A 72,089-nucleotide genomic window follows, 5' to 3' on the forward strand; every position below is an offset into this window, starting at 1 on the left:
TAGCTAGTTCAGATGAGGGATTACACGGGATATTCTGTGAAGTCATTTAAATGAAGGGATTCATACAGATTATTGTGATGCATTCATTTTCATTTCTTCAATATGACAAAAAGGTAATCCCCCAAAATTCCTTTTCTGAACCTGTGACACATTTGAAATCCTTTATCATTTTCCCCAATAAATATCACTTTCAATTTTACTCAATACATCATTGCTGTTCAACTGGCAGGGCTTGGTTGTGATAAATATTTCTCAGCCAACTTTTTTCACTGCAGGTGTTCCCATGTATTTGCTGAACATCTTCTCAAGACCAAGGCTAATGATTTTTTTTTTCTGCAGGCCATGTGCAGAGCTTGAAAGAATGCAAGTGGTCAAATAGAGACAGGATTAAATTTAGCGTTTTTGCAGGTAATGCCTCTTTATATATTGGCTTGTTACATACTCCATTGCTTTCCAGGTCTCTATTCTTCACATGCATGCTACCAGGTGATCAGTCAGCTACAGCCAATTAATTAAATAACAGTCTAATACAGAGTAGAGTTCTTAACAGACTAAGAAATTTTATTCTAACAGTGTGGTAACAGACTACTGTGCTAAAACAAACAGAAGATAGAGGCTATTGAACAGTCATAACTAAAGGAAGAACAGAGGTGCAATCACTCATTATTATTGGCTAAATAAGCAATAATAAATAGCAATCAGAGTGGTTTCCAGGTGATCCACAACGGTAAACTAGTTTTGAAAGCTTAAAGTGTAAAAAGAGAAGGCTACCCAAAGGTTTCAATATTAGTTTCAGAAGAGGCTTCATGCATTTAGTTCAAGAGAAGTGAAATTTATAGCTGTTAACATAGAAGTGTGGATTGTGTTTAATGTGAAAGCCATATTGACCGTAACACATCTCCATTACATCATTTGAACTTTTTCAGTAAGTTGATGTTGGGAAGTAGTGAAATCAGTTCTGCCCATGTTTAAGAGCAGGAGCTTAAATGTATTGCTATTTCACGTCTTAAGCTCTTACCTTTTAAACCAGGCTATTTTTATTCCATCAGGGTTACTGACTTGATTTCTGCATAGTTTCACGCTGCTATAAAAGAGGAGGGGAAAAAAAGCTGAGGGACATTGAATTTTTTTCTATGTAAGTAGAAAAATCTTTATGTTTTATGACAGCCTGTAAAAATTGATTTCCTGTCTTAATATAAACAGATGGTAACGGATCCAGGATGACTGACATTTACTATGTCCGTTCACAGCTCCCAAGGGACTCTACTTTTAACATAATCCACTGTGCCTGCAAATCCAGCAGTTTAGAAAAATAAACACTAATGAGGATTTCCACTTTTAAAGAACTTTTAGTAGTGAATCTACTGAGTACTCAGTGATTTCTGCTGCTCATCAAGATAGAAAGAAGCTGCCTGCACCGTTTGCATGACCACTGATGTTTCAAAAGTCAAAAGCACAAAAAAATTGCATATTTGAAAAGGGACAAACCTACCTATTCTCCATCTCCTTCTAGCTCAAAATGGGAACTAATACTTTTCCTAACTCCTCCATTATCATTTTAGATCCCATTCATAGAATCATAGAATGGTTTGTGTTGGAAGGGACCTTAAAGATCATCATTCAAGTTTGTCCCTGTTCTTTAGTCTCCTGTTTTGTAATGTACTCTCTTATATCACCTTTTTTTCGGCTAATTAGATATTTTATCATCCCTGTCATCCCACTCTCAAGTAATTCTTGCCTCCTTCAATTATTTTGACTTCTGTTCCCTTTGCCAGCTTGTATTAAACACCTTTAGAAGTAACTGAAAGCAGCAGTAAGCTTTAATGCAGCCATCATTAAAAAACTAAGACTTAAGGGGAAAAAGGTACACCAACCAGAATCCCGTTTATGCTCTAGCTACCTTTTTTCCTTTAAATAAACACTTCTTCCACGTCTAGTTATGGAAGTTTCCTGTTAGGAACTGAGAAAAGGCGGCGATGAAAATCTAGCATGTCTAAGTAAAAATTATAACAGGATAAAAGTAAAATACGTGCCCAGAAAATATTAATTCACTTGGTTTGGCTTTCACTTTCTTGGCTTTGTTCCACCTACTTGTGTAATTTTTATGTATTAGTTCCTTAGATTTTTAAAATTAAGCAGAGGATGTGTATTTGTAAGACTGAAGTAAAACTGACTAAAAGTTAGAAAGAGGACAGTGTTCTATATACTTGTTGATGGACAAACTCAAAAATCTTTCAAGTAGCTCCTGAAAGATGAACATGCATCACTTACTTAGCATCACCTTACCTATCAGCAGTAGTTTAAGTTAGTAAATTGAGCTATGAAAGCAAATCAATACCTCATTAATTCAATTACATTTTTAAAAAATCTGAATGTGTCTAGGTGTACGGAGAGTATGCTTCTCTTAATGCTTGGTTTTAGTTGTTTTAAAAATCTTCTAAAACTTTGACAAATGTGTCAACATCAAAAGATCAGCCAGCTTTGAGATTGGGTTCTTCCTGGAATTTGTCCCAAGACTTTCCTTTAAAATATATAAAAGTGACACAAAACTACGTACTGAACTTAAAACAGCTTAAAAATTAAGAATTAACGGAATTTCAGACCAGCAGTACAAACATTTTTTGATAAACACCCCCTACCCTGCAAATTTATACTCCATTTTAAACCCTACCCTGGACTACGCTTCCATAGTATGTGGGGTTGGAGCAGAGACCTCATTCAGCTCAAACACTTTCCAAAAGAGTTTTCCAATGTAAATATGTGAGACAGAGTACTTCTTTTGTCCAGTCTATGTGTTTCTGCAGTGTTTTTAGGAAGAAGCAGGAGATTATTAAGATAAAAAGCTGTAGCAGTTGAGAATGCAGTGAGAGGTCTTAATGGAAACCTAGGCTAGATACAACACAGGACAGATGTGAGACTCAAAGTGAAAAATTCTGGAAATGCTGTATAATGTACTGCTGGGAAAGAAACCTCGGAATGTTTATGGTCTCCCACACACTTCATTTTAGAACAGAAAGGGTTTCTTCCTAGGGGAAACTCTAAAGGTTGACACAATTTTTGTAAGTTTTTTTAAATGAAAAAGTTGTGCTAAAAAACATTATAAGAAATTAACTGGTTCATGGCTAGGCATTTTCCATACATGAATGTATAAATGATAGGCAAAGCTTGGAATCTACATATTATGAATCCTACATTGCACGCTGCTGCTCATATAAGTCAAAGAAATGCCTATGTTCCTTGACCAGGCAACTTAGAAGTAGGTAATTTCTGATCCTTGCTAGAAAAACACCCAGCAAACTAAAACCAGACAGAAAAATACCTCAGCAATGCTAGCGGAATGATTTGAAGAAACATTTCACTTGAACAATTCCCAAATATCAGAGGCTGTTAAAAATCCTTTGCAAGCAATATATCTATCCCAAATGCTTCTGGAGAAGAGACAGACAATACTGTGGCAAAATGAGGGACTTCTTAACATTCCTGTTAATGGTAAATGACTTGCATGATGGAATAGGCACATGGAGCCAAATCCCCCACTCGTGGTGGTTGACTGTCTAAGCTTAGGTGAAGAAAGTGCCTTTAGCGACATTCACATCAACTGATCACACCACCAGTCTGGCTGCTGGTAACAACGTCTAGCCATTTTTAGAGTGAAGCAGTTCTGCTAGAAGAGGTATCTTGCTGACCTCTCCCTGTGAAAGTTATTTTAGCAAGCAAGGATAGCATATGCTAGCTGCCGGTCCCCACAGTATTACGTGTGCATTGACAAGTCCCACGATATCAAGAAATGATGCAAGTAACTTTGGGGAAAGGAAAAGGAACGGGAAGCAGGGACATGGAAAGCATAAGGAAGTGAAGGTGACAGCAAGAAGTTTGATATGAATTAAATATTAATTTTACATATAGAAAACACCACCTTAGTATTTGCTACCTTGCTGGATATAGAATTAAGCTAACAGAATAAATATAAAATGTAATTAAATTAATAGCAATGGTACTGAATCTAAAGTTGTAGAAGAAATGACTCGATTTGGTATTATACTTCATGTTTCACTGAGTAGAATGATATGTTTAAAAGCATAAAATGGAATATGCATATTCATCCTTAACGTCCTTATGCTAAATTTTGTTACATTTTCTGATATTGTACCACAATGGTCCCTGTGTAAGTGAAGGACTACTCTCTTACCAACAACCTAGAAACTGCTTCAAAACTCCATGTATCTTGTAATTCACAATAAAAATGCCAGTGCCACAATACTAAAGAATTGGGCAATAAAGACATACTAGTTGGTCAGATGCAGTTACTTTGAAATTATGACATAGTTTGACTTCGGTTAGTAAGTTTGTCTTACATTAGAATCATTGCATTCAAATAGAGGTTAATGAGACAAAATTAAACAGGTATTTCATCAAACATACAATAAAGATAATTGATTTTAGGTCTCAATTAGGAAAGAGGAAAGATGATTCTGTCTTGCAGTACAAGGCTAGAAGCCACAATTTTAGGTTCCATCTTCTTTTGGAAGATGGAACAAGCAAGTGGTCTTCATATTTATTTCTTCCTTTGTGAAATACTACTACTTGTTCACTGCAAAAGTCCTGTAACGCTTAGCATCAAAATTCTTTTAGTATAAAACCCCCCTAAGTATATCATTATAATTAGCAATTTAGTATACTGTCAAAGTTACTTTAGTATAACACCATGCGGGAGCCCATTTATGTCTCACTAAGAAAAGCTCAGTATATTTGCTATGAGTTGAAGTCAGTACTTTCAGGTTTGCTTTTATTTGTTCTATTCATTCTCTGTCTGCAACACAATCACGACATTTCTATTATCTCTCTCTCAAACAATTTTCTTTCTTTAAAAAATTTTGTTTATTTGTGTGTGTGTTCATACTCCTTACCTTAGAAAAGTTCTTCCTTTGGTTATTCCTTTGGTATGTTCAGGAATAACTGTAACTTCCATTCCCAAGAGCTGAACAAACCCCCCAGAATTCATGCTGAGCTAGAATCTGCTGGTTTAATTCCCTGCTGGGAGTCTGCCAGTTGGGAAATGCTGACCAGCAAGTACAGGTCTTAATTACACAAATCCAGAAGCTGCTGCCAACCTTTCCCCATTGAGAAGCATTTGCTTTCTAGTGTTCTTGATGAACAGATTATCACTCAAACATAATTTATCGCTGCTTTATATTGTAAGTAATTAAATGAAGAAACCTTTTAAACTCAAGGGAATTTTAATAGGTTACTTGCAAAATGTTATTGCAGGCAACAACTTGTACATGATTTTAGTTCCAAACCCACCAAAAAATTATACAAATCAGCATTGTAAAAGTGTCAAATTAATGCCTTACAGGCTTTGCTGGCAGAATTAATTTCTAAATTCTAGATGTGGGGAAATGTAACTCTCATTTTTTTCCTTTTCCATTTTTTTTAAGAAAAATTTACAAGTGAAATATTACTACAAAACTTTTTTATAAGGAATTTTTGCAAAACATTTACATTTTTACCATCAACTATTTTTCTGTTTCAAAATCATTATGTAGATTTAATACCCTATGCTGCACATCAATTCTTGCGGGATGACAATTCAGTGACATGCATAAAAAACACCACAAGGCATTAAAATGAAGACTTAAATACAAATATTGTTGCAATAAAACAGTTATAAAATTGAAAAATAGGACCTAAACATCATGCTTACCTAACTTTGACAAATTAACTTTTTCTCCTAGATTACACACTTTTATTACTGCTCTCGTGAAAGAATGTGATAAATAAGGACTTAACACCAATTTCTAATGTAATCGGCAACACATACACAAACCTAACCAAAGAAAGTATATCATAAGAAAAAACCTATTCTAACACTGGAGTTCTACCATGGTAAATACACTTTGCACTGATAATTACAATAAAGCAAAATTTTTAATGGTGGCAAAGGGAATGAACAGTGAAATGCCATTAAACAAGATACTACTGCACATCTGTGCCCTATTACTTACAACAGCTATATCCCACTGAGTCAAATAAAGGACATAGAAATTTACGATCCTTTTAAGACAGAAAAGTGGATTCAGAATGGTATGCAGAACAGACTGTCAAAATGTTTCTAATTCCAGCGGTAAAATGTGCACCTGCTAACACAAGTTAATGTACTTGAGATGCTATGAAGCCAACCAGATTTAGATTTTGATACATCTATAACAGGGATTCGTTGCAGATTAAAAATTACTCGACTTTCCTATCTGCATACATAAGTATGCATGAAAAAATTATATATGAAATGGTTGTGCAGAATGCTCATAACTTCAGTTTACAAAAATTGTTAGCTTCTAGGAAACATGGTATTAACATTAGGAAAGTTTTTTCTTTGCATAAAGAAATTTATAGCACTGATTGAAGCATAATGATAAAATATATATTTGATGTTTTATTTCCTATATAATAAAATTAACAGTTAATACTACCTAATGTTCATCTGTATTAAATGTAACATCTAATCGATTCTGATGTTTTAATTCCAGATACATCAGTTAAGAGTACTTTAAATAAAATATACAAAATAATGTACAAAACCCAACTAAAATTTAAAGACTCTTACAAGTCTACAAAAGCTTTAAGAAACTTGAAATTTATAACCACAGTGTAAAATTGTTTTTCTTTAATCTCAAAGCTTTTTATGTAAACTGAAAGTATAAAATACCTTCAGCTTAGTATGTTGCTACAAAGGGCTGGCCTAAAGTGTACACAGTGTAAACAATGATTGGTATTTCTCGTGCTTCAAAAATACAGAAAACACCACAAGATTGATAAAGTATTCAGATCAGAAGTATATGTTTTGTGAGGGAATGCACAAGGTATCTGTTAGTCTCTCAAACCAACAGCTACCAAACACATTCTTCCTTTTGTAATTTGCAGGGAAAAAAACACTTATCCTTCTTGCACTGTACTTCCTTTAGTTACATCAAAAATATTTTGGTGTATAAATGTTTTACAAAACTGGTCATGAGAATTATTACCAAATGACTGGATGTGTAAAAGGTTACATTTATGCCTATGGGAAGCAATTAAAAATCCTGAGTATGAAATATTTGGCCATCCTTCCTCCTTGTATGTACTGGAGTTTTCACATACAAAATGAAGTTTGTTTTTGTTGTCGTCATTTTTCATTTCTCTATATTCCTATTAAACTGGCACATCTGAAAATGTAACCAAACCTTTGAAATCAAAAGTTGTGTAGTAAGAACAGAACTATATTCCTCTTTCCCCAGTTTGTTTTGTGGTTGGAGGCTCAATGTAAGACTTGATAGGTAACAGGTATTTATTACCAGCCCCCATACTATCCTTGAAGAGAAAATAAAGACAGTAATATTTAGGGGGAAAGAGAGAAAAGGTTTACTTTCAATACCTTTTTTTTGGTTAAAATGTGATAATTGATTCTTTTCTTTGGCTGTTAAGTCAAAGCATAAAGAACTCGGCACATTAACCACAATATAATAACTAGTATTTACAGAGAGAAGATACTGGAGAATGAGCTACAACACTCAATTGTTTGATTAATTTCCATGAATTCTAACAAAACATTTAAATACTTAAGATTGAGTTTTTATGATTCATGTTGCCTACCAGTTAGAAATGGACCACAGATGCTTTAAAATATAATGAAATGAAATACCAAAAATGGACACAAAAGTTGCCATATTAATTTTTCATCCTACATAAAGATACCGTTACTTTTGTAAAACCTTATGTTAATATCTTTCTATGGTTTTATCCTTCCTACTGTATACACTAATTCTATGTAACCTTAGCTCTCCAAACAAAGAGAGGAATTAGAACTCGCTGATTGTCATTTTACACACTACTACAATGTAGTGGTCAAAATTAATCTGAGGTCTACCTCAGAACCACTTCGCAGCATGCATCATCCAGCTGCTATTTGAGTAATTCCAAAACTTGAGAAAAGACGGCCAAAATCAACTGACATGTTCTATGGACTGAGCAAAAACCTAAAATATTTCCACTATCGTTCAATCTGTATTCGGTTTTGCTGTGGCTTAGGGAAAAGGATGCTCGTGAAAACATTACAAATTTATTTTAAAAACAAAGTACCTTCATCAAATGGTATTAATCCTAGTCAAGGTCCACCCTGTTTTACGTTGACATTATCTGATTTTATAAACACAATAACATACAACGCTAAAATAGGTGGGGAAGTTAATTTAAAATCATTACATAATATACAGACATATAACTAAAAAAGTACAGTATGGAAATAATATTCCCCCATCTGTTTATCCAGTACATCAATTTGCGCTGTTTGTATTTTTGAATTTTTTTTCTTGTTGCACTGGTGTACACTTCCCATGCTGACCCTCCAACCTGGAACAATTACAGAAGTCATGACTGAAAACATGATTTCCTGCTCTGTAATCCACTTTACCAGCCCACTTCCATATCCTGAAAGGTATGTAAACTTAAGTGCAGCACTAGGTGTCCATATAAATGATCCTTTCAGAATTCTTCCATGTTTGTTGAAACGTTAGGGGTTGCTGGGTTTGAATCTTGAGAAATGGCAGCAACAGTGACAATTCTTGGAGAACCAAGAACCTCAGTAACTGAAGAGTCCAGTTCTCCTGAGGTAACAATAGCAAGGGCCGTTCCACCACCCTTCTTGTTCTGATGAGTTTTGACATGTTTTGAGAGATGGTCACTTCGCATAAACCTTTTAGAACATTCTGGGCACTCAAATCTCTTTTCACCTTTTTTTAAAAGAAGAACAAAACCAAAATGTTACTGAAAGAGAGCACTGAACACTTTTTGCTTGATCATTTGAATCTGACCCTTTTCTATTCAATGTTTGAAGTGTCTTTAAAAGGATACAATGGTTTTTTTTCCTCTACCTGTCTGATTTCCAGGTCACAGGCTTTTGGCAATCCACTCTTCACTACTAAAATGTTCTCAACAAGTATTTGCTATGCTGTGATTATCTACTGAGAAGTTTGAATTTCAGGTCACCAGAGAATTTTCACAAACTTCGATAAACCTGGCAGAGTAGGAGAGGTAAAAGCCCTGAAAGAACTATTAGATAGCATTTTTTAAGAACACTTTTGTTATTTAGATTACAGTGATGAGAAGGGAATTTGGAAACATGAATCCCAAAGCTCCATGAAGATATATGAAATCTACGTCAAGAGAGATAAATTCACCGTACTAAAAAGTCCTGTCACTGTTCAAACGTAATTAGCGCTTAAACGTCCAAGCGCTATCTTCTGATGCTATAAGTTGTGGGGGAGGCAAACCTTCTCGGGGCTAGAAATACGAAGGCTGATAAAATTTTCAGTTTCTAAAAGGTCCGTCTTTCCAATTTAAACTGTAAAGAGAACATGCTTTATCAGTTCTCACTTGAAACTTCAAGAAAATTCCCATCTTATGTATGGATTAGGTTAATAAATTTCTTAAGGATTGAGCTAGTCCAAGTGAGGAAATAGGAAACCCTGGTCCATGGCCAATCCTACATGCTCAAGAAAATTTCCCAAATTTAGATGAAGAATTAGCTAATGTACGTCAGCTACCTGTGATGAAACAGTCATCTTTTTCTAGCATAGGTACAGAAGAACAGTTTGAACAGATCTCATTTTATTTATTTGATTTCACAGTCAGCTTGCATTGATGAAAACTGAAATCTACCACTTCCTCTGTTTTAAAGTTACTGTATTTACATTTAAAAGTAGTTTTCAAAGATCCTAGTAAGTGAGATCTTTGATATCACTGTTTAACCATGGCCACTATGATTCAGACTTGCTGTACTATGCATACAGAGAGGGCTAACCAACCTGTGTGGGTTCTTCTATGTCTTTGTAACTCATCACTCCTTGTAAATCGCTTGCCACAAAAAATCCAGTTGCATACAAATGGTCTTTCACCGGTATGCCAGCGCAGATGTGCTCGGAGATGAGATGTCTTGCCATAAACTTTTCCACATCCTTCAATATGGCAGATATGTTGTTTCTTTTTTCCTGGCTCATTGCTGCCTCTAAAAAGATCAAATTTAAACAGGTAAGTAATTATATTCTAAAATATTATTAACTATTAGGAAAAATATTTCATGCTAATAGAGACAATTATAATAGTCTGTCTAAAAAGAAATATATATACATACTTTCCAAAAGAAAGCATTAAAAAATGTAGGCAATATAAGAAAATCTCATGCTCAAATGAGGCAAACTGTGATAAGAAGCCTAAATACATACTGAAAAAATTTACATTTACCTTCCTTCTCCCTCTCTGCAATTAGGACATGAGCAGGCTACTCTTCTCAATCTCTTGCCAGGTTGCACTTCCTGGTCAGAAGCTTGTTGAGCTTGTTGCAGCTGCACTTGTGTTATCTGATCAGGACTAACAGCACTAATTGCTGCATTAGCAATGCCACCTACTGCTACAGTAACAGGAGCTATTGTGGCTTGCTGTACTTTCACTCCATCCTGTCCTTGCTGTTGACCTGTAAAATAAGAAAGTGTACCTTTTATTAATCATTTCAATAAGTGAAATGCACAAATAAACTTTATACATTTTACAGAATAGAAATCTACCTGAAGTTAAGGGAAGCCACAAAAAAATATTACATCCAGCCATTCTCCTGAAGCACTACCAGAGGACTTACCTGCTAGCTTAGATAGCCCTGTTTAATGTACTGTTATTAGAAGAGTACAGGACTGCAAATTACTGACTCATACTAAGAAATGTGAATTAGTTTAACAAGTGTTTTCTTTTTCTCAAAAGCTGAGATAAATCAGAAAACATTAAACAAAATCTTATACAGAAAGATTATTAAATCTATTCCCAATTAATGTCTCTCTAATAACCTTTGAAAACATATCTACATTCAGAAAACTACAATTAGCTAATTTAAAAAATTGCTTTATGGCAATACAGAATTGTCACTTCTCTTACAATCTGTCCTGAATCAACATTGAGCCACAAAGGGACTTCACAGTGAAAAAGAAATGTTCTAGGACTAGACTTGAACAAGCTTAGCACACCAGAGCATTGTTGGTTTTGGGGGTTTTTTTTGGTTTTTTTTTTTTCAGGATTCTCCACAAATTGGGGAAAGAACAAGAAGAGCAGCCCTGCAGAAAGAGATCTGGGGTCTGGGTTGGTGGCAAGTTGAATATGAGTCAACAGTGTGCCCTGGCAGCCAAAAGGGCCAACTGTGTCCTGGGGTACATCAAGGACAGCATAGCTAGCCAGTCGAGAGAGGTGATTATCTCACTCTACACTGCACTGGTGTGGCCCCACCTTGAGTACTGTGTGCAGTTTTGGGTGCCTCAGTATAAGAAGGACATCAAACTATTAGAGTGTGTCCAGAGGAGGGCAGCCAAGGTGGGAAAGGGCAGGACTTACAAGGAGCGGCTGAGGTCACTTGGTTTGTTCAGCTTGGAGAAGGCTAAGGGGTGGCTCATCGCAGTCTACACCTTCCTCAAGGGGGGCAGCAGAAGGGGAGGTCCTGATCTCCTCTCTGGTGACCAGCAATAGGACACATGGAAACGGAATGAAGCTGCATCAGGGGAAGTTCAGATGGGACATGAGGAAAAGGTTCTTCACTGAGAGAGTGATCAGTCACTGGAACAGGCTCCCCAGGGAAGTGATCATGGCACCAAGCCTGTCAGAGTTCAAGGAGTGTCTGGATGACGCTCTTAGTCATATGGTTTAGATTTAGGTAGCCCTGCAAGGATCAGGGAATTGGACTTGATGATCCTTATGGGTCCCTTCCAACTTGAGAAATTCAATGATTCTATGATTTTGTTTTGCAGAAGGGAGAATGTTTTCAAGAAGACTGGAAAAGCAGCTTGACTGAAGCAAATGGAATCCTAAGATTGACTTGATGAATTAAGAACTCAGTTTCACTGCGTAAGTTCATTGATCTCACTGGCTTTCTTGATCAAAGGAAATCAGGATTACTGTCTTGATATTAAAGCAAAATAAAGACTATTCCAATATAGATAAGAAGTGTAGTTTCTTGAGCAGCAGTGTAATACTATGTTTGCTTAAAGTTAGTACTATACGGTCTAAGAAAATAATGTGACAAACTAAATCTGACACAGAGATATGACTTCCAGATGCAATCTGACAACAGTGAATGCCAGTCCTGCCAGCAACAGGAATGGGACAAAATCTCATTAGATGCTGCCATTTTAAAAAATTCATTGCCTTCATACAAATGGGAAATAAGAGGAAATACTACCTACTTATTGAGAGAGTGTAATGACCAACCAGAATTCATTAAATTATATTCTATATATTTATAATATTTTTATTATATTATTTATATATTTATATATTTATATATAGTATTTATAATATTTTAAGACTTGAAAGTCCTCAGTATTGAAGCATTAATGTAAAACTTAGAAATCCCTTGGAGGTAACATGATTCAGAGACATTTGAATGGGTACTCCAACTTACTTCTCAAGCATCCATAACAGACACTATCAATGGGGATAAGACTGAGAAGAACACTCTCTCTGAAGTCTAAACTGCCTAGCTGCCAAGTAAGTTCATATACAACACAGCACAGGATAATGACTACTTCATTCACATGATTGCTGAGGAGCAATATATGCTATCTTGTGTAACACCATGATAATAAATGAAACCTTATACCACCACATACATGCAGATAGGTTAGTACTAAAGAACATGATATACAGAGAGCCTCCCAAAGTGACTTGACTGTCCTCTAACAGGACACTGTTGGCTACAGGAAATAGAACAAATCTTGTCTTGTGTCTAGGTCAGTACCAGGTTATTTTCACCAGAAACACTGACCAAATTTTCCCAATTGTCTCTCTTGGTTTCCATCTGGAACTTGCACCTGATCTGCCTAAAAATGAATAAACATGAATTCCTTGTTTTCTTAAGCAGGCCACAAATATTGACAGATGCTGAATATTTTTGGTTCTCTGAAAAGAACAAGGACAAACCCAGAAGAGATAACATTTGAATCCTACTTGCTGTTGGACAGATAGACGTTAAAATAAAAAAAATTTCTACAAGAAGTCTGGTATTTGCAGCAGAGGAACCACAGAAAAAGAATTACAGGCTTAATCTTGAGTGCAGAGCCTCCATATATCTAGGCTAGAACAAAGTTTTTCTTTTCAGAACAGCTATGTACTGGAAATAAATTTATTTCCCATAATGGGAAAGAAAAACACTCATGAAAATCCTTGAGGGAGAATATTACAGGGTAAGGAGAACACTGTGGTATAAATGCAAACAGTAGTATCTGCTTGGGTCTAACAGTGGGAGAGGAGGACACAAGAGCTTCCACAGAAAGTGCTAATCCAGGGGCAATTCCTTGTCAGGCTGTTGCGCTGCTGAAGTGCTGACCGAGTGCTACGAACAGCCAGAGTCAAAGGCAGCTGATCATTTTTGTTACATCTAATGCTCATCTTAACATGGTAACGTGATTGCTTGTGTTGAAATCCAGCTGCAGTTTTTGGTTAGCCAAAGGCAAATAAATTAACAGGAAGAACTTGCTCAGCCTGTAGTCTTTCACCAAGCACAAACCACTCTCCTGTCTGTTAAACAAACCCAAGATGCAAACTCCTTTAATTCACAGAGCAGCACTGTAAGTGATGAGTCTACGAATGGATATTGCAAAAGTTAAAGATGTAACAGATATTATGGCCACACTCACTGCAGCCTCTTAGTGAAAACAGCATATCAGTCATGTTTTCAAGTACACTAATAAGAATTATCCTTTGTCGTTACAGTCTGTTAGAGGGATGACTCCATCCATATCACAAAGTCCTATTTGAGCAAAAAACTCCTGGGACCTAACCAGTCTGCGGTCAGAATGCAGCTGAAGAGCATAATTTTCTCTCAATTTTGCGTTTCTCTCTGATTTTCTTGAATTGATATTAAAGTTTCAATGCAACTTTCCACCAGGCTACCAGACCAAGGCTTTCCAAGTAAGATGTGAATTGAGGCACTTGAACCCTGAGGAGGACGACTCCATTTTTCACTCCATGACTAGTGATGAATGTCTGGCACATAACTCTTGCTGGATCTGATCAATCCACATTTATGGGGAATCTTGTTCAGCATTTCCAAAAATTTGATATATTGTACTGATTCGATATGAACCAAATTTCACTCTCTAAGTCATGAGATGACCAACCACATGGTCATCTCAGAATATCCAGTACCACTGCTGAGACATACTTTATCTGCTCTGAGCTTGCCCTCCCCTATGTGAGGACCATGCGTTATCTTGGAGTATAGCATACACACTACTGAGCTACAACCTTAGTCTATTTATTAAACATAACAGAGTGATGCATCTGAGTAGAAATTCTTCACAATAACTGTAAAGGTGATAATAAAAATACAAAAGAGAAAATGCCAAAAGTAAGGTTGCTCAGGCAGACAATTACTTTATTCATATGGTTTCAGTTAAACAGTAATTAAATGACTGCTCTGTAGATAGCTTTAACAAAGTTATTACATTACTACTGTGAATGTTGGTTTTATTCTTTAAATTAATCTCACAGAGCTGTTATTTTAAACTCCCTTCCCTTGTATTCCACTTACTAAGTTCAGAACAGAAGGTTCTGAAACTCTCAAAATATCACACAAATAGTCTTACTTAAAGACCCAGGCAACAATATTCAATAAGCAAATCTCTACTTTGTGAGGTAAAAGAGTAACTGAAGGAAGTACACATATCTGATAAATATTCTTTGCCAGACATTTACATCAGAAAACACTAGAAAGTTCAATAATGTAATTCCTGGACTTAATTTTTCTTTTGAACTCCTGAAAGAGCATCCCAACAAGCTAGCACACTAGTAGCACACAGGATAGAAAGAAATGCATCTATTCTCATTTTAAAGTTGTTAAACATAAAATTCTTCATTCTTGTTCTTTGAGAGTAAAATGAATGTACTTTACACCAGCTGAAAAATCATTTCTCTGGAAGAAAAATCAGAAAATTTTCACAAAACAACTGACAGAACATGCCCTGGTCTAAATCCCAAAGTGAGCCTGCTAGAGTCTTGAGTTGTATGGGATTTTGATTTTTTTAAACTATATACTAGAATCCACTGTGGACCACTAAGGGCTTTAACTTTTACATCATTTATACTTATTAAGGGAAGATAAAGGAATTTCATTATTTTTTAATATCAAGTTTACTGAAGAAAAGATACTGAGAAAACTTATAGCAGCCTACAAAATTAAATCAGGGCAACATCTAAAAGTTTTTGAATAGAGAGGATCTAGATACAAATTAGCTTTCTGTTTGAAACAAACCCTGTTAATTTTGACCACAGGTGACTGAGATAATGTTATCCATACAGGAACAGAATGATCTCCTGACACTTTCTAGATGGAGAAAAAAGGTGTATCAAAACCAATCCATATGACTTCTTAGTAGTGGCATTAAAATACTATTTAAAGCCTCCCAAAAATTCTGCTACAATCATGAGATCACTTGACATTACTTCTTCCTGACATACTCCAAACCACAAGACCTGATACCACTATACTTCACCACTCAGAATCACAGAATGTTAGGGATTGGAAGGGACCTCAAAAGATCATCTAGTCCAATCCCCCTGCCGGAGCAGGATTACCTAGACCATATCACACAGGAACGCATCCAGGCGGGTTTTGAATGTCTCCAGAGAAGGAGACTCCACAACCTCTCTGGGCAGCCTGTTCCAGTGTTCAGTTACCCTCACCGTAAAGAAGTTTTTCCTCATATTTATGTGGAACCTCCTGTGTTCCAGCTTGCACCCGTTACCCCTTGTCCTGTCAATGGACGTCACTGAGAAGAGCCTGGCTCCATCCTCATGACACTTGCCCTTTACATATTTATAAACATTAATGAGGTCACCCCTCAGTCTCCTCTCCTCCAAGCTAAAGAGACCCAGCTCCCTCAGCCTCTCCTCATAAGGGAGATGTTCCACTCCCTTAATCATCTTCGTGGCTCTGCGCTGGACTCTCTCTAGCAGTTCCCTGTCCTTCTTGAACTGAGGGGCCCAGAACTGGACACAATATTCCAGATGCGGCCTCACCAGGGCAGAGTAGAGGGGGAGGAGAACCTCTCTTGACGTGCTAACCACACCCCTTCTAATACACCCCAGGATGCCATTGGCCTTCTTGGCCACAAGGGCACATTGCTGGCTCATGCTCATCCTGCTGTCCACTAGGACCCCCAGGTCCCTTTCCCCTACGCTGCTCTCCAACAGGTCTGGCCCCAACTTGTACTGGTACATGGGGTTGTTCTTGCCCAGATGCAGGACTCTACACTTGCCCTTGTTATATTTCATTAAATTACTCCCCGACCAACTCTCCAGCCTGTCCAGGTCTCTCTGAATGGCTGCGCAGCCTTCCGGTGTGTCAGCCACTCCTCCCAGTTTTGTGTCATCAGCGAACTTGCTGACAGTGCACTCTATTCCCTCATCCAGGTCATTAATGAATATATTGAATAGTACTGGTCCCAGTACCGACCCTTGAGGGACTCCACTAGATACAGACCTCCAACTGGACTCTGTCCCATTGACCACCACTCTCTGGCTTCTTTCCTTCAGCCAGTTCACAATCCACCTCACTACCCGATCATCCAGACCACACTTCCTCAGTTTAGCTGCAAGGATGCTGTGGGAGACCGTGTCAAACGCTTTACTGAAATCGAGATAGACCACATCCACAGCTTTACCATCATCTATCCACCGGGTTACGTCCTCATAAAAGGCTATCAGGTTGGTTAAGCATGACTTCCCCTTGGTGAAGCCATGCTGAGTGCCCCTAATGATCCCCCTATCCTTGATGTGCCTAGAGACAGCACCAAGGACAAGTTGTTCCATCACCTTTCCGGGGATGGAGGTGAGGCTGACCGGTCTATAGTTACCCGGGTCCTCCTTCTTGCCCTTTTTGAAGACTGGAGTGACATTCGCTTACCTCCAGTCCTCAGGCACCTCTCCCGTTGCCCACGACTTAGTAAAGATGATGGAGAGTGGCCTAGCAATGACTTCTGCCAGCTCCCTCAGCACCCGCGGGTGCATCCCATCAGGGCCCATGGATTTATGGACGTCCAGGTTGCTTAATTGGTCCCTGACCCAGTCCTCATCTACCAAGACAGATTCCTCCTCTATCCTGACTTCTTCTGGGGCCTCAGGGGTCCGGGGCTCCTCAGGACAGCCTCCAGCAGTATAGACAGAGGCAAAGAAGGCATTCAGTAACTCCGCCTTCTTTTTATCCTCTGTCTCCAGGGCCCACACCTCATTCATCAGTGGGCCTACATTGCCTCTAGTGTTGGTTTTACCTGCAATGTATTTGAAGAAGCCCTTTCTGTTGTCCTTGACCTCTCTTGCAAGGTTTAATTCCAAGGAGGCCTTAGCTTTCCTAGTTGCCTCCCTACATCCTCTGACAACAGACTTATATAAGACTTATATAATCAAACCTTTCAGTAACAAGAGCTCTCATGTTCCAACACAGATTTCAGAAAGAGGTCTAAACAAATCATTACATGAGGGAATAAAGCCACACTTCAGTTCAGCTATGTTACTCTAAATGAGTTGTCAAAGCAGTCACCGCACATTTACAGCTGCTTTTAGAAGACAAAAAGTTTATCTCAAGTTCCCATTATTTTTTTAATAGTGATTTCCTGAAATTGTGAAACATTCTTGATTAACAAAATTATCACTGAATTTGTGTATGACTGAACTTTATTGTACATGCTGTCAAGTTACAACAAAATATTAGTGTACAAAATAACACTGATACCAACTACTCCATTGCATTTTATTCTCTCTCAGGTCTAAGTTCTTTCTTTTGCATAGTAACCATTTATTTGACCACAGAACAACATGCAAACAACAAGGCAACCTGATATGGTATTTATTTTGCAAATCAAGTGCATTAAGACTCTCACTCATTGCAACATAGAAATTTTTTAAGCTTCTCAAACAGAAAAAACTGCATGATTTTAGTTACTAATCTTTCCCATTTAAGCAGTTAAGTAAATGAATTACTTCTTATCACAAGATACAGTATTATCAAGATAAAGGATTGCACATCCTTTGTTCTTCAGCATCACTTAGCTTTCCAATTTTGCAGTAAAACTGCATCTTAGCAGCTACCACTCATACACGTCTTCCTGTATACATGAGTCTGTAACACATTCATGCAAGAAAACGCAACAATTTTAAGTAATTACTATGAAGTCAAATAATGTCTCTCTCTCAATCAATCAATTTTAGGCTTCAAAACTAATTTGTAAAGTAATAACTCCCATAACACCACTTGGATGACTAAAGAAAGCTAATGCATGGTACCTAGCAAGTACTTTCCCATAGAGTGATTGACCACTGAAGATCATGGTTATTAGTCTTGGTCATACATCACAAGTCAAAACAAGTTTCCTTTTACTACGTAGTGCACCTGCATTCCTATTTCTGTTCACCTGAAGTAGCAAGCATGAAAACCTACTCTTTGAGGCAAATGGGACAGAAAGGGAAGAAAAGGACTTAACTTTAATGATCCACAGAAATCGTGGGTGTCAAGTTTTAGAACGATGGCTCTTGGAAGGAAGAGAAATTTAAGACTAAGAAAAGGACACTTCTAATTTCTGGTACTTAGTTTCCCAGAACATTTGTATAGATTTCCTGTTGCTGTTGTACAACCAGCATTCAGCAGTCAAAAAGATGACAGCATTAATGACAGAGTTATCTCGGTAGCATGCACCCCACTGCAAAATCTGAGGAACACTTTGCAAAATACACCTAGAGCCAGATCGGCTAATGTTGCAAAAAGAAAATATGTTCAACTACTTTTCATTCTAAAAATGAAAGAGAACATTGCAACTGACATCCATAGTTCAATGTATATTACTAAAGGACAGCTAAGTAAAGTTAATAATAGTCTGCACAGTTCCAAAGCTCTACAAGCATCGGAGCTGATGCAGCAACTCACCCATTCAACAACTTCCTGATGCAAAGCAATGGGGCAAAAGAGTTTTCTCATCTCCCCTTCCTCTGCATACACCAGCTACAGTCAGCTTGCAAACATCCTTTGCTCTAGCGTTCTTTTTCCACAACGACATACAGATAATTTATAATAAGATAATACTTTTATATATTTACATCTATATATTTTATAATTATTTATAATACAATATATTTATTTATAATATATTTATTTATTCTTATATGTTTTTATATATGTATAATAAAAGATAATACTTTAAGATACAGCCAAGATTTTAAAATTTAAAAAAAGTCTACGGCAATAGTTTATAGTCAGAGATCATGTTTTTCCAAACAAAATCTACTAGGAAGGAGGTTTCATGCTGAAGAATGAAATGTAAATCATGTCTTAAAATTAGATATATGTGAAGACAATACTGAGTTTCAGTATTTACACAAAAGACGATGGGATTCAGTGCTACTCAAATGATACGCAGACAATTCTGCCTTCTCTTCTACCCTGAAGCAGTGGTTTATAAAGATTTATGAAGAAACAATATGCAACAGAGGAAGAATCCCCCAGAACAGAAACTGTACTAAGGCTGATGCAAGGGATCCACACATTCTGTAGGGAAGAACAGTTCGGAGTAGAAAGAGGAATTGAATCCACCCAACTACTACAATAAATTTGGGTTATCACAGCACAGCATTGTGTCCATTGTTCTACAAGCAGAAAGTTTCCATTGCAAACTGCAGCATCAACTAGACACTTGTCTTTTCTACCCCCTACAGGGACATTGCAGGGAGTTTCTATCTTTTGGTCTTTTGCCTGTTGCCAACTTTGACGGGATTTATAAGAACTTGTTATCCTCTCCTCCAAAAGCTTCCTATGTCAAATGGCTCAGTGTGTTCAAAAATTACTGAACAGCGTCATAATCACACTTAACTTCTGTGAAAAATACCACTTAAAAGCATGAGATTTAAGGCAGTAAAAAGTAAGTTTGAGAGTTTTAAACACCTTAAAAACCCTGAATTCTTTTTCATTTTGTGCAAGAATCTTATTGGCAACACAAAGACAAAACAATGCCCAAGAAGTTTCATGAAGGCACTTTAATGACTTTTCAAAAATGCAAAATGCAAGGCTTTACCCAAGTGCTTTAGGACAACCTGAAGTCACTCCAGTACTTCGAGACAGAAAAGAACTTTTGCCAGCTGGTAGTATCTTTCATTAAACTGAAACACAGTTTTCTTTTTATTACTTTATTAAACATAGGAAAACGCTATGACAAATATAACACAAAGACCTATACAGAAACAACATAAAGATTAACCACGGAGCTACAGTTTCACAAAATTTAGTCTTGCACAACCAAGTAGAGGTTTCAGTCTAAGAAAGGCCATGCCTCTGGTTCTGCATGATGTGGCTTCAAATGGAAAGAAAATATGGTCAATTTATTCAGTATTCTAAAGGAGTTGGAATCAGAAAAACAACTTGTTATACTACTGCTAAGGCAAGAGACCCTTCCAAAAACAAACTGATTTTCATCATCATTGAAAAAACAGTCAAAAAGAAAAGTGCATTTATGATGAGTGTTCAAGAACACTTCTCTGCAGACGAACACAAGTAGTTCCCTGCGTACTGAACCTTAGAGCAAACATATAACTGAAAAGTACCAGCTGTGCTGTAGAATATCAGATGCACTGTAAGGAAACTAGTAGAAGATCTAAGAAATGGTGGTTTTTAAGGTTACTTTCATGGAACATTTCCCTCTGCCCTATCACCCCACCACAACTCTCAGGTTATTCTACAGCTTATAGCCACAACAAATCGTGGCCCAGTTCTTGCCCAGTTCTTTTTTTCCCCTCTTCCCCTTAACTCTGAAATAAGGATAGGGCTAGAAAGAAACTTTTTGACTGTCACTCTCTACGGTCTGAATAGAGGAGCTTGATACCTGACAAACTGCAACAAAAAAGAAAAAAACCCCTAATGCTTATCTTACACACTTCTGCCATATGGAAACCAAAATACTGGTCTCAGGAAGGGTGTTTTTCAACATCTCAGTTCAATTTCTGTATATTACCATGGAAATTGTAATAGCCTAATCTTGAGGCTGACATGAAAAAATGCAAGCTAAGTTTCCAGTAGTGTACTTTTTTTTTTGAGGGGGAGGGATGGGTTTTTTTTTAGTTGGGTTTTGTGGGGTTTTTGACTACAGTTTAGCTAGCTTACATATTTTATGCTCGACTAGAAGGTTCATGAATGTCCTTGAAGTAAATATTTTGGCTGTATGAAATGTTATCTTCATATTGATCAAGATAAAAATAAATACGCCTCTATGCACAGGAGGGATTAGGTAACAGGTACATACATAGAAAATGGAAAATCGTTTCAACAAAAAGCAAGATAGCTGACTTTAAAACTATGGTAAGTTGCATAGCAATTGATAATTTGTTCAGAATAAAAAAAAACACACACTGGCAAGGTGATTAAAAGTTATTATCAGGAAAACAAAATTCATAAAACATTTTTAAAAGACCTTTTACAGAAGACTAAACATGAGACACAAGCCTTGGTTTTATAACAGCCTGTGGGTAGGGAGGCTAACCAATGCGAACTAATTTGTTTATTAAAGTTGTAAAAACTGTTTGTTACAGCCTTCACCAGGCAAGGACCAACAAAGCTACATGTTACAGAATAACAGAAGAAGGGCCATGTAAATTTCCAAGATCCAAATCCTTAGAAGTTCTGCAATCTTCTTTTGTAACTTTGTTATGCCTATAAAATGGTATGCTTGATCTTACCTGGTCTTCCTTTTTGGTTCAGAACAAACTGAAGAGCTTGTTGTTTTGGTCAGAGTTACCTCCTGATGACCAAAGAAACAAGACAACCAAGGCCTGTATTTCTTACACTTCAGTATTTTGCTCAAGGAAAAAGCAGTCACATCATCACTTGAAACTATTCTATAATTAAGGAAAGTCAGACTTGTACCTAACATGTATCCCAAGTTCATTTTGGCAGAAGGATATTGACTGATCATTTCCTCTTTACAACAAAATGATACTAGTCTGCCAATCTATAAGACTAATTATGCATGTTGGGATAGCATGGTTTACCAATAACCAGCTGATTAAGGTATATGACTGTTAGCTACTGTCAGTAGTACTAAACACCACTTGAAACTCCATTCTTAAGAATGGATGCATATAGAAATCCATATAACTATAGCCCAAAGTAACCTAAGTGTGTGCTGAGATGCTATGTTTCCCAACAGATCGCAGATGTCCAGAACTATTGTTTTGGTGAAAGCGTCATGATAAAAGCAAAATACTCATTATAAAAATTACATTTTGTTATGCAGTCCTGACTACTTCCAAAGCTACTATGCTACAGCTATGAATAAAACTTTTATTAACTAAATTGTCCATTAAAATCATTGACCATTGAAAAATGTAGTTGTTTTTCAATAACATTGTTCATACTTGAAATTAACATTCCCCTTAGAACATAACAACCCATTCCATATATAGTTAGATTTTTCAATAATTACCATTAAACTTTTTTAATATATTAAAACAGTAAGAATTGATTTATCTTATCTACCAGTATCAAAACCATATGAAGCTATGTACTCCATAATTTTATTTACACTGAGGAAGCTACTGAAATCAGATTTTGAACATGCTTCTAGCTGTGTGCCCGCCCCCCCCCCACCACCCTGGGTGATAATGGAAGAACAAGAATCACAGTTGGAAGGGACCCATAAGGATCATCAAGTCCAACTCCCTGTTCCTTGCAGCGCTACCTAAAAGTACATCATACGACTAAGAGCATCGTCCAGAATATTTTAAAGAAACTGCACGAATGCCTCTTTGTAACTTATCTCTTTTCACGACTACATCCTTGCTCTATAGGAGCAGAGAAGGCTGTCTCGGTCCCTCAGGCCCATAGTGGTGGTGTTAGCCCTTCTGAGATCACAGATGCAAGAACAAAGATGTGTTCAGAGAGGGGCATGCACTACTGTCTCATAAAGCTGCCTGGAAATCTTTTTAAACTTTTTTTGTCAGAAAATGTGTATTTGTCAAAACACATTAACATGAAAATGTATGTACTACTGGTCTGTGGCAATTCAGATGTCTTCTTCTGAGATTGCTTTTTTACTGGAACTTATTTTTATGGTTCTACAGAACTTTTTCTGATTATATTTTTTGTGTGCTTATGTATGTGTGGTACAGAAGAAATTGCTATTGACTCTAACCATCTCCACAAGACCATAGCAAAAAAGTGAGCATAGCAGAACTCTTCTTCAGTTACTCTTTGCATGTTGCAATTAGCAGTGTCTTTTTATTGTAGTGAATCAGTGTCACAAAGCAGGCCTTTAGCTGTAGTTACAGCACTATGTGCGGATCTAAACACCCTTAAGAAAAAAAAATACTAACAGGCTGGTGAAGATGTGCAGTATCACTCAGTTTGCTTGCTTGACATTTTCTGAACACGAAAGTTCAGCTAATTCATTTCCTGCTGTATATGATCTGATTTCTGACAATAGGGAATGAGAGAGGGGATGGCAAAACCTGATATTGTCAGAGAGCACACCTGTATTGATTAGTCATTTTTATAAGACCACATACTACAATAGGGAAATACAGTTTTACTAACATTCTTCTCTGAAGACTTAAGAACTTACATGTAATTCTTGAAGTTAATAGCATAGAAACAGCTCATTAGAAATCTGTTTCACCTCACAGTTATGAGCAAAGTTGGTACTTGAAATGCTTCCCCTTCCCACTTTATCTAGAAGTAATGATGAAGCCATACCCTGCTACTCAGGTCAGGCAGAAAAGGCTTGTTTTACTGAGGCATTTTTACCCAGTTACTCTCCATAGGCAATTTAGCTGCACAGGTAGATTGCGCATTCCTTATGCATCAAGTTCAGGAACAGTATATTGATACTTTATTTTTAAGCTACCATCACCAAGGCAAATGTTTGTTTTCACCAGCACTGTTTGTTTTCACCAGCACTGTTTGTTTTCACCAGCACTGTTTGTTTTCACCAGCACTGTTTGTTTTCAAACCATTTCTGCTACTATTTTGAATTTCAGTTTAAGAAAATCCCACAACCAAAGCAAGTTTGCCATTAGAAGACTAAATGCTTCTCCTATAATTACTCTGAAGAATCTGAAAAGGAAGCCAGTGTTACAATATTTAGAACACTGTGGTTCTGCAACAATTTGCAGCTCAAGGCAACCTGAGAACAGTTTTAAGTGACCTTTCATGACTTTGGAAAAAGTATGCTAAATTTCTGTACTCCTCCCAACTACACCCTCAGAATGCCAAGTAACACACTATGAAGTAAAACTAAAAAAAACTCCTGCATTTTTTCCGTTTTTTGTGGAAAATAGCTCAGTTCTTTGTACTTATCTTTTTACTGCAGATTCCATAGCTTGCAGCTTATTTCTTTCAAGGTATTTGCTGCAGCTTGCTTGCCAATGAACATCCAGGGAAACACTGGATGTTATTCAAAAAAAAAGATCATGCAACCACCATCCTTCAGCTCCTTCAGCTTCCACCCTTGGTAGTTATATTTGCCAGTTTGCTCATATATACTGTGGCTATTTTAAGCCCTTTTCACCTTGATATCACCTACAGGCACCCCTCCTTGCTTAGCTACACAACTCACTGAGTTCTGCTTCTACACATACTCACTATTACATTAACACAAGCAAGGAGACCCACAGCTTACGTGTTGTCATGAAAATGCATTTTCTTTCGTTCAACAACATAAGCGTAATATATTCTAGGACTTCAGAATAAACACCTTCCCCTCCCTCAATAACTAGTATATGTGATAGAGACAATAGAAGACTGTGAGTTATATAAAAGTGAATCAGATAATTTAATTTTTCATAATACAGAAGTTTGAGAACATTAAATAAAAATGTGTCTTACACAACAATTAAGACACAATTTATGGCAGACAAGTATTGAACATGTAAAAATTTACAGAGACTCAAAAAGACAAATTCACCGAAGAAAAGAAATCATCAAGGATTATTAAATATATAAAAAAAAACTTTATAAAATCCCATTTCTGGCTCAGGAAGACCTGAGCTGCAGATCACTGAATGGTGGGAGGAGTATCTGAGCAGATTATTCTTGTATGCATCACCTGCAATTAGCATCACACGGGATCAGAAACACCTTTTACCCTTATATTCATAGAATCATAGAATAGTTTGGGTCAGACGGGACCTTTAAAGATCATCTAGTTCCAACCCTCCTGACATGGGCAGGGACATCTTCCACTAGATCAGGTTGCTGAAAGCCTCATCCAACCTGATCTTGAACACTTTGGGGGCGGGGGGGGCATCCACAACTTCTCTGGGCAACCCGTTCCAACATCTCCCCACCTTCATAGTGAAGAATTCCTTCCTCATGTTCAATCTAAACCTACCCTTTTTCAGTTTACAACTGCTGCCTTTATCCTGTGACTACAGGGAAGCCTTCGTAAAAAGTATCTCTCGGTCTTTCTTATAAGCTCCCTTTGTACATCGAAGGGCTGCAACAAGGTCTCCCCAGAGCCTTCTCTTTGCTAGTCTGAACAACCCCAATTCGCTTAGCCTTTCATCACAGGAGACATGTTTCGGCCCTCTGATCATTTCCATGGCCCTTCTCAGGACCTGCTCTAACAGGTTCATGTCTGTCTTCTACTGGGGACCCCAGAACTGGACACAGTACTACAGATGGGGTCTCACAAGAGCAGAGAAGAGAGAACGACATCCCTCGACCTGCTGGCCTCACATCTTTTTATGCAGCCTAGGATACCGTTGGCTTTCTGTGCGCATTGCTGTCTCACATCCAATTTTTCACCTACCAATATCCCCAAGTCTTTCCCTGCCGGGCTGCTCTGAATCCATTCATCACCCAGTCTGTATTGATATTGCAGATCATCCCGACACAGGTGCAGGACCTTGCACTTGGCCTTGTTCAACTTAATGAGGTTCACATGGGCCCAATTCTCAAGGTTGTGCAGGTCACTCTGGATGGCATCCCATTCCTCAGGCATGTCAACCACACCACTCAGCTTGGTGTCATCTGCAAACTTGCTGAGGGCACACTCAATCCCACTATGTCATTAATAAAGATATTGAACAGTACTGGTCCCAATACAGACCCACTGATTACTGATCCCATTTGGAGATCGAGTCATTAACAGCAACTCTTTGAATGTGGCCATCCAGTCAATTTCTTATCCATCTAATAGTCCATCCATAAACCCCATATCTCTCCAAAGCTATTGTACGGACCGTGTCAAAGGCCTAACATAAGTCATGGTCGATGTCTCCTGCGCTTCCCTTACCTACCAACACAGCCACTCCATCATCAAAGGCCACCACACTAGTCAGGCAAGATTTGCCTTTTGTGAAGCCATGTTGGCTGTCTCTAATCACCTCTCTGTCACCCATATGCCTTGACACAGCTGCTAGGAGGATTTGTTCCATGATCTTACCAGGCACAGAGGTGAGGCTGACTGGCTGGTAGTTCCCAGGGTCCTCCTTTGTACCCTTTTTAAAAATTGGTGTGATGTTTCCCTTTTTCCAGTCACTATTCCCGAGTTACATGCATTTACTCCTACATACCATTTTATTCCTGTTTAAAGAATCTGGTAGAATGTTTCAAACTCCTCTGCAAAGTTTAAACCAGAATGATAGTAATATCTAAATAATGTCTTCAATCCTTGAAAAGCAAGCCATAAAACTAGTGACTGTCACACAAGAAGAGTTACTAAAGAAGTAAAGGCAAGAGACAGCCTTGAAGACAGGATGAAGTTGGATGCAGACAAATGAGAATAGGCACAAGAAAGCAGGAGGAGACCTGGAGATACTGACAAATTGTGTAACTACTAACAGTAGTGCAATGAAAGTAGGTAGTCAAAAAGTAGGTAGTCAAAGAGAAAAAAGCCTTAGTAACTCACATTACTACAGCATGAAACAGAAGGGCAAGGTGCACTGCATTTTTAAAGTGCCCAATGAGAACACTTGGTATTGGACTTTATTGTCATTAATAACTGTTTTAGAGTCCACAGCACATCCCTGCAAAAGACTTAAAACTCTCCAGTTCCAGGATTGCCAGGCAACATACTGTTCCACAGAGCAGAAGTCATTTCTCCAGGTTATTTTTGGTGGATGCACTCCAAATTCCCCGTAATTCAGGCCACGTCACCACTCATCTTAAACAAAATGGCTTGAACTTGAGTTGCAAGGTGATGGAATCTGGTGACTTTTGCCTAAAGCAACTAACAAAGCTTGGACTAAGAATACATAAAATATAAATAATATATTTCACTATTTTTAAAACAAAAGTGTCTCATTCACTTTTGCATGGAACTAACACCTTCTTTCATCATGATGGAACAAACTTACTTCAAGATGTACAATTAAGGTAGATCAAGTCTGATCTATTACTTTTTTTTTTTCCCCCCACAAGAATCAGAGAGTTATTCTGGAAAGACATCATCTCCACCACCACTAGATTCCCACTGCCAGCAAAAACAATGAACAAGTTCAGAAAAAGCTTGCGACCTCTTCTGAAGGCTCCAGTGAAAGAAATCCTACAGGCAGAACACAAAACTTTTACAGGGAAGCCATTAACACTCAGCATTTCATTACAGTTTAACTGGTCTGTTTTAGCTCACCCCATATTCTTCAGCATCCGCAAGTGTTCACATTCTGTGCTATTCCTAAAACAAATTACTCCAAGCCCAATGTGTTGAGGGGCAAAGAAACTCAGCCCACCAAAAGGAAATGCTTTTATGAACCATATATTTTTCTTAGAACCATCCAGAAGTTCCTTCCACGTAGCCACTTATGTTGTCAATTAACACATCCAGACAAATAAAAGGACATGAAAATAAGCTGTAAAAGGCAAAGGATACCTTATTTTCAGAATGGGATGGTGGGGGCGGGGGGGGATGGGACACGACACAGGGATCCTTTGAACTTGCATCTACAGCTATCACAGCAGCAGCCTTGGAAAAAAAAGGCAAGGGAACGGTGCAGTACCTGCTTGATCCCAAGCTCACAGGTGCTACATTCTGGAAGTCACCACCTACTAATATTGAATGCTTTCCCGTTTCACAGCGAGTCACGTATAAAACAACAATTCACACAGCACAGAAGAAATGCAGTTTACTTTGTACAGAACTAGCTTGCTTAAAGGCCATGACAGGTACTGATCTCATAGCGAGGCAGGTATTTGTAGATCCCTGCATGTTCAAGTGAACACAGTTGCTTTTATGTAGTCCATTGTTTGATTAGCTCTTGATTAAATAATTGTTTAAAGATCTGTTTTTAAGGCTCAGATACCTAGTTTCTATCTTCTCATCCAGCTTCCTTCTGTACACTTAATTACTCCTTTGACTGACACTTTGTACAACTCAGCAAAATTTCACAGAATCACAGAGTGGTGTAGAGTGGAAGGGACCTCGTGAGGTCATCCTGTCCAACCACTCTGCTCAACCAGGGCCACCTAAAACAGGTGGTCCAGGACCATGTCCAGACAGCTTTTGAATATCTCCAAAGATGGAGAGTCCACAACCTCTCTGGGCAACCTGTATCAGTGCTTCATCCCTCCCACAGTAAAAAAGGTAATTTTCTCTACATCACTGATATTGAATGAGTTACTCCCTCAGGCCAGAAAGTGAAAGGATTTGAGAATTTCTATGCCTTGCCCTGCTTTTTGACCACACACAACATATAACCCGAAGTGTGATACTTACCAAGGGCAACATTTGAACTTTTAACTGAAAAATACAACAAAAAAACCCCAAACACACATATTCATCTTGCTTGGTTTACAGTAGAGCTTACACACCTTGGGACCAGAGACTGAGTAACAAAGGTTATAAAAAGCAGACCAAAATATAATATTTACTTGAAGATTTTAATATTTTTCTTCCCAATGTGGAATTTGTCTCTTTTGGAATTTAGAATCCATTTGACCAAAAAAACAAAGGGGGGGACACTTTCCTAAAATAGTTCTAGAGCCTAACAATTCCATAATAATTTTAAGGCAAGAATTTTAGTTATTTGCAGTTAATTATTTAGAGTTCTATTGCTTTACTATTTCATTTACTACTGAAAAACTATGGAAAAGGTATCTAAATTATAGAATTACCTTTAAAAAGGTACCACATTACACTCTTCACCCTCCTTTCCATGCTACCATGTCTCCCATTCCCAAAGTGTAGCATCAGGAAGTTTCACAGGAGAGAATTAGAGATAAATAAGACAAAGGAATTATAACTAATCTCTCACATTGTTCTTTCTCCATAACCTCAAGCCCTGGGAAAAGGGAATAGCACCTTATATATGAAGGAATGGAGAAAAGGTCAGAGGATTCACTGTTGCTAGCACAAAATTATAAGTGCTACAGAAACAGTCATAAGGTTTACCTCGATTAAAAAAAAAAAAAAAAAAAAAAGGTGGAGGGGAATTTAATGGTCACAAAGCTTAAGTTTAGTCAACATATGAACCCTGTATGACAAAGGCTTGGCTTCTCCAGAACCATACTTGTGACTCCTTCCCCTTCTTTCATCCTCAATTACAAATCTCAATCCCTTTATTTTCCAAAAGACATCACATGTGAGCAGAGGTGCAGTCAAGATAACTGAGCAAGTTGATATTCGGAATCTCTTGTTCTAATACCTATTAGTGTGTACTAAGCAGTTATATACCATTAGTAAGCAGGATAAAATCTGCATGCAGAAAGGTTCTTCCTGCACCCCCAAATCTAGGAAGCTTGCTTTGGGAACAGCCTATGAAGAGTTCCCTACCAAAGTAGGAACTTCTGTCTAATAACAGAAGTCAACCCTCACCTTCCCATCAAGAAAAAATTCTTCCAAGGCAAATTGGACTGCAAGATATTGTAGCAGCTGGTCAGCTCCAGCTAACTGAAACTCCTTTTTGAACTATTACAGCTAAACACAAGGTCAAGATTTTAATTCTGATTACCCAGATTAACATTTCTGTAACACTCCGTAAGTAAGCCAGGTTTAGTGCATCCAACCCAGCTCTTAGTATTTCAACATGCCATCAAGTGCTGAAGAGTACCATAGCAGATGAAATTCGCCCAATAGCAAATTTCTTATTATCAAACTATAGTTCAGTCTCCTCAAAAATGTTTCAACTAAAGGGAATAATCCTTTGCCCAGTTAAACGTTTCTCATCGTAACATATGATTGTAAAAAAAGCAGATTAAGAGTCAATATGTCACTAACATTTGTTTATGCAGACTGGACAGTAGTTAAACGTGAGTTTTTTCTTACAGTTTTATACTAAAAACTGTCTATAGTCAGGTTGCTGTTAAAGAGTTTATTGTAAATACTACAACAGAAGACTTTTACTGTATGAAATAAAACCAAGCTCACGTGAACAGTTATCAAACTGGCAGAGAGAACCCCTAAATCAAATTTTACCTGAAACGTTAAAAGTTTGCAAGTTTCACATATAGAGTTGCCCTTCTGGCACACTGTAGAGACCTCACATAGAATTTACTTTAGAACAAAGCTCTGTTATCCAGCCCAGAGCCTTTTAATAGCTCCTTTCCCAACTATTAGACCAGCACAACCAAACAGGCATTTCATAATACATATCAAAAGTTCATCAGCAAGTACTGAGGTACAGTTACCAGTTGGTTTGTTTTTTTTTTTAAAAGACAAGTTACAGGAACTATGCTGTGCGCAAGCATACCTTATTCCACTCGATCTCTGCAGAACTCATACTTTTAAGGGAACAACTTTAGGAGCTAGTGCAGAATATAACAAATAGTTCCATACAAACTTATGCCATGACATAAGATATCCCAGTTCACACACTGTCACTTTTCTCGTTCTGCATCCCCCAAGCAGAGATTAAGAATACTGCCTCGCCGGAAAAAGCTTTTTTGGTTTTGTTTTTTAAACATATCAAGGCTCTAACAGTAAAGTCTCACATTCACTCACAAAGCCTACAAGTCTTTTATAAGATAGAGAACAGGATCACTTTAAGGATAGTTTATCAAATACAAACAGTTCCATTTCAATTGATGCAACTGGTAATATTAGTTCAACATTGAGAAGTGTCAGCTATTATAAAATCTGAATTTAAGGGTTTAATGTTTATTACAAAAAGCCCTGAAAAAAGTATTAATTTAAAACTCTCCAGTATTCTTGCAATAGCAAAAAAAAAACAAACCAAAAACTCAAACCAAAACAAACCCAAAACTTTGTCAAGACCACTCACCCGCAACACTGGTAATGGTAACAGGAACTCCTTGAACTTGAACACCTGCAGCACCGAGGTTGGCAACACTTACTGTTTGAAGATTAGGTACTGAAGCAAGCTGGGCAGCGTTCAGAGTGATGGGGGTACCAGCAACAGCCACCGGTGCAATTTGAGCAATGGTTGTGCCACCACTTGAAGACACAGGGGTAATGGTCAGTTGTTGGGGTAATCCAGCATTTTGAACTTGAAGATTTGAAAGGCTTTGCAGATTCTGAACCTGTACAGTTTGCCAGCTGATCTGCCCTGATGGTGTTAAAGTTGGAGCCCTGATGAGCACCTGAGTCGGACTCACTGTCTGCAGCTGAACGTTCTGCAAAGGCTGCTGCTGGATGGTCTGTATAGTCTGCCCTGACTGGAGCTGAAATGACTGTGGAGGAATGGCCTGAATAATCTGCTGTTGAGGCTGCTGGATCTGTATCTGCTGCAGAATAGGCTGACCTACGATTTGGACCTGCTGAAGGGAACCTGACTGATCCTGGACATTCTGTAGTCCATTGGACTGAAGCTGACTGGAGCTCTGGGTTTCAGAGTCTGTAGCAGTTGTTTGAGGCTCTTCAGTCGTCTGCTCTGAACTGCTGCCTGCTGTGTTTGTGTACTGGCCTGTTTCTGCAGAGCTTACTAGTGTGTCACTGCTAGTTAGAGATGTTGAGGTGGTGGTCGTAGACGTGGAAGATGAGGAAGGAGACTCTGGCATTGTACTAACAGAGGCAGAAGTGACAGGCGTAGATGCCAGCTGATTTCCGTTAGAAACTCCGCTCTCAGTAGACTGGCCAACTTGACCCGAACCTCCCCCAGCTGCCACGTTGTTTATCACAGGCAATGCTAGGGTTACCCCACCAATGTTTATAGGTAACGTGGTTACAACTTGCGCCTGAGTACCAGGAATAGCTTGCAGTTGCAGTGGTATGGAAACACCAGGCCTAACTTGGACTGGAACTGTCTGATTTGCTAGATTTTGAGCAATAACATTCCCCGAAGCTGTCCTATTCGCAGTTGCGAGGATAGCTTGATTATTCCCTGCAGGAATAAGCTGAATTTGACCCTGTATGTCTTGTAGACCACTAGCATTAGATGGATTGACTTGAAGTTGTTGACCTTCAGTTGTCTGAACCTGTGGAATCACTTGGTATTGGACACTACCACTTGGATTTTGTACTTGAATGACTTGGAATTGTCCAGGGGTTGTTGCAGAAGAATTGCCTGATTTGGTTTTTGAAGGAGATGCACTTCCATTGTTACTGCTGGAGGGACTTGCTGCACTCGAGGCAACAGAAGATCCTTGTTGAGCAACATTATTTTCTTTTGAAGCAGAAGGAGCAGCAGCAACAAGCTGCCAAGCGTTTCCAGCAAGCTGAGTTGTTACCAATTCTAACTGCTGTGGCTGATTCTGAAGCTGCACCAAACCTTGATTTGGATCTATAATAATCTGCTGCTGTCCAGTTCCTTGATTCTCACCAGGAGTTCCTATTTTGCTGCAAGTGGCTGCTAGCAAAGCAAGAGGTGAAGGCTGAGAATCCTATCCGTAAAGACAGAAAACAGAACAGATTCAGGAGAAGAGCACGAGTATGAGCCATCAGAAGTAAGCATTGAGGTTTACACAGGAAGCAGAAAAAAAAAAGTGCTTCTGCATAGAGACCAATGATACAGCTCTGAATAAGGAAGTATGTATTTCTGTAAATAATCTTTAAACAAACATAAAGCCCCCAATTATCAATGAATATGTGACAGCCAAGACCTCAGCTGCATCCTCAGTCCACGTCTTTTTCTTTTTTTTTTCCCCTAAAATAAAGAAAAACTTAAAAAGTACTTCTATTACATGGAAAGCAACTGATCACTGCAAAACGCAATCAAAAAAACATGTCCAGACAGTAAAAATATTGCACCCAACCAACTACATTTCATCCAACTCAAAGAAAGACGCCCTGAGCAGGAACTGCTATTAGCTGAACATTTCATTTTAAATGCTAATAGTTTGGGCACTTCCCTGTTCGGGTGTTTGTGCTTTACCTGTGAGCCTCCAGTTTTCCCTTTTTTATTATTATTGTTGTTACTCTCTGCCTCGGGAGATTTCTCTCCCTCTGTGGGCATAGTTTCCTCCTTCTTTTGATCTGCAAAAATATCAAGTGTAACAGGTTAATTATTCACCTTCATCTATACAGTAACAAAACCTACGAGCATATCCTTTTTGGTTCCCGGTTTGTCGCCTTTACCTCTTCATAAAAACAACAACGCAAATCATCATTACAAAAGAGCGAGTCCTAAGAAACGTGGTTTGAAACCCAACCCATGGGGGCTGGAGAGTTAACACCCAGAAAGGGGAGGTTTGGTTTCCTCTCCTAGAGACAGCAGGAAAAAAACACCCACAACCCTCCTCCTCCTCCTGCCCCCTGAAGCATCGGCGGCCACTGAGTGGCCGCCGATGCTTCAGGGGGCAGGAGGAGGGTTGTGCATGGGAGGGAAAGAGGAATGAAGGAGGGAGGGATGTGCACAGGAGGGAGGGTTAGCGAAGAAAGGGGGAATGGAGGAGGCAAGTCGGAGGGGCTGGCAGGGGAGGAAAAGAAGAAAGGGGGCATCAGAGGAAGCAGCGCGGATGGGTGGAGGGGCAGCAAGAGAAGAACAGGGTAAGAGGGGGGAGAAGCAGGGAAGAAAAGGGGGAACCCGGGAGGGCGGGATAGGGGGGGGGGTAAAGGGTGGAAGGAGGAGCGGAGGGAGGGAGGAGTGTGCACAGAAGGGAGAGAGGGAGGGGGTTACATACCGCTCATCCCGCATTAATGCCCCGCTGAGGCGCCGCTCTAGGGGGGAGGAGAAGGAGGAGGAGGAGGCGGAGGGTGGGGTGGGGGTAGCGGGGAGAAGGCCGGTCGCAGCCGGAGCGGGGAGGAGCGGGACGGCCTATTTTTCCACGAATGGCCGCCGCTGGGCTGTGGCGTAGCTGCCTCTCTCTCCGCCCGCCGCCGCTGCCGGCCTCAGCCCGCTGCCGTGAGTGACAGCTGCGGGCCGGCGGGGGGGGGAGCGAGGAAGGGCGCGGGGCAGCGGGGGCGGGGCCCGCCGGGGCCCAACCGACGCCCACTAAGCAGGAAACCGAGCCCAGCCGCCAGCCTCCCGGCCGCCCCGCTCCGCCTCGGCCCGGCTCCCCACCCCGGCGGCAGAGGAGGCGGGTCGGGGGCGGGACGCGACGCCCCGGGAGCCCGGCCCCGGCAGGCAGCGGGGCAGGCGGAGAGCCCTCGTCTTCCTCCTCCTCCTCGTCTTCTGGCCGCCCGTGCCGCGCGCCGGGCGAGAGGGGGTGTGGCTACCGGGGCGCGCGCGCGCGTGGGCGGCGGCGGCTGCTGCCCTCGGTGCGGGCGGGCGGCCCCGGCTCCCGCCCTTGTGCCGCTCCTGACAGCGCGAGGGGAGGGCAGGCGAAGGGCGGGGCCCGGCCACCGCGGGGCGGGGCCCGGCCGAGCCACGGCCCCCTTCGGCTGCCCGCGGCTCACCGCGGCTCGAGCGCTGATTGACAGCGCGCGCGCCGGCCGCCAGCAAATCCGACGAGAAGAGGGCGGGGCCCCGCGCGGAGCTGGCCAACCCGGTGGCACCTTCCCGCCTCGCGCGCTCGTAACTGACAAGCGCGCGGCCCCTGAGGCGCGGCCCGCTCCCTCCGCACCGTACCCCGCTGGCGGCCCCCTCCCCAGCCGGGCCGAAGAGGGAGGCGGAGAGACCCCCGTGGTGTCCATATGGAAGCCGCGGCCTAGTCGCCCCGCTACTCCTCTGTAACAGCCTTCCGAGCCAGCCCCCGCCTGCCAGCCCGGCTCAGAGGCGGGAGGGGGAGGGCGGCCCCGGGGCTTCTCCCACACCTGCTGGGGATGTTTCGGGCAGCCGGGGGCGAAAGGGCGGGAACTGGCCTCCTCCCTCCCCATTGGCTCAGCCGCGGAGGCGGGCGCGCAGGGCACGCCGGGATATGTAGTTCTGGGCGGGAACGGCGGCGCGGGCTCGGGGCGCGCAGAGCGGCGGTGGCGCATGCGCAGAGGGGGTGGCGGGCGCTGGAGGCGGGGAGGCGACCTGCCGGGCAGGTGCCGCTTGGAGCCGCCGGCCGGGGCGGGCGAGGCCGCGTAGGCCGCGCGCGGGGAGCAGGGCGTCGGGTCGGGTCCGGCCAGCGCTTTGTGTAGCCCCGCTGCAGGTTCACAGAGCGGGAGTCAGCCCCCAGCTGCCTGTGGCGGGCCAGGCTGGTCGTCATTGCATTAAAAACAGATAAATCATGGCTGTGGTGTTTGTTTCCTCTGGTCCTTGTGCTGCCGGTTCCCTGTGGGAGCAAGCCCCGGTGTGCGAGTGAGCGAGCCGGTGGCATTGCCCACTCTCCATGGCTGGTTTGGAAAGACAGCTGGGTGAGCCAGAGCTGGCTGTGGCTGTGGTGTGGTGCAAGAAATGGTGGAGCTGCAAAACCTGGCTGCGTGGCAAAGCCTGTTAACCTCATTTGAATTTGGAAGAAATTTGATTGTAGTGGTACGTGTGCTGATCTGTCAGTTTAAATTTTCTATACCACATGACAAAATTCTTTGTCAAGTAATACAGAGCACCTCCCAACCACAAGTCAGTGACAAAAGTGCCAAATAATTTCTTTACCAGCTGTTCAACAGTTTCATTCTTCAAAGGGACGAGGACGCCCTCAATCTCCATCCCAGGCCTCCAGCACACCCTCTGGAATAAAGGAAATGTAGAAATAGCAAGCGTGTTCTTCGTAGAGTAAGAAAATGATCAGAAATAAACATGGCGCAGGCTGTTACCAGGCATCGTACGCGGTCAGAACACACAGGTCACAAGTAGATGCATCAGAAAATGACCTTACAAATGCTGAATAAATTACCTTCAGAGAAGCAAATAATACCTCACGGTTTACAGCTCAGCCAAATCTCAGTGCCTTCTCCTAGGCAATGCTGGGGAGTGGGAAGAGCGGGGCTTCCCTGGGAGGGAGCCGGCTGCCGAGCGAGCCCAGCCCGGCAGTGCCCTCATGGGCAGGGTGCAGTCCCCCATGTCTGAGCAGGGCTGGGGTGGTGACATGACCTGCCAATGGTCCGGTGGTCATCGGAAGAGCAGGAGATGGGGCCACCTCCACTACAGGGCCAGGTCTGGGGCCAGGGTTGAGCTGCAGTAGAGCTCTGGCCCCAGGGCAGCAGGTGGGATCCTGGGGGAGAGTGGTTAGGGCACTGCAGCCTGCCCATGCACTCAGGGCACTGAGAGGCAGGGTATGGAGCATCTCCTGGATGAGAGGTTGAGTGAAGAATGGGCAAATGTATTAGCAAGGGCACTCTTTTTGTTAGAGACTGGTGTTTTACACACTACAGAAGCTGTTAAACTTTCACTGAATTCCCATCCGTGGCTGTAGGTGCAGTGCTTTGGAAAATCTGGCTCTAGGGTGCAAAGAGGAAAAGCTCTGTCTCAACTCAGCGAGTGATTGAAGCGACAGCTAAAAGATGGTGGTGGTGTAGGTGGTTTCAGTAGGGGCATCATGATTTTTATGTATTTTTACCATCCACGGTTATTCCTATACCACCTACTCTTTCCCAAATTCCAAATGTCACTCTTGTTCAAATCCTTTCTGCCAACTTAAGCTTTCTGGGCCTGCCTCTTTCAGCATTGTTCCCACATGAACCAGTACCTACACTCTGTACCCTGATACTGGTTGCTCTTTGCAGGCTCTCCTAGAAGTCAGCAGAAGTCACCTGTTGAGTTACATGTAAGTAGGATTAGGTCTCAGGATGTATATTTGTTGACACAGAAGTCCCAACTGCTATTGGAATGGATGAAAGAAAAATATCAGAAATAGGGAAAAATTGAGCAAAAAGTTTTCGTCACTCTCTTTCAGGCTCAGAACGTTAAAGTGTGTTGATACCCAGAAAGAGAGCACAGCATGGAAATGCTCGGGTGAGCAGAGACCCACCGAAATGGTACGATGTAGCTCAGGCGTAGTATCACATGAGGGTGGCTGGTTTGCGCAACAGCCCAAGCTAAGAAAATACACTTAGTGCTGAGTCTCTACTGCTTGGCATCTTGTCCTAGTGTATATATATTTTGTTTAATTACAAAGAGTTTAGCTCCTTGTTTTTAATGTTTTAATTATCCTTTCTATGTATCCATATGTGCAGTTTTCAGTCTCCTTGTTTATCAGTTCTTCTACATTTTGTTTCTGTTTTTCTGATCTTTTGATGACATTCTTTAGTACCATGATTTCATTTTCTTTTTTTTTTCCCTCCAGCTTTTTCCCCTGTAAAGTTACTTCCCTGGATCTTGCTTTTCCCATTATTTTTTGCTACTTTCTTTCCTGGTTCTAATACCCACTTTTTTCTCCACCTCAAAAATATTCTTTCATCCAAATTCCCCACCTGTGTTTTGCATTTCTTTTTTTCTTCTTTTCTTTTTAAGCTCCCAAACTACCTTGTATCTTCTTTTATGTCACTTCTGGCTTGCTCTCTAAGCTGTCCTTAGCATTCATTGGTTTTTACCTAACACACTGACAGATATTTTTGAACACATTTAGGCATTGCTCTACTGAGCACAGGGAGGCTTGTAATGCTAAACAGAGCAACACCTAAATATCTTTACAAAGAAAAAAAAAAAAAAAGAGGGGGGCGTGAAGGGGGAGGGAGAGACAGCTGGCTGCATGCTCCGGTTTCATTGGTTACCCTCTCTACTATCTGCCAGCACTTACATAGGTTGCGTTTGGACAGAGAGAGCCAAGAGGCCAGCAGCTGTAAACAGCAGAGACAGCGATGAGACGGTGGCTTCATAAAGCTGTAAATCCGGTTGTAGGGTAGCTAGTATTAGATTAAAAATGCTGCAGCCCATAGACACAAGATGCTGAACTAGTTTAAGACCACTCTGTTTGCCTGAAGGTGGGGGTGGGAATATATAAATAAACAAATGAAGGAATAATTTCTGTCTGGCAGGATTATGCAAGATCAGGTATCAGATATCCACATTTCCGAATGAACCTTCTTTACCAGTCCAAAGGCTCCTTTGCCAATGCTGCTTTGTCATAGAACCCAAGTGTTTCCAAGGAATTGCTTTCCTTGTGTTTGAGTGTTGACACCCAGAAAGGTTTGGGTGCATGATTTTCTTCTTTTATTTGAGCCCTTGCTGGAATCCAGTGTTTTCTTGTAAACTGTCTTGGCTCCAACAACAGCAGCTTTGAAGAATTTGGTGACAGCATAGCATTACTGATCAGACAGAGCCTGGACCAGAGCCACAGTGGAAATAGTGTACTTGTCAAGCATGCTCCCTAGGCATTGTTCCACATGGTTCCAAGTGGACCAAGTCAGTGGTATTTGACCTGCTTGGATTCTGTGGAAAACATCTATCAACAGCAGCATGGGAACTCAAGGCATGAAATCTTCTGTAGTGCTGTTTCTTTGCAAATGCATCAGCCTGGGGGACCTCAAACACCACAGGACTGGGTTAAGAATTCTGCCTCCACGAATACCCAATGGTAAAAGTGAATGCTCCAGTTCTACCTGCCATGGCCCTAACTTGTCCAAGCCTGAAACACAAAGCTCCCCTTTCCGTTTACCGCATCTATGCCCATTGCACCTGATTCTCACTCACCTAATCTTGTCCTAGGATTTTCTCATGTCATAACTGTGTGGTGGTAATTATGAGAAAACAGATGCGTCTCAGACAATGAATCAAGCATTTATTTATTCTGAACAGAATTTATGAAATAAAGTGACTCTAGACAGGGCCCATGCACTCCCCACCCCTTTACTGTATCAACCCTGACCACTGGGTGGTCAGGCATTGTAAAAGTGAGCTTTTAGCTTAGGATAGAAAAGTGGAATCCACCTGACATTCCTCAAGACATCAGACTTTATTCCTTGTCACAGTAACAGATCACAGCTGCGACCCAGGACTTCAGGATGTCCAAGGACACAGCATGGACATCAGCTTCAGCACTTATGAAGTGTCTTAGCCTTCTCTCCTGCTGTCCCTGCTTCTGACAGATCTAAGTCTCTGCAGACATCTTGCCTTCCCCTTTCTCCCAAGCCAGAAAGCCCCTGATACCAAGTATGTGACATAACCTACCATCATCAGTGCTAAATAAAGTAGGGAAAGAAAAACCTTGGGATGCACATCTTCATAATTAGGAGTTAGATACTGTTAAATATGTAAAAAAATTGTAGGAAAGCTATGCGTAGAATCAAGTCTGACAGAAGATCAATGATTTTTCTTTGAGCTGGACAAGCACACACATCCAGCTGCCATTTGACAGCAACTTAAGTAGTAATTGAAAAGGTCTCAGTGGAGATAGCCAATGGATGAGCTTATGAGCTTGGACGTTGGGGTGCAGGCACCAGTCACCAGTGGCTTTTGATGGGTCAGTCTGTTGATCTCAGCGTGCTGGGAACTTGGGGGGTCATAGCCTGCTTCTGTCAGCATGGCTGGGAGAGAACTGTGGAACACACAGACATCATGTACCTTGCTAAATCACCAGACAGTGGCTTTGTCATCCATGGTTATCTACAACAGCTTGCAACACAATTACTCCTTCCTTTTGATCTAGAGCATGAAGACCTGAATATGCAGAGAGTATTTTTTCCCCTACAGTGACCCTGATGCTGCTGAGAAAGTATCCAAGAAGTCTGCTACCACTTCTTATCAAAATGCTTGTTTTCATTTCCTAAATAACCTTGCTTGTTATTGATTTTCCAGTCCCAACATGCTGCCAGAGCACTGATATAGTGGAATTATGTTTTGGGTCTCTGCATGACTAGTTATCCTCCTCTACTTGTTCACAACATGCTTATACTAGTCATTATCTCACCAAATAAGGGCTGAACTTATCACAAACCTACTGTTAATATTGTACTTCCCATGCTAGAAATCTCATTTCGCTGCTGAGCTGCCCCACCTGCATTTGCAGAACTCTTCTCACAGAGCCAGGCACGATGCTCAAAGGGGTCATGTCTTTGTCATCAGTGGCAACACCTGACTACACAGAAAGTCGTGCCTGATGTAACTCCAGCTTTGCAGTATCGTTTTATGTGGCCCATTGAGAGCAGGAAACGACACTTCTGGCTCAGGAAGTCTGCGTGCATCTGCACTGCCACTGAAAGCACTGCTGCCGTGCCCAGATATGTGCTTCTTGCTCAGTTCGTCTTGCAAAAATGGAGAGTCACCAGGCGGGTGTGGTGACAGGTCCGTTGTATTTTATATGAGATTTCTAAAGCTGTTGGGTACTTCAAAGACAGAAGCATGATCCTTCTTCCCCTGTTCCTTGCAGTGAAACAGGGCTGGCAGCTTACAAAATACCAGCGGATGGGAAAGTGGGAGGCAGTACAATCTAGGATACTAGTTAACATGCCTATAATACACATAAGCATAAGCAGGATATCCTGTGCTCTGTATAATTTGCAATTATCCAAATTTTGTACATGCTGCCAGTGACCCAGTTCTGCACAAATCTTGTATTAATAAATGTAAAAAAATGCTGCATGAGAGACGTGTCAATAACAACACCTGTTCTTGTGTGAGAAAATCTATTAATATACCTGGAAATTCAAGTCTACAAGTGCAGCAGGTGTATGGAAGAATGTTAGGTAGAATTTTTACCCCTGAACTCTAATAGAAAAGAAAACTGACAAAGCAAGCACAGTCCATAGTCTCAAATATATTTTCTAGAGTTTTACTTTAATGAAGTTTCTTAGGTGAGAGAACTGAGAACGTGAGCCACAGATTCCATTTTTATGTAGATCCAAGTCTCAATGCATTTTGTGGTAGAAGAATGACCCTTGTAAAAGAATTGCACAAAGAAGTGTACAAGTGGAAGTAAACTAGTAGCAATGGATCATTTCAAGTACATGGGATTAGCAACTCAAATGCCACTGAAGGATATAGCTAAGAGTAGCAAATTCTCGTTACCACAAATGACCACTTTAAGCAGTAGGCAGCTTTGCTAGTGCACAAGAGATTTAGTCTTAAGTAACAAATGAGATCTGATTTAAGAAGTAATTATGGCTGACTCCCTCTATCATGGTAGCTGTGAGATAGTGAAGATTAGTGTGGTGATCTCAACTGCAGAAAGAGTGTCCAAAGGCATAAAACCATGAAACCAAAGGCAAAATATTTAAGCAAATAAAATCCTTAAAAATGAACTTGGTAGCTGTTTAATACACCACAGTAGAACGGTACGAACAGCAAACATGTTGCATTAGATGATAATTTATTCCAGTAATAAGTAGGTCTACCAAGAATTAGCAGCAGCCCCAGTGATGCCAGGAGGCAGCGTCATGAAGTGTGGCAGTTGAATTCTGTAGCTGATGTGTGTATCAGAGAGGCTCTGTGGGGAAACGTAAAATTCAAGTGGCCAGAAATAAATCCAAAAGAAGATAAATATTTGAATTCAAAGACCTGCAGGCATCAAGAGACACATTAAGCTGTCTTGAGAGAATGGATCAAAGTCAGTAGCAGATCTAACTTCTCTGCAGATGTTACTACTTACAAGGAGCAGACCACCAGGGTATGAATTTCTTTTTGCAGATAAGAAAGGCAAGTCACTGTCAGAAACTGGCACGAAAGTATTTAGTATTAAAATAAAAAAGCTAATTGAATTTACAAGTCTTTGTTTCTTTGATACTGTAACAACAGTAGCTACAAGGAAGAAAACTGCACAAGCTCATACTGTTTGCCTCTTGCTCCAAGGAACGGAGAGTCTCTGATGAGTATTTATCTAACCTGTTCTTAGAAACCTGGACAGTGGAGATCATAGCACATCTTTAGGTGACCTATTTCTGTCCATAGCTATCCTTAGAGTTAGAAGTTTTTCCTGTCTTAGGCTAAACCTTTCCTGCTACAACTGAAGCCAGTTAGGTTTTGTCCTGTCCTCAGTGTCATGAAGAACATTCAGTGTGATCCCTGTTCATGAGAACCTTCTACGTATCAAAAGGTTATCATATCACCTCCATACCTTCCATCAGTCTTTATTTTTTAAAGCAAATATACCCTTTCCCTTTTTCAATTATTCTCCATCTTTTAAACCTCTTTTTTTTTTCCAAGCTTGTTTTTGTACTATCCTGTTAAACTACACCAAGCTAAGACTTCTGAGAGGTAAGTTAAGAAAAACAATGACTAACCCTGTCTTGCATACAACACATATATTAAAACATCCCAGGATGACTTTTTCTGGTTTTCCATCAGCATCATATTGTTGACTCATATTCAATATGTGGTTTACTGTGACACCCATGTCTCTTTCTACAGTGCTGTTGCTATTCTCCATTTTTTATTTATGCATTTGATTTTTTTCTTGCTTCAATGTAGTACTTGGTACTTGTGTTTATTGAGTTTCATCTTATTGATTACAGACCACTTCTCCCATTTATCAAAGTCACTTTGAATTGTAATCCTTCAGCTCCCTTGCAGCCCCTTCTGCTTTGGCATCATGTGCAAAGTTTGTAAATGTGCTCTCTGTTCCATCAACCAAGTCATGAATGAAAATGTTGCATTGTAGCAGATCTTGGCCAGACCTCCTCAGAATTCTATATTATATATCCTTTTTGTTTGAAAACACAATATTGATAAGTCTTTGAGTATTTTCTGCAGGCAATTGTGCACCTACTGTGTAGCAATTCAGCACAGAACAAAATATTTCTGTACACTGTCTATGAGAATGTCATGTAAGATAGTGCCCAAAGATTCCCTGAAGTCGATACACATCACTTTTACTGACTCTTTCACTGCAGGCCAGATACTCTGTTAAAGAAGGAAAATACAGCAGTTTAATGAACTTTTGTTTGCAACAAATCTTTGCTGGCTGTTTCTTTTTCACTGTCCCTCCAGGTGCTTTTAATGCGGCTCTTTAATAATTTATTAGAATATTGTTCTTGATATTGAAATTATGTTGAATGCTGATTCCTTCTTTCTGAAGATAATATTATATTCTCCTCTATTCAGACTCACCCATCTTCCATGAATTCTTGAAGACAGTGATGACAGTGAGGTGTTATGAATGTTTTAATTCTCGAATCACTCCACAGAAAATTTCTGAGGTGAATATTTAGATAACAAGTAAACATAGAAATGACAACTCTGTGCTTAAAATGAATATTTGACTCTTGGTGTAAGAAGAGGTAAATTAGGTAAATATTGTTAAAGACAAAATTTACAAGACAGAAGAATAAAGTAGAATAACTTATCAGAAGGAAAATTGTATGTATATTAGCATTCTTTGTAACTTTAACAAACTTTTCCTTCTAAATATTGCCAAAGGTTATTACAAGAAGCTATTTAGCTACTTATTTTCTTTATGAAAACTACATTATCATAAGGTGGTTGCCAAATTTCTTCCTTGAAAGTTGACTGGCAACAGGTCAATGGGTGAAAGAGGTTAAAAAGGTGAACAAAATGTCAGGATACAGGGAGTGAGATACAGAAATACTGAAATACACACTATTTACATGACTGGCCCTTTTTATTCCCTTACCCCTCTGTTTTCCCAGTCTTATTCCTTTCCAAATCACCTAAGCCTCTCCCTTTCCCCGCCTTTGGTTCCACCCCTAAACATCCTGTAGTAAGTCCTGTATGATCCCAAACTTCTTTTCTCCTGCATCCCTGGGCAGCAGCCCCGCTTTGGTCAGAAAGGTGATCCAAAGCTGAAGGAAAAATTGTCAACAAACCAGTGAAGAAAATGAGGTATTGTGACATTTTGTTTCAGTATTTTTTAACTTGGTTTTGAGTTGCATTACGATGGAAATGTAAAAAGTACTTTCTGTTTTATAAAGAGCTTCAAGCAGATTGCTAAGATTCACCTCCAAAGTGTTAGAAGTTGCATTCTAAATCTTAACAAAAGTCTTCTGTTTTCATCAGGTTTTAGTTATTATGTGAGAGAAAAAAAGGAAATTGCTTTTGGATACTCCTTGGAATTATGTGATGCTATAAGATGCTGTTGCTAAGAAATAGGAGAGTTCAACCTTTTCTGCTTGGCAAAAGAACGTGGCCATGAAGAGCTCTCCGTCTGACTTAGAAGAGCACCTTAATTTATAGCTATAAGTTTAAATTTTTGTTTTAGAGCACAGGCACAGTTGCCTTGACATCAAAGGCAGTTTTCCTAGACTACAATTTGTTGTACTTTTCTGTCTCAGTAGCTGCACGTTACAACAAGAAACTCGCAGAAGTGGACACGCTAATTTGACACCACGTAACTCATTCACCTTAGTCTTCAGATGAAGAAGAACTAAAGAGTTTTAATGTCAGAGTTGTATCTCCTGTAACGGTAGATAACAGCTCTGAACTAGCTAGATGCATCAATAGCCTTCTGCTACTCTCTAAGCTGAACAGGAAATCTAATTCAACTCATGTGGTTTCCTGCTAAAATACATATTTGCAATGGCAAATGTATGAGCACTGCAAAATTCAGTTACTAGATAGTGGAAGGTACCTTTCATATTTTGTTATTTTTATCTGCAATGAAACATTAAACTTGCCAAACAAGTGACTAAGCACAACATAAAATATAATATGGAAATAATTTCTCTCTTTACCTACTTGAAAAATAATAATTAAAAGCTTTCTGATTTAATGTGTGTATTTTACATACTAAAAAATGGAAGATATTCTCACTGGAGTGAAGTCTGCCCTCAAACCTCACAAGGACACCTCTCAGCTCTGGAGAAAGCACTGCTCTGCTACCTAGCTGAGATGACTAAAGAGCATGCATGGAGAGCCAAATTCTTTGGGTTCCATTAAGCCTCCCTCCATGGGAATGTATGCATTCAGTCACCAGGGAGAGGTCAGGGCAGAAAACAGCTAGGCAGTGGCTGCTGTAATCACACAGTGGTGCAGATGGAAGATTTGGCTCCGAGCGGCTAAACTATTTTATCAGTTTGACTACAAATTATACCACAGCTAGAATTCCCTGGTCTCCATGCCTGCGCTGACACTACCTATTTTTCCTGCTTTGAACAGAGAATGAGAAGGGGAATGATAGAGATAACCAAAGTCAAACCTGACACCTTCTATTTTGTGTGACCAGCATGTGCTTTGTTCACAGTCCCTGCAGAGTCTCTGTAAAGCTGAGGTGGCCAGCCTCGAACACAAGAAAGCAGAAAGCATCTCTAGAAGCAGAAAACCATCACAGTGAAGTTTATGCTGGTTTGATCCCTTCCCCTGTCTTGTATCAGAGGATATATTTGGGATTCCTTAGTTTCAGCTCGTATTTAAAAATTATTCTTGTTTTGCCAGAGTTTATAGTCTCCCATTGTTAGTAACAGAAATACTTCAGGAACATTTAAGCTATCTCTCTGTTTGCTTGTTCTTGACAATACTCCTCTCATAGTCAGAAAAGCCATGATCTTGCAAATCACAGTGATCTATACCAATCTCACTGGTCATTGCAGCACTAGTCATCAGCAACTGCAGTGCTATATTAACAACAGTCTAATTAAAGTCTTCTGGGTTCGGAATTTAGTTTTATGTGCTGATTCACAGCCACATACTTACCTGCACTGGGTTCATATTGAGCTGTGTGGTTTCACAACTATCTTTAGCCAATTTGAGAAGATGCTCTTCCAAAAAGAGCAATTCTCCTTCTCTCCCCACTGTTCATCACCATTAATTCCCTTGTGGTAGTACCAGCACTTGTGCGGCCATGCAGAGAAGCTCACTTAACCCAGGTGCAAAAAAAAAAAAAAAAAAAAAAAAAAAGAAAAAAATCACAAAAAAAGGTATTTTCTCAGCTAGGTTTCAGCTGCCTGTGCTGATGAAGCAGCACAGCCCCAACACAAAGGGAAGATGAGAAGATGTGGCCAGGCAGAGACTGGAATTGGACCTTTCAGCAGCGGTAGAGATCAGCTACAAGAGACATGAAATCAGTCCTTCACCATGAGGTTAGCAGAATACCTCTGCACCAATCTTCCTTGCTATCATGAGGTCTTTTCTTCTCTCCTTCCTTCATAATAGGCTCAGCTATGCTGTGAGCCTGCAGTTGTAGCATAGCTCAGAAGAGATGCATGCTGCATTTGGATCCTTGAGCTGCCTTTGCTGGCAGCATGACCCACATAAGTACCTTATGGCTGTTACTTCAGCTCAGGTTTCAAGCTCAAACTCCACATTTATCCATGCTGGTTTTCACTGTATATAAGGACAGGTTGACGTATGTGCTAGGAGGGGAAATTCAAGTAGAAAGTGCAAACAGAAGAAATTAGTCTGACCTTCATAGGCCACATGGGGCAGAGTTATCTTAAGTTATACTGTCTTTGTTTAGCTCGCACCCAGGGCTAAACAATAACCAGTTCTATCATCAAGACCCCTCCCCAGCTGAGAAAGTGAATTGGGAAAAGGAGGGATACTCATAGGTTGAAATTTAAACAGATTTAATAAAATAAGAAAACCAATATCAATACTAATACAAAAGACACAAAGTCATACTCATCCAATAAAATGGTGGCAAGTTCCTCCAGGGAATCACAACCCTAGAGAAGACAGCAGAACAAATAACCCTATCCCTCCCCAGCAGCTTTCCCATTTATAGTAAACTGACGTTAATGTTATAGAATACACCTGTGGGCCAGCCTGGGTCAGCTGCCCTGACTTTCACTGCTGATGGCCTTGATCACCATACCACAGCTGGCCACAAACTGAAACAAAATGTAACAGAAAAGTGATTCTATAAATTTTATCCCTGCAAAACCAGGACATATACATAACAAAGAATTAAGCCCAGAATGAGGAATGTCTCACAAGGACTCTGCATGAGACGTGGTATACCAGCAGCATCAGGACATGCGGTGGCCTCACAGGGATTTTAAAGCATATAATTTGAATTTCATAGAATATGTGGATGAGCCTGCAAAGAAGCAATAAGGATGAAACAATTACTGTTACTTCTCAAAACTTTTTTGAAAGTTGATCCGCTGTCTACCATGTTGCCGATACAGATATTTATGAGAGGATGCTTTAACTGGTACAACACGTAACACTCCCTGGAGAGCTACTATGGCATGTGAGAATAGCTGGTCCAGTATGCTCTTTGGCCTTGCTACCAGCCATTTCTCTTATGCCGGAAGCTGAACTGAATGATCAGGCACTGCTACTCCACTGGTTTTACAAGTCTCAGAATATTCTGTAAGTTCGAGAAGCTTCTTGGCTGGACATTTCATATTGTTTAAGAACTTCAGGTCTAAAGTCTGTCAGCTTTTTTTTTTTTTATTTAGAGACATTTTGTTATTTGTTTTCAAGAAAAAAACAGTTCTTGATCAGCCCAGTACCTCCCAGCCACACACACAAGTTAAGGACCATCATTGCCACATCCTGCTATTTGGCTGCTGGGGAGAGGATGCTTGTGCCTGCAGTTTGGGGAGAACCTGTCAAGGTTGCTGTTAGCCCAAGTGTCTGGTCTTCTAGTTCATCAGAAGACAACTCCAAAATCTGAAGAATGTGTCTGGGGTGTGACTCATCAGCAGATACCAAACACACTCCAGGAAAGAACCATCAAAGTATCACTTTAGCATGAACAAACCTGCCCTGCCTTCTGATCTTTTTAGCCTGCATTTGCTATTAGTGAAGGAACACACTAAAGAAAAGAGTCAGCAGTGAATTAAAGTGATCTCAGTGGCCAAGAAAGCCTTACTCCACAGCCCCTTGCTGCCGCTCTTCCTCATCCACATGTTGCTGTCCCCTCAAGCCACCATCCTTCCTTGTTCCAGCTCTGACAGTAGGCAGGCTTTGCTGTAAGTTGATCTAACCCACTGCAGACTGAAACTGGCTCCCAGAAATACCTCCTTAGCTCTGGAGCTGGCGTGCTGTGCGCAGCAGGAGTGAGTGGTTAGCACTGGGGCGGAAGGGAAGGGTGGGAAGGGCAGGGAGCGGTGTGTGCATCAGCCGTGGCGGGGTGTTAATTCCCTTTAGCAGAGCTGTGAAACCATCCCTCGAAGCTGAACAGTCTGTCTTGCAAGCAAAGGCAGTGAAAATACCTATCAGTAAGGTTCTGTAAACTGTGGTTAACAGTGTTGCTACAATTACTAATGTAGGCAAAAACTAGTGGGTAATGTTATTCAGGTCTTCATTAGCTGCAGATATACTACTGATAACAGAGTAATACACAGCTGAAACATAATCGGAACACTGAGGAAAGCTTAAGCTATTTATAGTATTTAATAATTAATTTAATAGTAAAAAGTGCACTGGTTGTAGTATTAATTTTCCTATTTAATTTAATTATTACTTCTGTTTCTTAATTAATAATGCAATATTATTATTTTTGTATAGCACCTTTTTTTCCATAATTCCCATTTTGCATCAGAATTTAATCAAGATCTTTCTGTTGTTCCTAAAAAATACATACATACCTACAAACATACATTCTGAACAATTGCTTGAAACTCTACACATTGTAATCTGTCAGAGCCCTGCGAGACTCATAAAGGCAATCTTATCCCTAAATGCTTATTCCAGGGTGTGTGAGACACCTCTAATTTTTTACATTCTTATCCTCACAACACTGGTAAAATCAAGGAGCTTTATTACCCCTAGTACAGCTGGGATATCAAAGCACAGAGATGTTAAAGTCCGTGTTCAAAAAAGGATATTTTAAGTGCATGGGTCCCACTAGCTTGCCGTAAGGTGGTAAGAAAAACCTTTGTGGGACAGGTGCTGAACTTAAACCTGCCAAATCTAAGAGGGTCTTTCCTTACTACTGGGCTTTGTTGTCTCAATAAGATTGCAACACAGATGTCATTTAAAGCTGGATTTAGAGTACTTTGTTGAGTGGGTAGAAAGATTTTCATGTAAGGGGAGTTTTGGATGTAGGTCATGGGAGGGGCAGGAAAGGATGTAAAGTAACTGCTGATGCATATGGTGCCTTTTACGATGAAGGAAAAAGAAAAGCTGTAAAGTTTTGAAAAAAAAAATTATCCATGACATCAAAAACAAGCTTAAATTAAGGAATGCTGGGTTATGCTTGAAGCCCCAAGGGACTGAAGTCAGGAGGGTGGAGGCATTCCTCTGGGGAAAAAAAAAAAAGTGAAACCTCCATAGATTAACCTAGCATTACTTTTAGAACAAGTTGTTGTTGTTACTCAGAAAGCAGTGTGGAAACAGCCTGTTGCACCTGTTTGGAATGTATAGCATGTAAAAAAAAAAAAAAAAAAAAATCGGTTTTAAGGTTAAGTCTAAACTGTGAAAAAATAGGATGCTGTTTATCTTTGTGTTATGGGCTTGCTTTGCTATGTTAATGTTAAAATACTTCTCAGTGTTTCAGATAATTTATGAATATAGTCATGGCTTCTAAATTTTGCATGCTTATTTTATATGAAATCAGTTTGGTGGAGATATTTAGAGAGGGTTTGCATTCATTTTTTTATGGCTAAGAAAGGAAATTTGAAATGAAAGTGCATAAAGCGTACAACAAATATTTTCCAAAGGAATTTTCCCTGACATGAAAAAAATCCTTGGTGGGACTTCTAATTTCCTATGCTGGCTGTAGGAGATTAGCCTAAAGAACAAGAAGATGAGTTTTTAAAGATGACATAGAAAAAATATAGTAGGTAGAATATGCTTTATTTTGACATGCCTTGTTCTGTGAGTTTTAAGTATCACTGGTAACAGAATAGGACTTTGGAGTGTGCATGATCTTCCCAGGCCTGTATGTGGTGTGGCAGCTATGTGCATGGATGCGTAGACATTGCCTCTTGAGAATGTTCCTGAGGCCTGACCTCAGGGTCTACTCTCAGGATGCTTGAAGTGCTTGTCCATTGGTAGCCCACAGAAGTTGTCAGGCTTTGTGTGAACCAGCTTCATGCACAGTGAGGTAGAAAGAGATGAAGAACGTCACACTCACGGCCTGTTGGAAGTCCCTTTCAGACTTGTATATAGGTGGTTGCCCTGCGGATCTTCAAAATCATGTAATTATTTGTTACCTATTTTTATCTAAGCATTCAGGTTATTAAAGCTGGACAAAATAGACAACACACACTAGTCTCACTTTACAGAATATAGTTTTAGCTCAATGAATCTGTTTATATTTTCATAATGTAATAATGGGCTTTTATTTGTTTCAATTTTACTAATAATATTTTATTAATAAAACTGGTTTTATGAAATGTAGAGTGTATAGAAAATCAGTATTTAAGTGTTGTTATTTTACCAATCTTGTGGGCAATGTATTTTCTATTCAAAATATTTTGGGGTTTTTGGTGCTATAGTAAGAAATTACTCTTTTAAGGATGTTCAGAATATTTGATTTAATAAGTGAAAACTAGATTTAAATGCCAGAATTTAAGACAGATAGTATGAGGTAGCCTTGAAACAACAAAAAAATATTAAATACATGAAACTCGTCAGAAAGCAGGCAATATATTAAAAAAAAGAAAAACGTCCTGAACATATACAGTGGGTTTTTTGTTCTTATACTCATCCAGGTTAATGTCATTCAGTGATTTTACAAAGACCAATCTGTTTTCAACTGTATTTTGTCTTTCTTCCTTCTCATCAGTATTTATTCCTGGCAATACTTGCACAAGTAAACACTGACACATTTGAAAAAAAACAGAGGAGGAATTTTCCAGGGTGTGTTTCCATAAGCCTCTGGGCTTTTCTAACATCTCACTGCCCCCTGAGAAGGGGAGGTCTTGCTCCTCCTGTGGTCAGAGGGCCTCCTTGGAAGCCTGTCCTTCTATAAGCATACTGTTGGTGACCACAGAGTCCTTTTCTCCTATCTCTTCCTGCTCTAATACTCATCTGTCCCCTCCCCAAGCCAACTGAATTCACTATTCAGCAGAATATGCTCTTTTTTCTTTTTCTGGGCTTGTGTGCTGGTTACTGAGCTGAACAGGTCAAGGAGAGGTCCCCTGGTGCTAACCTACATGGTGGGAGCAGGGTAGGTGCTGGGGAACACAGAGGAGGGGAAAGACAAGGAGTGGTTTCGTCAGCTCACCCTGTTTAATGTAACTTCACCCTCCAAGTAGATTTAGTGAAAAAACCCAAAGTGCTTTTTTTTGCTAAGTCAGTTAGGGTGAAGGCAGAAAAGTAGGGGAGCTGTTGGTGGGACTGTACCCTGGGTGTCTCCCAGCGTAATACTGACCATGATTAAACAAGCATGAATGTATTGTGTCGATATGACATTTAATATGGTACTGAATTAACCAATAAGAAGTTTCAGAAGTTGTTTGATAAGCTTTGTCCTGAAATGATTTAGCTGGAGATACTGTAATGAAGATTTCTTACAACAAGCATTGTCCTTTTTATTATGTACATATATATTTATTTTTAACAAGGCTTTCACAATTTCCTAACACAGGTGAATTTTAGTTCTCTGAGATTCTGTCAATGTACACACTAGCAGCATCGGCTCTTCACAGAAGCCTAACAAGGTTTTGAGGACTGAGCAAGTCTTCTCCCAGCAGCCTCACTACCTGCTGAGAGTACGGTTCAAAGCACAGTGAGCACCTACCAGACTGTATGTCTAGTCTCTGGATATTACTGAGGTAACTACATAGCTGGTGTTCAGAGCAACTGGGAAAGTGAGATTACAAGAAAGCAGAGCTATTTTTCAGTTTCTCTAGCTTCTATTCCACATAGACTGACATGGCTTATTCCTTCCACCAAGTGTGCTAGAAACTGCAGCTCCTCCATCTCCTGAACTAGCCTGTCATTGCCATTCAGGAAGAAGGCCTGTGTAACTGCAGGCAGTGATAAAGGTTGCGCATATGTCAGTGAAGGTGTGAAAACAAGTTAAAGCAGAGCCAAAAAGGCTCCCTAGAGAGGTGGTCAATGCCCCAAGCCTGTCAGTGTTTAAGAGGCATTTGGACACAACCCTTAATAACATACTTTAGCTTTTGGTCAGCCCTGAAGTGATCAGGCAGTTGGACTAGATGGTTGTTGTAGGTCCCTCCCAACTGAACAAAAAAAATAGAAAATAAATAAAACAAAGCATTAATTTAGAGCAGCTGATCATTCAAGGCATGTTGGGCCCACTGGGTACACTCTTGCGCGATGGGGCTGTATAAAGGGGACCTGCTCAGGTCAGCCCGCTGACCCTTTCCAGCTACCTCCTCTGCTGTCTTCAGAGAAGGTGCAAGAAAGGGCTAGGTTTGTAGACTGACAACTCTTTCAGATCCAAATGATTAATTTTGCACTAATGAAGTACTGTTCAAAAAATGGGCAGTTTTCTCTTTTAAAGGAAAGTAAGAAGTAACAGTTATTTAAAAGGATATTAAAGCTATCAAGAAGTGCAAGTTTCAAGAGACTGGAAGCAATGTCACTTGTGGCTGTCAGACACCTTAAATATGTGTGATTAGGCTTGAAGGGGAAGAGTAACAAGTGTGACTTTTTAAATTAAACAAGCCAATGGCTTTTCTTTTCAGCACTGAAAAGATAAGATCCAGTAGTTTGCCATTTAACAAGAGTTATTTTTCTTTCATTTGAAAGAAAGAGTGAATGAAGAGGGAATGACAGCTCAAAATGCAGATCCTTCTGTTAGCTCACTGAGGTGGAAAAAAGAAGAACAATTATTATGAGGAAGAAATAAGTTGCAAATATATCAGATTGCAAACGACACAAAAGATGATTTTCTAATGACAGATAGCAAAGCCAACTTACCAATGTTTTCTGGAAACATAATGTTTTCATTTTATGAGGCAGATGCTTCCAGACAATATCATAAACACTCAGTTATTTCTTCGGTGGCTGTAAAACCAACATCTAATCATAGGCAGATTGACCTAACTACGTTAAAAAAAAACAAGCCCCAGTTCCTTGAGTTGCATTCAGTTTCAAATTGCACTATTTGCATGAGGCAAATATTAAGACTTTTTACTTAATTTAAAGTAATTCCTAATGTTGTAATTTTGTTAGTGCTTCTCTGCTTTACTCAAGCTAAGACATGCTCTCCAATTAGAGCAAATTTGGCTAATAAAAAATATAAAGATGATGTTTTCTATCGACCTTGGGTCTGTACCTGTCTTTACACAGGACAACTGCAAATAAAGCCAATAGGTTTAGATACTTGTGCCTTTTATTGCTAGTATTTACTATGTGATAAATATTTGGGATAAGATCCTGATTAGCATGTGAAAAACTGATACACAACGAGGTTGACTATATAGATGTTATTGATTGATTGAACTTACAAAAGCTATTCAAACATACTTGAAAAAAATTTAATAGCAATGGGATTAATTTCTATGGGAAATCTGTAAGGTTATGAAAGATTTTTTTGTCTTAAAATTGCTGCATAAATGTTATCTGTTGTTTGACATCAAATCTGTGAGATACTTCCTAAATTTCTAATGTCTTCTTCAAAGAGTTACAATCTTCTAGTAGCCTGGATCAAGGTTTCCACATCTGACTGTAACTTTGGGACAGGCAGTCACCAAAACTCGTGTGTGTATCTTTTCCTGTGATGAAAAATAATCTACTCAATTTGCTATTATGCTCTTTTGCTGACAGACAGGATCACATTTGGAAGATAATTTACTTCAAAATAGAAACATCGATCCATTACCTTAAATAGACCACATTTTTAGATTCAGTCCTCCTCCCCATTTTAATTTGAGAGTTTATTATTGGTACTAGTGGTTTTAAATAGGTTGGTTTTGTGGCAGAATCCCACATACACGTGACTTCTGGCAAAAATGGCTCTTGGCAAAAAATTGCAAAAATGGAGACCAGCCTAAAGCTAGGGTGAAAATATCTTCTGTGCACAGACACTAAGTGCAGAGAATGAGTCAGTCTGGAGAGGGAAATTTAGGGAGAAAGGAAAGCAGTTCTGCAAAACAATGACATTGTAGTCTCTAGAAATTATTTTCTAGCACATCTGTGGCAGTGACTCAGTAGAAGAGAATGAGCAGTAACCATCACTTATGGCTTCTGGACTTGCCTTCTAACTTTGACTCTAGAAATAGATTGTACTTGCTCTAACATACCCACTAGGAGCCATCCCACCTACTGAAGACAGGCACAGCAGATCACTATTCCAGCACAACTACCAAGAAGGATATGTTATACCTATCTTGGACAAAATCCCCCAATTTTCTTAAAAGCATTTACATTCATTCATTGTGTGATTCTCTGTTTGAATTGCTATTCTAGTGAGGGAGCTACAAGTATGTGCAGTTATTATGCTGTATCTGTGGTGAGGACATGAATACTTTTTAACCATTTATTTTCTCAAATTTTGACTGGCCTTTTCAGAAACTACATTAAGTAAACTAACCAGTTCTGGGTCAGAATTAGCATAGTAAGATGATGAAGCAGTTCAACTACGCATGCAGAAGGACTGGTAATAGTGGGATGTTAGTACATGGATGTTAAATTCAGCACTCCAGACTGGAGGAAGGAAATAAAAGATACTGGTTTCTTCATTGAATCCCATACGCTTTCCTTTTTCTGCAACCTACCATCATTATCAAGCTCTGAAGGCAAATGAAGGAGCCAGCTTACTTCGGGCTCTAGCAGGAGAGAATGACAGCTCTTTCCAACAGCCGTTCCTCACAGTCCTAAAGGTCACATTACTGATTAACAGCCCATATGCATTAGCTTCAGTTCAGTCATCTGAATTATTATGGGTCTTTAGCATGCATCTTAGACTTTAACTTTACTGTAATTGCCTAATTTAATGTTATTAAAGCATTTGCCTCCAATATCAATGTAAATATCACCATCTTGCTGAAAAATAGCTGATGTCAAGGTCACCTGTGAACCCCTGACTGTGCAGGGCAGCAGAAAAGGTGTAGGAGAATGAATGAAGGCTGTGAAAACCATAAAAAGGCTTTGCAAAGGTGAAGAGGAAGATATTAAATGGATATGATAAAAATCTGTCACTTTATTTTTTCCAGAAAATTCACAAGGTGGATGGGAAACAGGACCAGGACAGTGGTAGACATGTCTCAGCACTGACACTTTCCTTAGCAGCCTCGGGGGCGAATTCTGTGAAGAAACAGGGAGTTGGCTACCCATTTTACCTGATCTGTCATTCCTACTGGGCAAGGAGCAGTGGGGGAGATGAGTTTTACTGAAAGTATGTGTTACCTCTGCTTTTCAAAAACCAAGTTACAGCATGAAAGTCATACAGGTCCCTGGAAGATCTATGTCTCCACCTATGGATGGACAGGTGATAAGTACCTGTGTTAACTGTATAGCTGTCTGGTCTTTAACACTCTGTTACTCTCTGTATGCAGTAGGGAAAATACAGCTATAGACTTGTACAGACTAATTCGACAGCTCTAGAGGGCTGTTATTGTACCCTGGGACATTCTACACAACTAGGAGCATCCTGATCCATTTCAGGAGGTGCTTAAGCACAGATCAGCAACTGGGCACCAAACTTCTCTTAGCAGCTGAGACTACTGCGAAACAGGGCTTTTTGCTTGCTTGTTTGTTTAGAAACTGCTTTTCTAAAGGTAATTGAGAGATTTTCTACCTTAAGGTACATGGGATCTGATTCAAACCCCAGGCAGGTTACAGAGCTCATAGTGAAATGCCGTGTTTTGTTCCCTGCAGTCTCAGCCCAGCTCCGCTTGTTCCCATTAAGTCCAATACAACCACTATGGCAGTTGAGAGCACCCAGTTGAGGATTGTCCCCCTTAAAGTAAATAAATGGTAAGTTGTAACATAATGTTCAAATAATCTTTAATACTTAGTAAAACTGCAAATATGGCCTTTTGAAATAATATTAATGGCTTCTTTCCTGAAATGGCTATAGTCCTAGAGGCAGTATTTGACAGTCTAGTAGCAAAAAGTCTTAATAATATGACCATGAAAGAAAGGTATACAGAAAGAGTTGTAATGCACTTTGCCACAGGAAAATTTACTAGCTGTGTACCTTCATGAGTCACATATGTTGAATTTAGTATTTATGATGAGGTTAAGAGCCAAGATATATTAATTCATAAACGAAAATTACTTATGCTGTCTTTTTGAATTTAATCTCTGGCATAAATCTGGAATGAAAGCCATAGAAATTTCAACACGGAAATCTGAAATACAAGATTAATAACTTGAAATTGTGTATTCCTATTGAACTGTAGGTAGAAATATTGTATCTTTAAATATAATTAATTTCATTCAAATTCTGCATACATAAATTATGAATGTGCTGCAGGACAGTATTAAGAAAAAATAAATGGATTAACAGATCTTGGCAAACAATGTTAGTCTTGTTGTAACAATCTTAGATACAGAGGGATTCCAAATAAGGGCTCAAGTTTGGATTTTCCTTTAAAAAGAAATCATCATACTCTATAACTTTTGACTTTTAAAAAAATACTTGCAAAAAAATTAAATCTCTACTTAAAAGTATATCTGATTCACTTCTGTCCTTGGCTATCTTTTATTACTCACTTTCTGAGTAATGGAGCACTGGCTAGTGAAAGCACTTGTGAGAAGCAAGAAGAGGAAGTGTGTCTCACACCAGTTGTCCATATTTCTGTGAGTTAAAAACCCTAAGAGACCAGGAACAACATGACAGCCTATACTGGTACTTTAAAATGTTATTGTGGGAATTTTTTTCAGTGCTGAAAGAACAGATGATTTTTGTTCCATATGCTGTTATTTCCATTAAAATCAACCTATAGAAATAGACACAACCAAGCAACTGATTAATAGGTACAGGGCCAGGAGCAGTGCTATAGAAGGATATTTTGGCATCCAAGGCAGGATGTCTGTTTGCCGCACCCAACCTTTCTTCACAGGATAAAGAGGGAAGAGAAGGTGCTTCTCTCTTTTATTATAATGTTGCTATGATAAATGGCCATTTAGAAGCACCTGGGTTTCATGTGCTCAATATATTTGTTCCAGTTTGGTGCTGTTTTGAAAGAGGCATTGGTGAATGGGGGCTCCTCTTCTACTGTCTTGCATATTGTCTTGGGAGGAAGTGACCATTGTGATGATCCCAAATGACACAGTCCTCTGGTTTCCTCAAACGGCTCCCTTAGACTCTCAATATTTCTCTGAAACTTATTTTCTTGGCAGGTATTGATACTGATTGTGAAGAGTTACGTGAAGCCTTCAGACTCCCTTTGGCTAGTTGCTCAAAACCTCACTCAAATGGAATGGTCAAAGAGTGGAATGAGAATGAAATGGTAGGTAGAATAGGCCTGAGAAAGCATTTTTTAGGAACAATCACACATGGGGAAAGAATGGCCTCTGCACCATTGCTAATTTACAACCTCATTAAATTAAGTCCCAGAGAGAAGATGAATTTGGGCTGTATGCAGTGTGCAGCCTTTGGGCTTCCCATACTAGCAAAGAAATTCTGCTTAGAAAACCTAAATCAGCCTTCACTGATTCCCAAAATCTAATAAAACTTTTTAGAAATGGCTCTTTTAAAAAATTGATTCAGAATTGGACATAAATGCCTTTTTATCTCTAAAAGCATATATCAACTTAATTTGAATTTCCCCTGGGTGCATTTTTATATGCTTTGGTTTGTTCTATTTAGTTTATATCTTGCCATTTTAAACACTATTACATTTGAAACTGGGCGGGCTGGCTGAAAACGTGTTCTTGGCTGGCTTTATTTTTCTTTTTCTGAGACAAAAAATTATTTTACTTGTTGTAGATAGGTTCGTACTGAGAAAGCCTGCTGATGTTTTGTTTTCTAAAGTTTAATACAGGAGTAATTTTTGATTGCTATTTCATATAATTAAAGCTTCATGCCTGGCAAGCTGACAGATGAAAACCACAAGCTCACCAATTAGTTAGAGGGAGGTACCAGTAATCTCACTTTCCTGATCTGTATCTGCCTCTTCCTGGCAAGTGTTGTCCTGCAATGAAGGAGAATGCATGCAGCTATTAGCATATGGTATCACGAAGAACCATTACTTGATAAATATTTTTCACCAATATCTGATAATTATTAAATATAGAAACATAATAAAATAGGGCTAGAAGGGAGTTCCAGGGTAATCTTACCTGTCTCAACACCTGAGAGGCCAAACTGTCACTGCACAGCTGTTCGCATGAGCTGTTTCAGGGCCATTGGTTGGGCAGAGAGAGTTGACCGGAGAAGATTATATCTATAAATGCCATCTTGTTGATGCTTTTGGAGGACGAACTTCTCAAAGGACAGCTGGAAAGTAAGTGACTCTACAGGCTAGAAGGAAATTGGGCAAGTGGATCTGAAGATAAAGGGAGGACAAGGACATTGGCAGACTATGGTCAGTCTGGGAATATCACCTGGTGGCAGGATCATGAGACAGGAGTGGTGGCAGAGCATCAAAACAGTAGAAGTGAGAAGGATGGAAATGCATGAGAATGGTGAATAGTACATACCAGGAATCAAGAAAGTGTCAAACATGGCCCTCCTTTTTAGGCCACATTTTCAAACTGACATAACCTCCACACTATTTGGGGTGAAAGAGCTTCATCAAAAGTTCAGAACTTTAGAGACTAATATAATGCCAAATACTCATTTAAATGTTGTTATTTTAAGCATAGAGGGGAAAGAAGAGATCTAATTCCCACATATTATGGTATTGGCAATATTGTTGAAGCACTGATGGTAAATAAAGGTAGTGATTATTCTCTGATATACATTAGGAATCCATAGGATTAAAAATCTGGGATGAAAGTCCCTACAGTAAGAGGCAGCAACTGCAAATCAGCATGTGAGGCAACTGACTAATGGGCTGTGTATGTATGGAGAGAATAAAGTGCAGGAACAATCATAGCCAGTACAGTGCGTTAGTGCAGAACAAACTTCCCTTCTTGTTGTGACATTTGGTAAAATAAAGCTATTTCCACTGGAGGCTGTGGTCTATATTTTATTCCCATGAAGAGGTGAAACTCCTGCATCAGCCTAGTAGATGGCAGATAATAACTGTACATAAAGCAGAAGGATGAAGTTCAAGTTGCCACGTGGACAAGCTGGTATCTATGTGGAAATGTAATGGGGTGTTGACAAAATTTCTTCTGGCTTAGTATTTTCTGGCTTAGTATCCCCACTGAGGAACTTTGAATTGGTGACAAGAGGATTACCTCAACTGCACCCTGGTGTTAAGAGAACATACAGGAAGAAATTACTGTACTGCATGGTTTCGGAGTACAAAAATACTTACTGGGAGAGTGATGGAGAAGAATGATACTGAAAGGCAGAAGAAAAGCAAAACAATTTTAGAAGCTTTCTAGCAAAGACTAGTCTTCATGCTTGTCTTGTACCTAGTTCAAAGGTAAAGATACAATTTTTTTTCCTATGAAACTTTTCGCCTCTTACAGTCCGAGCAGAAAGTGACCTTTTGAAGCAATTTAGAGGATTCTCCAAAGTCTGTTGCTCTACTTGCATTTCACAGGCAGGAGAGCTGTTATTTGTGGATAACCAGATGCTCAGAATGGGAAATCCTTCCTGTGGTTTTGTTTGTAAAGCACAGATATAAACTGTGCCTGCCCAAGTTTATGTGTGCAAATGCATATGCAGAAAGCTGTAAACTTCTCCTGTACTGTACTTTGGCAAGAGGTGTTGTTTTTCTGAGATGTATAACTATGATACCAAAGTATTTAAGAAAAAAGTGGGAGGTACTGTAGGCAGCACTGACAGCTTGCAAATACTGTTTTGCAGAAAAAAGTGGAAGTACAGAGAAGTGCCTAGAGAGAAAATTTACAACGGCTAAGAAGAATGATTACATTCTAAACATAGGTCTTAGTATGGCAAAGAAGAGTCAGATGGATTGTGTAGATATTTCACACTAAAAACCAACACGAATTAACAGGAGATTTTATATTACAAAAATAGGGAAAAAAGGAGTTAAATATGTTACTTATTAGGAAGTCACTGGTTCCAGAAACAGACAAGGTGTCACAAGAGCACAATAACTACAAAGATAAATAGAAATATGCACCTGTTCAGCATCTACAAAATATTGCAATATCACCAAGAAAACAAGGTGTATATTTTCCTGTAATGTTTCACCTGTCCCAGAACAGATATTTCACTGATAGTCTGAACATATCCCAGACTTTAACAATACTCAGAAATCAAGAGAAAGAAAAAAAAAGATTCACAGATTCATTTTCTGTTTTTGGAAGGCTTAGTCCTGTGTTTCTCCATGAGCTAAATGCTTACACTGAGTCCAATGCATTGTCATATGGACTTGTACAGTTATGTTTGTTTATCCCTTCAAGTCAGCACCAACAACTTCTGCAGCTTTTAATATGTCTTATTTTTGTTTCCCGGGGCAGCTGACTCAAAAAGAATGTTTTTGGGATGAGCCTATATAGCATACAAGGTTATGGCATCACTTGCTCAGAATTATGTATGATAATATGCACCTAAGTAAAGCTGAGTCAACAGCTCTGAAAAAGAAACATTATCCATGAATATTCACATTAAATCAAGCATCTGTATGAAAGAATAAAGTGAGATCTTTTGTGCTCTCTCATCTATGTAGATTGCATTTACAAGGGGAAAAAATATCTGTGCCTTCTCTTTGAACTCTGTAAATGCCCTCTAGGTCAGTTATCAAAGAGGAAGGGGACTTCTTTACAGTCATCTTACTAAAGGAATTATAGAGCTCTTCGAGGAAGTGACATGCTTTTGGGTACCGTAACGCCCACATCAATAATATTAAATAGCATTTTCTATTAAAGGGAATCCTGTTACAAATGAATTTCTGGTCCAAAACTCAGATTCCATCTAATCTTTTAGTTGGTTTAATTCCTTTGAGACAGTCTTGAATAGAAGCATTAGGTTTGCTCAAGGTGTATAGCATTTCTTTAATGCCAGCAACTACAAAGAGGTTTTTGCTCAAGACCTTAGAAAAGGATCTGGAATTTCAGGTATTCTTTTGGAACTTTTTCAAATCTGTTCTTTTCTCATACTATGAAGTGTTCTCTTTTTTCTCTAAAAAAATAAAAAATCTTTTCCACATCTGCCCTTAGAGTCCAATTTTAGACCTTTTCTTTCAAATCACTAATAACCTGTAACTAAATGCCTGTCATGTCCTATCCTTATTTGACAAGAATGTTTTTTGCATGGATGTGTGCGCTCTCACACACAGAGAATCACAGAGGAGGAATATTGGAATGGATGTAAAGTGATCACCTAGTCCGTCCTCCATCCACATGCTCATTGATATATATAATACATACGTCTTCATGAGCATTGCATTTGTGTATGTTATCCACACACAAGATGTATTTTTTTTCAGATTTGCGATTTTTCTTCTCGCTTTTACGTAGCAGCCTTTTTTGAGAATTAGTATTTTCCTTTTGTGTAAATAGTCAGCCATTTGACACCTAATTAGTAAACTGGTTACATGCTGCTCAGAGTTCTTTCTCTTCAGGTATCTTATCTGCTGGAATATAAGTTGTCTGGCAAGTATGAGATAAAAAGCCAATGAAGTATTCAAGAAACCTGTTGGTTAAAGAAGAAAAAACATCAGGCCTTGAACATTTCCCCCTTACCTTGTTTCTCTTTATAACTACAATCACTTTTATGAGAATGCCTAAAGCAATTTCAGTGCTGTATGTTGGTGAGGAATAACACTTCTGATAAGGCATAGTGTGGATTTGTTTTCTGATTAAGTATTGAAAGGAATCCCATTGTGCATTCTTGGGTCTGCATGGTTTATTCTTGTAAGTCACTGAAAAGCAGAAGATACTTCAGCTTTCTCAGCTGATCATCACAATGAAACTGTGAGATGAAAAGTGATATGAATTATACTCTTTAATTTAAAACTGATTGTACATTGCCAAATGTGTATGCTAACACACACTCACTGTCCTGTTTTTAGGACTCTGTCATAGAGAATTTTGCAAGTACTTACAAAAACCACTATCAGGAAAATTGTTTGTGAAAAGTATCCCCAGAAACGGAATAGGTTCCAGAGTCCATCTTCAGAGACAGCTGTACTAATCAATTTTTAAATCAAAAGTTTTCATGCTGGGATCTATGAAATGTTGCTAACAATCCTCAGAGAGGAGTCTTGTCCAGTGTAGCTGACAGGTTAAAACACATTATACTTTCTGTAAAACTCAGCCCATGTGTGCAGTTGCTATTGTTGCTACAATAAAGTTATGTGATGATGACTGAGGGATGTAAACAACACAAGCAAAGGTAAGTGTCAGATAAAGTGTCTCTGTGCAGTTCTCAGTGGGAGGAAAGGATGACTTAAAGACCTTTCTCTGCTGCCAAAAGATTTAAAAGTCCTATTTCAGGATACGACTTCAAAAATCCATAAAAACTGGCCTGTCTTTCAAAATTTCCTTAAGCAAACTATTTTCCCACTGCAAGCAAAGAATAACAGGCATGAAGTGTGGAGTGTATAGTGAACTGAGAAAAAGAAAACATTTCCTAAGGGGACTTTCTCCAGCACGCCAGCACATATATTTGCCTTGTCTCCAAGTTAACAGGATGGATACCTGTACCCATATACTTTTTTTCCCCCTCTGAAAAGACTTATTTACTTGAAATATGTTCCACTGAGCACTGGGCGCAGAGGGATGGCACTCAGGGCGGGTGAAGGCACTCTCCATGGTCCTGGAGGGAAAGCCCCTGCCGCACTAATGGCTGGGTCAGGATGGTGGGAAAAGACCATTTCTCTGACTTCTGAGTAAATGATAGTGGAAAGTAAGAGACTTTCATGCAAAGAGTCTTCAACACTATTTCTGCTTTTCTAGCTAGGAAGCAGAATTCGTAATTTAGGGGGGCATATGACTCATTGCTTATCAATTGTGCATTGGCTCTGTTGTAAACAGGTTCTTTCCCCACAAAAAAAAATGCTTCATGGGATATTAGTTGCACATAAGGAAAAATAAGCAAAGAGGCTGTAACAAATGAGAATAGAGGATGGAATGGATCTGCTCTGCAAGTGCATGAAATGAGAGTTCAATCTACAATTGGGCAATTTAGCAGAGAAAACAAGGTCACCCCCTCCCTCTGCTTGAGGAAGTGAGCAGAGATTTGCACAGTAATGTACTAATTTTCTCCCCTGCACCCCATATCAGAGTCTGTCACTGTATTCTTTATCCAATGAAAAAAGATAGCTAGAAGAACTAATACTTGGTGTATCCCAAGATAGGTGAGCTCTTTCTCACATGACTGGTCACTGTGGATGTAAAATAGAATTGTGGAGAAATCTTTATTTTGCTGCTCTGAAAATGAGCTGAAACCTGCAAAAAAAGATGGACCCGTTTACGTAAATAGCTACCAAAATGATACCAGGAAAGAAAGTGTGTGAACCAAATACCCTCTTTCTTGATTCTGAGTGCCCCGAATTCCCCAAGAACTGCATCACATTCACCAAGTAGATGATTCAGATGCCTATTCCTAAGCATTATGAAAGAGTCATTTACAATTTCTGTCTATGTGAAGTGTTCTATAACTAGAGGAGAATGTGGGGCAACATTTTTAAAGCCTAAACTGTCATAACTGTCATAAATTAGAAGTGCCGACATACCCTGTGCTGTATAATTTTTTTACATTTATTTAATGTCATTAATTGCTCAGGAAATAAAAATCAAGCAATTAGTATTTCTCAAAAGAGTGTGTACCTATAAAAATAAGACTTGCCAACACAGCTGGAAAGCTAAGAAAGGAGGATATGAAATAACTTAGCTCTATGCCATCTTTTTATAGCACATTCTGTACCACTGGCCAATCATGGTATTTCACAACACAAGTAGTAAATCACATCTACCATAGTGCGTCACACGTAACAGATTAAAGAGAAGGAGTCCTGTTTTCATTCCAATTGCACTTTAAAATTATCATTAGCAGCTGTGATCTGTTACTGGGAAACTACTGTCAAATGGTATAATAAATCAGTGGGGTAGAAGGACTCAGTAGTCTGCATGCACATCGCACTTACACTTTTATAAATATTCTTTTGTACACTGTATTACTTGTAGATAAATACAGATGTGCGTTTTTGTGGAGTTCATTGTCTAGTAGCTTCCTCTGTCTTGTCTTTTATCACAAAAATCTTTCAGCTTTTGGCCCTTGTTTTCATGGTCTCCTTTCAACATAATATGCAGTTTGCCTAGCACAAATGCCTTGAATTAGGATGATTGGACCAAATTCCTTTCTGGCAACACAGTACTGGCAGTAGGACTGCAGACCGTTTACCATAGACAAAGGGTAATCTGGAATGCTCTCCAAATGCACAGCTGAATGGGACCACTCCAGACCAAAAATGAGGAAAACCTGGATGAAGGAGAGTCATGGCTTGTCTAGGCAATGCTGATTCTACATATTTTTTACTAATATTCTTTCAAATGAGACAAAAAATACAGAAACTAATTTGTCTTTCTGCATGTAACATGATGATTACTCTCCACACGAAGCATATCCTTACACTAGAAAGCTGACTTGGGTCTTGCATGTATATATGTCAGACAGGGAAAAAGTGGAATCAAACAAGTACTTCTGTGACATGCAAGATCTTCTTCCAAAGGCCAGCACTACACAGCGAGGGTATGTAAGGATGTCACTCGCCTGGTTATGGGCACTGTGTAGTTTTAGTATAATTCCGCTCCATTGCACCGAAGTGGGAAGGCAACTTGTTCTTTTGCATTCAGATAGTACCTGCTCCACTTTGTAAGCTGTCAGCAGGCACTGTGTGCTTGAAAATGGTGTAGGAGGAGTTTATAGTAGGGGACATTCGGTTGCATGTGGATAAATTAATCCCTGGGCTTAAGAAACGGAAAACCAAACCAAAATATATACTACCTATGTGTTTAAGTATAGCCACACAATGAGGTCCTCTGGTCTTCCAAGGCTTTATGGCCATAAACAAAGTGAGGTTCTAGATGAAGGCCAGGGACTCCTTTTCAGTTCACAAGACGTTCTGTGATGAATAAGTATGTTGGGCAAGTTTCCTTATATAGCCTGCATTAACTTCCCCTAGTAGCATGGACAGCAGTTCAAATGCTCAGTTATCTTCATAACTTGTTTACAAGTTCAAATGGTCCCGCAAATAAATACTTGCTAATAAATGAGAACAGGGAGGAGGGGAAATTATTTACCCTTACTCTCCTATTTTCTTTATTTTTTTTATTTTTAAGAGTCATTATACATTCATATTGGATGTTTTCTTGTTTTATCACTTCTGGTTGGCAAGGTTTCCATACCATCTGATGAAAAATTCTATATAGTACTTCTTTTCAGAGTGAGCGTTCTCTTCAATCCTAAGCACATTGTGAAGTTAACATTCAGAAAATTTTAAAAATAAAAATGAGGACTGTATCTGCTGGGCATCTGGGACCCTGTATTTTCACTGGAGTTTGCTTTTATCCTTGTAGACTACAGAATAGAAACATTGAGAAATACTTGCACTGGGTCATTCTTATAGCATTTACATTCTGTGACAATCATTTATCTCTCCCTTAAAGGTCTGTACGGTTGAATTTATGATAGTAAGTCAGACTGGTGGGAGAAAGAATATGAAAAAGAGAACCTCACACATTTTTTCCTTATTCTTTAGTACATTTACTAAAATATTACTTCCTATGAAATGTGAGCTAAAGGTAACTTGTGATGATGGGCTCTGGGATTAAGAACTTTTTTGTTCTAGATTTTGTTTATCTGGAACTCATTCATGACTTTGCAGTTCATAGGAATTGCAGCTATTCATGTGTCTGTATACATACGTAAAATTTCTTTTAAAATAAAATAAACATATCTTTAAAAAGAAGCCCAACAGCATAACTGAGTTCTTTTGCCAAGATAGGCATACCCTTCAGTGCAAGGTGTGAACAGTGGTGACACTACAGGTCAGAGTATGTAAAGTAATGCTCATTATTCTGTAATTTTTCCCCAAAGACTATGACCTGCAGTGAAAACAAATAACATTTTGAAAGCAAAGGTGATGCAATTATTCATAGACTGTTTTGGATTAGTTGGCAGAAAAGAAAATATTTCAGTTTCAGCTTGAAAGTCAAGCCATTATTTAACTTTCAATGTGCAGTTCCCATAGTAAATTCATTTTTAATGGGATGGTGTACCTGGTTTATGCTTGGTAATTCAGCTATAAGAAATCTGAGCTGTGCCCCATAAATCAATCTGAATGGTACGCCATAAGACTGCAATAAATTTATGAGCTGCTTTTAAAAAAAACAGAGCATTTATTAAGTATTTTATGTGCTATACAGATCACAAGTCAAATCCTTGACTCTAGAAATACAACTATGGGAGGTTTTAAAATGGTAAAATCTCATTCGGATCACCTGGAATCCTTTGTATTTAGTATATCCTCAGCCTGAAACTGATCTTTGAGATCCCTTTCAGATTTACTGGAAGATCTGGCTGTGAGTCAGTTCCATGGAGTCCTGCTGAAGTGCCTTAAAGATAATGTACATTTGTGCTACCAGAAAATCTTTACTAATGGGAAAGTGTAGCTGTGTATGTGACAACCCTGTCTGTCTCTGCAGGTCATTAATTTCATGGATGACAGTAGGGTCGCAAAGTTATATGGCACTGGCCCCTCACAGAGGCTTTTTCTGCTGTATTTTAATGATTAATATGTGTTGCACACATTAGTCAGAATGATGAGAAAGGTGTAGAAGCCTAAATAGATGGAGTAACCTTTTGTCAGCATTTATAACAAGTGATGACGTAAAAATACAGAAAATAAGAACTTATGTAGTTGCTTAAATTCAAAATTATGATGACTTTTTAGTACAGTCTGTAGAGACGGTCTAAATTGAACTTGAAAGATTTACAGTCTCTAAGAGGTACATGGAGGTTAGGGTATTCCAGGTAGTGGTGATGAGACGGGTCATCGCAGCTCAGGTCCAGCAGAACCAATGCTGAGCTGAAACTCATACACTTGCCCAGACCTAGCACAAGTGCTGCTTGGTGCCTCTGCACTCTGATGGCACGTTTATTAATTGAAGGTTAGCAGGGGTTCTATGTGTGTGCTCATTATATTGCGTTCAAGTAATATGCTTTCAGTCAGGCTCTCACGTAGAAGCGTTTGGGCTGGCTCTGCCATTGGCTGGCCAGAGGCTCCAGGTTCAGGCAGCTCAGCATCTCAGTCCTGCAGAGCTGCCAGCTCCCGGTGTGCCGTGCTGTAGCTGTGCCAGGGAGCTGTGCACCGGCCGCGGCATGGCCAAGCTAGGAAACCTCATGTCTGAAGCCTAGCTGGAGTCCCTCTTGATTGTTTCTTTATCCATGGCACACCTTGCCTGCAAGGGACATGATGGCCTGCCATTGGGTAGCTGACAGAGCTGCCTTTGGTGCCAAAGCTTCTAAATCGTCTGAAGCGCAGAACTCGTGATGGCACTGGGTAAGCACATGGAGCCACATCTTTACTGAGACACCAACCTGGCTTTGGACAGCTGCAGCCTCTCCCATGAAAACAGAGGGAATATTATGCTGGGTCGATTTAAGGACTAGTTCATGGAAAGCTGAAAATCTGACAGAGCAAGAAGTGATGATGTCATTATCCTCTTTCTACCTACAGAAAGTAAAAAAAAGATGGAATTTACTAATTCTAAAAGCCTGAAGGACATGCTGAAAAAGGGACCTCTCAATTACATGATGCTTGATTTGATAAATCAGAGAACAATATGCTGTGTTGTGCTGAACTTTTCCTCCCCTCCTCTTGTATATGTGTGCCTTGAGTTAACTATCTCAGGTTCTGTTTGGGGTCATTTTTAAATGAAACCTAATTTTAATTCAAGCATAGTTGGTCCAAACCATAGTAAAAAAATTGTCATCCCTTATTCTGTAAAGAGCTAAAAATATAAAAATTAGGAATATGAATTAACATATTAGGTATATGATAATTTAAATAAACAGTAATGTACATACAGTATTTGATATTATTGTATACCAAAGAAACATTCTGTAAGGGAAACAAAGTGAAATCTTCTTGACTTTTCATGTTCTTGACAGCCAGTATCATGAGCAATACTGGTGGTGTAAGTGACTGTTACATGAATCAGTTTATTCAGGCTGACATATGTGGGCTAGACTTAAGGGAGAAAAGTATGAACTGAAGTCTTGAATGCAAGACAGCTGAAGACTCAAACCCCGTTTTTTGTATTTCCAATGAGTGATTCATCAGTTAGCGTTTCAATTTTCAGGATGCAAATGGATGTCTCTTTCAGCATCTGGATGACAAACTTTACTCAGTATGAAGATTACTCAGGATTGGTCCGCATGTTTTGCTTCCTGGGTGTTACTGACCTCCAGACATTTTGAATCTATTTCCCTCCAGAAAGCAAGAACTTAGACGACAATATAATTCATCATGTTTAACTTCTCATGCAAGTTACTGAACATCTGGTTTAAATAATGTAGAAAATGTTGATAGTTTTCAGTGAAATGAAATTTCCCTATTAAGAGCTGTAGTTCATTTGGTTATTTAGCACACTGACTAAAATACTAAAATGCAAAAATCTGAAAAAGCACCATTGATCCTACTGTACACCTGTATTTACATCATCAATTTTGCAAATCAAATGCTTTTTCATAGTTTTATATATTTAAAGAGTTAACAGAGATTCTGAAAAAGCTTTTTATCTTATAAATGAGTGATCTAAGCGAGGAATCTGTTGTGTGGTGTACACTGTAGGTACTCTACTGAGACAACCAAGAGCTATGTGACTTCATTCACAACATGCAGAGTCTAAATATTAAATCCTACTAGGTACCACTGCTTGGAGCTGAGCAACAGGGTGTATTAGTTTTGAGTTGGTGTTACTTTGGCACAGTCATCTGTTTTTTGGTCAGTTAAGACAGTGAGTAGTGAGGGTTTGTGTCTCACAGTCGATAAAATTTAGATATAGCCTCACTGATTTTTTAAAGGTTAGCATGATCTAGTTCCAATAAATATACTTTTAATGCTGAAAAAAAAGATAATGTCAAAGTAAAACGAGAGTTGCTATAAGCAGACTGTATTTCCCAGTTGAAAAACAAAGCCTTGCGTGTTTCATGTTAACTTTGCCATGCAGACAGGTCTTAAGCAAGACCAATTAAAATAATTTTAGAAAAGAAAATTGATTCAAATGGTGAGTGAGACTCTTGTGTTCTCAGCAGTGACAGCGAGGCACGAGGTGAGACTCAGGGGCCAGCCATCCAAACAAGTATAAACCATTCCGTCAGCTGTTCCCCACCGTCTGTCTCTGTGCATACAGCTACTTAAATGGTAATGGCAAGGTAAACAAAGGTCTCCTTCCTCTTTCACTGAGGATAACCCTTTGCAGGTCTCTGCCTTTCCCCTAGTGATACATCCAGGTGCCCTATACACAGCCCTTGAGAAAATAGTGAGTTTGGCTGATCATTACCAGCCTCTGCTAGTATTCTTCCTTCCCCTGCTCTCTCTTCCATGAATATTTCCTTACGCCCAGGCAAAGAAGAGAAATTCTGAAAAGATCTGAGTAGAAGACAAATCTTTGTCTGATTCATGTATCAAAGGGAGCCCAGTCGCATCCACAAGACACATCTCTTCCAGCCTCCACATCTGCCGTACAAAACTGGCAAAACTTTGTCTTCTGCATGTCCTCCTAGGACTTTTGCTGTTTTTGAAATGCAGGTAATCAGCTACAACACCTCCTGAAGTTCTTCATGATGGTGAAACCTGTAATTAATATTTTTAAAAGTCTTATTTGACAGAAGACAGCACTATTACCTTTTCATCTCTTCATGCCTTTAAAATAGAATTTTTACAATATCTGCAGATTTCCTGTCCTATTCCTCTCACTCCAGAAAACTTTTTATAATAAGTGTGGAAAAACTTTTTTGAAAGAGATCACTAAAACCTGTTACTTTCCTCAAATGTTTTGAAATGCAGCCAAAGAAAATAGTTTTTAACATCTTTACAATTTTGCTTTCATCAGTAACTTGGTGTTTTAATGAATGTTACTGGCCACATACCTCCAGTTCTTGTGAAAAGATACTTCTGAAGGTAAGCATACTGGATGTTGTGAGGAAACAGTGTTTTTCATGAAGTGTAGCCATAACATAGCAACATAGATCTGATCTGGCAGAAACAGCAGCAGAAGACATTCTCCACGCTACAGAAAGCCTTCCTGAAAGCCACGGTAGAGCAGAGCCCAAGCCGGTTGGGTGCTTCAGTCTTGTATTTCCGAATTCAGCAAGTCTGGATTTATTTTAAACTGAACTTTCACTAATTGAGTGTCATGAGTTTTTGATAGATTTACAATTTCTGCTTTTGAAAATATCAGCAACCTCTTTTAGCAGCTCCGTGCTATCTTTTGAACATTTCTCATCAATCCTATTTCTATTTTAATGTACTTCTAGCGTTCAGTGTATTTTTGAAATTTTAGGAATTCATGCTTTTAATGTCAAATTTCCTATTTTCATAGAGAAAGGAAAAATAGTGAAGTAATCTACTTGAAATAAAATATATAAATATTTGTTCTTTTTTTGTCAGGGGATATGACCAAGCTTCACAGCAAACAACATCGAAAATAGTTTTCATAAGTAGGATTAACACATAAAGATTAAGGCCAAAAGCCATTTTAATATTGTTAGATGGTAAGATTATACTCTTGCTGTAAATGCTACTTTAATCTTGAAACTTTGATCTAGACTTGCATATTCCCTACTTAAATAAATGTGTACATTATTGAAGTGCAATTGCCATGGGTTGATTATGGTTAATTGATTAACCAGATGGACCTACAGGACTTTATTCTGAGGTACTCTCACATTCCTTTGCTTACCTCTGGGATTGGTAAAGATGCTCTGTAAAGACTGTGAGTTAAATTGGATCCAATACTTTAGTTAAATTAGATCCAATATATTAAAATGATTTTCAGTTCTTTTCAGTTTGTACCCCTGTGTCTTCCTCTGAAGAGGTAGATATCTGCAAAATGAATTCTAATTTTGTGACAATGACTTTGCTTTTGTTATTTAGGTTTTTTGGAAGTCTTAGAAATAGTCCATCCATGCTTAGGTTTCCTCAGACCACATGTCGAAAACTGCAGCTAGAGTCAGTTGAAACTAGTAAGTAATGAAGATATGCAGAGTGGAATTCACTAACTGAAGATGAGGTCAGCACAGTAAAGTTATACCTCTATTATCAAACTTAAAACCATCTCTAGATTTTTATGAATGCCTAAAAGTGATGTTAGTATTTCATTTCTGCAGCTTTGCCAAAACAATGTGCCTCAAGTACAGTACAAGCTGTACAGCACTATCTTGGTGTTACTTGAAAAATAAGGTAGTATTGACTGAGAAAGAAAAGAGCATGCAGTGCATGACAGAACATCCTCTACTGCAGTAACAAGTGTTTTGATGGAGCTACCTAATCCTGCAGCTAAGCCAGACCTCTTCTGTTTAATGGAAGAACTGAAGAAAAATCAGATCTTGAGGTAATAGAAATGTAGATACTCTAGTTTGGTTTTTCTTTTATCACAATATTCATAGACATGAGATGTGGCTGACAGAAGTGTTTTAAATGAAGAACAGTAACTGTGTGCAAGATAAATTAAATGCTTTTTCATTGTGTAACTGTCATAGATCTGTCACATGATTTTTTTCTATGTGTGGGGATTGATTTTGCAAATGGAAAGCGATCTTAATTACAAACTATTCCACTCCTTTCTTTATTTTCAAAGGAAACGTGAATGTAGATTATTTTTATTTAAACATTGTGATTTCCAGGCACAATATCAAAAACGAGAGAGGGAAAAAAGCCTTTCTTGTATTTCGCTGACATCAGCAATGTTCTCAAAGCACTTTGATAGGCTGAGTGAAATAAAACTCATCAGACCAAAGTGTTAGGCTCATAATATTATCACTCCCGTAATACAGATAGGGGAACTATAGAACAGAGCTACCAAGTAGAATGCATGAAAGTCAGAAGAACCAACATCTGTTTCAACTTCCTTGTGCATTTTACCAGCTCTCCTGTGTTTTTCAATTAGCTTTT

At 39.5% G+C, this 72,089-nt stretch overlaps 1 protein-coding gene across 3 annotated transcripts; it reads right to left on the minus strand.

Annotated features, from left to right (window-relative positions):
- Positions 1–6,583: 6,583 nt before the first annotated feature.
- Positions 6,584–34,998, minus strand: SP4 (Sp4 transcription factor). Of its 3 annotated transcripts, XM_068405241.1 has the most exons (7): positions 34,055–34,383; positions 33,510–33,635; positions 33,307–33,407; positions 31,258–32,815; positions 10,276–10,504; positions 9,840–10,039; positions 6,584–8,765 (listed from the first exon to the last, which is right to left on the minus strand). In XM_068405241.1, the coding sequence occupies exons 3-7, from the start codon at positions 33,385–33,387 to the stop codon at positions 8,518–8,520; spliced, it is 2,316 nt and encodes a 771-aa protein (XP_068261342.1). In that variant the 5' UTR covers positions 33,388–33,407; positions 33,510–33,635; positions 34,055–34,383; the 3' UTR covers positions 6,584–8,517. The 3 variants fall into 3 exon arrangements, with proteins under 3 accessions (XP_068261342.1, XP_068261343.1, XP_068261341.1); XM_068405242.1 differs by lacking the exons at positions 33,510–33,635; positions 34,055–34,383 and adding an exon at positions 34,942–34,998; XM_068405240.1 differs by lacking the exon at positions 33,510–33,635.
- Positions 34,999–72,089: the final 37,091 nt, after the last annotated feature.

The sequence above is a fragment of the Nyctibius grandis genome, chromosome 7, assembly GCF_013368605.1.
Source record: "Nyctibius grandis isolate bNycGra1 chromosome 7, bNycGra1.pri, whole genome shotgun sequence".
NCBI classification, from domain to species: Eukaryota; Metazoa; Chordata; class Aves; order Nyctibiiformes; family Nyctibiidae; genus Nyctibius; species Nyctibius grandis.

Bases quoted from the DNA above. Each gene is read 5' to 3' on its own strand.
- SP4 (XM_068405240.1), bottom strand. The intron at 32,816-33,306 runs GTAAAGCACAAA...CTTTACGGATAG, and splicing joins GGAAAACTGGAGGCTCACAG to GATTCTCAGCCTTCACCTCT. The intron at 10,505-31,257 runs GTGAGTGGTCTT...CTTATTTTACAG, and splicing joins TACCATTACCAGTGTTGCGG to GTCAACAGCAAGGACAGGAT.